General features: G+C 31.7%; 4 protein-coding genes and 1 pseudogene across 8 annotated transcripts; 3 read left to right on the forward strand and 2 right to left on the reverse strand.

Annotated features, from left to right (window-relative positions):
• The first annotated feature begins 13,284 nt into the window (after positions 1-13,284).
• LOC100818977 (translation initiation factor eIF-2B subunit delta) lies at positions 13,285-17,930 on the forward strand. Its single transcript, XM_003543858.5, has 7 exons — positions 13,285-13,878; positions 14,238-14,390; positions 14,655-15,004; positions 15,754-16,498; positions 16,607-16,703; positions 16,787-16,841; positions 17,474-17,930. Exons 1-7 carry the CDS (start codon positions 13,362-13,364, stop codon positions 17,534-17,536), a joined length of 1,980 nt encoding a protein of 659 aa, XP_003543906.1. The 5' UTR covers positions 13,285-13,361; the 3' UTR covers positions 17,537-17,930.
• Positions 17,931-19,944: 2,014 nt separating this feature from the next.
• LOC100818451 (probable transmembrane ascorbate ferrireductase 2) lies at positions 19,945-22,455 on the reverse strand (annotated as a pseudogene).
• Positions 22,456-24,698: 2,243 nt separating this feature from the next.
• LOC100527170 (PSP domain-containing protein) lies at positions 24,699-34,497 on the forward strand. 2 transcript variants are annotated; one of them, NM_001248982.2, is made up of 9 exons: positions 24,699-24,864; positions 24,998-25,240; positions 26,604-26,685; positions 26,862-26,937; positions 27,583-27,663; positions 28,500-28,636; positions 31,310-31,562; positions 33,226-33,289; positions 33,582-34,497. In NM_001248982.2, the coding sequence occupies exons 2-9, from the start codon at positions 25,021-25,023 to the stop codon at positions 34,220-34,222; spliced, it is 1,554 nt and encodes a 517-aa protein (NP_001235911.2). In that variant the 5' UTR covers positions 24,699-24,864; positions 24,998-25,020; the 3' UTR covers positions 34,223-34,497. The 2 variants fall into 2 exon arrangements, with proteins under 2 accessions (NP_001235911.2, XP_006593392.1); XM_006593329.4 differs by having other exon boundaries at positions 24,702-24,864; positions 25,001-25,240; positions 33,582-34,458.
• A 6,311-nt stretch (positions 34,498-40,808) lies between these two features.
• On the forward strand, positions 40,809-50,021 carry LOC100817912 (protein GAMETE EXPRESSED 3). The gene is made up of 9 exons (XM_041007917.1): positions 40,809-40,944; positions 45,113-45,315; positions 45,631-45,943; positions 46,022-46,104; positions 46,383-46,629; positions 47,155-47,439; positions 48,553-48,612; positions 48,695-48,837; positions 49,677-50,021. Exons 1-9 carry the CDS (start codon positions 40,809-40,811, stop codon positions 50,019-50,021), a joined length of 1,815 nt encoding a protein of 604 aa, XP_040863851.1.
• A 4,974-nt stretch (positions 50,022-54,995) lies between these two features.
• Positions 54,996-60,626, reverse strand: LOC100794639 (uncharacterized). 4 transcript variants are annotated; one of them, XM_003541220.5, is made up of 10 exons: positions 60,328-60,617; positions 59,636-59,756; positions 59,388-59,494; positions 58,846-58,971; positions 58,628-58,748; positions 58,414-58,498; positions 57,635-57,748; positions 57,382-57,421; positions 56,166-56,314; positions 54,996-55,263 (listed from the first exon to the last, which is right to left on the reverse strand). In XM_003541220.5, the coding sequence occupies exons 1-10, from the start codon at positions 60,559-60,561 to the stop codon at positions 55,122-55,124; spliced, it is 1,239 nt and encodes a 412-aa protein (XP_003541268.3). In that variant the 5' UTR covers positions 60,562-60,617; the 3' UTR covers positions 54,996-55,121. The 4 variants fall into 4 exon arrangements, with proteins under 4 accessions (XP_003541268.3, XP_014620751.1, XP_025980799.1 ...); XM_014765265.3 differs by having other exon boundaries at positions 54,996-55,215; positions 60,328-60,616; XM_026125014.2 differs by lacking the exon at positions 54,996-55,263 and having other exon boundaries at positions 55,986-56,314; positions 60,328-60,626.
• Between the last annotated feature and the right edge of the window lie 2,931 nt (positions 60,627-63,557).

The following is a 63,557-nucleotide window of genomic DNA, read 5'->3' on the forward strand; positions in this document are numbered from 1 at the left end:
GTAGGACAAAATACGTGATGTGAGAAAGAGAAATAAAAAAGATAAACTATTGTTGAGAAAATAACATAATTATTTACCAAATGCAGATGAATAGTGTCGTATGTCAATTTCAATCGATTAATACATATTTTTTTACATGAAACAAATTAATAATGCGCACGTCAATTCTCATTGAAAAGTAACTTGAAATTAACCCTCACACATGTATAGAAAATGAAAAATGTTCATCTAAGCTTTTAATTTTGATTTTAAATATTTAGTTTCAAGTAAATAGTCCCCACACTAACTTTTTAAAGCTATTATCTAATTATAACTTGTTATATATGATAAAAAATTTTATTTTTATAATAATTTCATTAAAAATTATATTTATTGTAATTTTTTATTAATCAACAGTAAATGAAATTTTACACACTAACAATGTATAGAAACTAAACTTTTTTCCCTCTATTTTTCAAATAAAAACCTATCACTTTTAAAGAAATTGATAGAGAACAATAAGAAAAAGCATATCTGGATATCAAATTAACAGTGACTACACATGAAACAAAATAAAGAAGAGGCTCAAGTTGTTATAATGCAGAGAGAAAAACACCCCCCGAGACAAATAGACCAGACCAATTACAAGCAGAGAGAGAGAGAGAAGGCACAAATAGTTACCTGAAAGATGAACTTGTTGAAGAACAACACATCATCAACAGCTTATATAGTATTCTTTATAGTACCTAGACAGAGAGTGAGTGCGGGTGTGAGTTATAAACAATGCTCAACAAGAACAGCAGAGAAGAAAAGTGGCAAATTATACAACCTTGAGAGTTAAGACAGTGAGAGTGAGATAAATGAAGGGTAGCTATAGCTAGGAGAGTAACAGAATGCATATGTTAAGATGTTATATAGAGAGAAATATGTTATAATATATGTATCTGCATGTTTGGTTGGTTCGTTTGCAGAAAGTGAGTAAAATGAAATTGCTTCTTAGGTTCTACTATTGCATAAAAATATTAATATGACTACTACTACTCTGCAAGCCTTTGATGTGATATGGTGGAAGGCTATTTGCAACTTATCCAGAAAGAGAGAGAGAGAGAGAGAGAGAGTTAATGTGTAAGTGTGCATGGGATGCAGATTTTGCTGTATCATACGTCACTTTCTCCCTCGGGCTTTCTCTCTGGGCTGTATGCAGCAGCAAAAAGAACTATAATTCTATTTTTATTTTGGTGTTGAAAAGAAATGTAAATTAAGAAAGGAAAATACTTTTCTTACACCTTTTAAGAAAAAAGAAAAAGTGGTAACAAAAGTGTTGACTAAAAAAAGTAGGAATTTATATTAGAAATAAGTGTATCCTTCCAAAGTAAAATATTAGAAATAAGTATTGATTAAGTAATATCATTAATAATGGCTAATATCCCATTATTATCACATTGATAGTCTAGATTAACTAACATGTGTTGTTTCAGTTTAACTAGTAGTTTTATTTAAATATGAGAATACAGTGAAAATAAATATTAAGAGATAGAGTTTTTACATTCATAATAATTAACTTCACTAACTCAAACATATTAATTTTCATAAAAGATATATACTTGTAATCTGCACCAAAATCTTAAGAAAAATCTATGATGTACTTGTGTAACATTCTTCTTTATCTACTGAATTATTTTTTTATAACCCAATTTTATTGTTAAATAAAAAATTTCAAAATTTATATATTTTTTGCTAAAAAATACAGGAAGGCAATAGTGTTTCAACCCAACATAGCAAAAATCTATATTTAGACAATATTTACGGAGAAACTAATATTTTTTTCATCTCAATAAAACGAATGGAGACTCAAACCTATAAATCTATAGAATACAAGACTATCTGTTACTTGACTTGAGCAACTACTTGAAGTTTAATTTCATTTTTAATGATTATTGTAGTCCTCTCTCTCTCTCTCTCTCTCTCTATATATATATATATATATATATGGAGTTCTAATTCTCTACGGCCCCACAATTCTTTATAATTAAATATAAAAATATTCTTATTTTTAACAACCATCCGATGTAAATCCAATGGACAAGATCCCTGTTGTAGAGGCAGCGACGCTGCAGAGCATCCAAAGGCATATATGAAGATGTGTTACTAAGATATTGTGTTCCATGACAATGACTCATAGAACCATCGTTGTCATGCATTTTTCTTGGTTTCTTCTACTCAAATGCCCTGGGATATTTCTGGGCAAGCAATGTTTTCTATACTATAGTGCTGCTGCAAAGATGAGCTAGCAGAAAATCTAATATTATATTGCGAACAAATCTTACTAAATGATCTCTTTCTGAGACCAAAGCCCTTCAGAAATACGGTGCATAGATTATAGCAGCATTGGAATATGAAATCTATTATTTCATGACATATCTCTTTCTCCAGCTATTTTCCTGTCTCTCTTATACACTACCAGTTCCTTGCATATGATGCAGAATCTCAAGGCTGGCTTTGCTACCACTTAGCAATATTACATTATTATTAATATTAGATTTGAAATTGTGGACCTTAATTATCGCATAACGCTATGATGGAGACCGCATCAGCAGCAATCATCCTCTAAAAACTTAACACATAGTTAGCCATTGGTGTTATACTTTTTCATTGACTAAAATCCTAATTATACTAGTATAACACATGCATAGTCAACCATATATATGACGCAATTTGAAATCATAATTATACTTTTCATTAATTAGCCATTGTTATAGTGCATAAGTGTAGCTCCGTAATTACTAGTTTGAAATTAGCACTCTAATTAATTAGTTGTTTCACATTTTTATACATTCCAAAACACGTGCTTCTTCGAGATTGCTAACTTCATGTTATTGGCGTTGCAAAATCAATTTTAAACACCTAAAATATTCATCTTGATTGTCTTCTAAGTTGTTTTTCTATGCATAAAGATAACCGGTATTTTTCCAATTTAGATTGCTAGCTTCATATTCTTGGCGTTGCAAAATCAATTTTAAACACCTAAAGAATTCTTCTTGTTTTCTAAGTTGTTTAATTTCAATGCATTTTGAAGAGAAAAAAATAGAATATATTTTTCAATTGTAACAATTATGCTTAAGGCAAGTAACTACTTATTGACAACAAAATCCTTTCTTTAAACATTCAACATAATTTTATATCCAAAATTTAAACTTCAAACCGTTACTTAAAACCATTGATCAAAATGAAACAACTCTACTCCAATTGGTGGTTGACACAGTTAAAACGGCTTTGAATTGCTTGTTGAGAGTATCAAATTACCGATAGTGATTTGCTAGTCTTTGGATTGTGTGTTGTTTCATGTTTCAAATACATTATTTTAGACTCCCCATTTTGTACCAACATAACGAACTAATGACAAGCACATAGCTAGCAAATCATCCCCCATTTGACATGCTTAAATCCTAGTGTTGATACTTTAAGGTAGTACATTTTTATAGTTAACCTTTAAAAGATAAGGTTTGCTTTTAACTTCTGAATTGTAAAAAGAAAAACAAAACAAAAAACAAAAAAAAAAACTTAAAGGATAAAGTACCATTTTATTCAGCGTTTTCCAGTGTGCGCGGATACTTTTAGAATTACAATAAAAATGTTAAATAAAAAATATTTTCATATTTAAGTTATTAATATATTAAATCGTTTGGAATATTAATAAATTAAAGATAATGAATGATTTTTAATTCAAAATCCTGTTCTTACTTTCTGAATTTCGACTTTGTAGATGTTTTTTTCTCTTTTAATTTGGTGGATTTTCGACTATATATATGAAGATTATAACTTATAACTTCATTGAGGTCAACAAAAGAAAAACGTTGGATTCGGCTAACTTACATGCAAATGATCGCTGCTATGATATAGCCTGTGTTCTTTGACTGTCAAGAAATTATTTTGACCAACTTAGCATTCTTTCATACAAATTAATCAATATTTTAATGCTTTCACGAATAAAATTGTACGAGTGTACGTTTGAGTGTATCATAATGAAACCTAGCTAGGCGTAGGACATCATGAAAATCTCCTTTAACACTTTGACCAACCTCGCTGTGTTCTTTGATTCATTTTTTTATCAACGAAATTTTATTAGGATTCAAGGTTATTCCGTTTTTTTATTCCACCTCATGTAAAACATTAATCGTGCATTTAGTTTACTCCATATTCGGTTGAATCAAGCATTGTACACCCTATCCAGAAAAAGGAAAGAAAAAACTTTGTACACCCTTAGTTAATTAGGAGATAACCAACCCCACAAATGAATCTTGATGAAGGGTCAATTAATTTCTCCCACTGATAAAACACACCATTTTGGTTATTCGAAATGAACCACAAGATAATAAACCACATTATGTCAAACCCTTCTTTAAAAACAAGAAAGAACGAGACAGAACATGATATATGAAATATAGGTTCATGCTCATATAAAAGTTAGCTAATGCTTATTATAAAAAAAAAAAGTAAGCTAATCCATGTTTATTTACAATCATATATATATATATATATATATATATATATATATATATATATATATATATATATATATATATATATATATATATATATATATATATATATATATATATATATATATATATATATATATATATATATATATATATATATATATATATATATATATCAATTTTTTAAAACAAAGATAATTTTATGAGAAGTTATTCAAAATAGTTTCTGATTTTAATTATATTTTATTTTTTCAATGTCTAATTATCCTGAAAATTTAAAACAAATGCATGATAAATAAGTATTTCGAATTATATTTGTAAACTGATTTTTTTATAAAAAAAAGTATTCCTTTAAGAAAAAAGTTGGAACAAATGGACTCATATTATATACTAGTATTTTAGTTCTTTTTACATGAAAAATATTTATTTGTATACAATTATAATTTCATAATAAATAAGTATTTTAAAATTATAAATTATATTATAATTAAAATTTATAATAAATAAATACTTTTAAATTTATATAAGTTATATTTTAAATTTATAATAAATCATTTAGATTGTGATATAAGATTATTATAAAACTGAAATGAATGAGGGTTTAAGAACAACAAGATCAAGATAAAAGGATGATAGTTTAAAATAATTAAAAAAATATTAATAGTGGAATTGTATATGAAATATTTCTCTGAAAAAAGAAGAAGAAAAGAGTGTTGAGATTACATCATGGAGCTTGAAGCCCTGACTCACATCAACGAGAGGGAACACGCATCTTCTATGCGAATTGAAATGAATGAGGGTTTAAGAAAAACAAGATAAAGATAAAAGGATGATAGTTTAAAATAATTAAAAAAAATATTAATAGTGGAATTGTATGTGAAATATTTCTCTGAAAATAGAAGAAGAAAAAAGTGTTGAGATTACACCATGGAGCTTGAAGCCTTGACTCACATCAACGAGAGGAAACACGCATCTTTACTGCGATGAGCACACTATCAACATAGCATCGTGGCATCAAAGGCAATACACTGACATTCAAGGCTCCATGGACAACAAGCCCAGCAATACCATAGAATCACACACACTTCATGGGTCTGTAATAAAATTTTGATAGTGTTATTTTAAATTCATACATTGTATTTTTTAGTGATATTGAGCTGTTCTTGTATGGGCTTTTAATTAATACATTTGGTTGGGTTTTTGATCAATAGTAAGGCAATTGCTATATACTCTTTCCTTTTTTACTAATCCACTTTCCATTCTCATTTTTTTCCAACCTACCCTGCCAGAAGAACACAGTAACACATTCTCCTCTTCCCTTCTTTCCCCAATTTAACTCATTACCAAAAATATAAACGCAACCTTCACATCAAGATATGTTTATCGGCCAATGCATCAATTAATAAAGGCTCTATCTAGTGTGTTAAACACACCCTTCATATCAAGGTATGTTTATATAGGTTGCATAGGGATCAACGACATAGCCTTTATCTAGTGCCATATGCTACTGATTGTCCAGTGAAATCCACCATCAAAGGGTAGTCAGTTTAGTGAAGTGGCAAAGCTCAACGACATTCTACCTTTGATTTCGATGATTCCCTCCACCTCACGGTGTCTCGTGCTTCCCCGCACTCGCCATTTCAACTTCATTTATTTTAAGCCGCATTTTTTTCTACATAAGTTATTTAACAATGGATTTAGATCCAATGATGTAAATTCATCTTTTTGTAGTAGTGATAGGAATGCATAAGTTGAACAACATATATAAGTGAGAAGGACACACAAAAACCTTAAGGTTTTGGATTAAATATGTAACATTCCCAATTTTCATACCTTAGAAATAAATGTATATGAAAACCTTTTTTGTGGCATGGTCTTTATAATTAATGGTTAGAGGGTATCCTTAGGCATTATTAATAATTGTTACCATACATTCGAGATGGACACAAATGAGATAATAGGACCCCAAATGGGGAGCCAAGGCCTCCAGCCTTCATAGACAACATCTTATATGTTAAAGGTTTGAAATATAATCTTTTGGGCATAAGTCAATTTTGCGACAGCGATTATATTATATCATTCAACAAAGATCAGTGTACAGTTAAGACAGAAGATGAACGTCCTTTATTGTCAAACGACATAACAATCAATGTGAGATTGATCTGATAGGCCTTAGTAAATAGAAAGTAATGTGTTTGTTGTCCAAAGAAGATGAGAGATGATTTTGGCATTAAAAAACTTAGGCATGTCAATTTGAAATACATTTCAAAACCATCTAAAAAGTATTTACTAAAAGTATTACCTAAGATTTGTTAGAAAACTCATTTTCTCTGTGAAGCATGTCAACAAGGAAACAAATCAAAACCTCTTTTAATTTTAAAAATGATGTTTCCACTTCTAGACTATTACAACTATTGCACATGGATGACTATTCGAGATATATATGGTATACTTCCTTGCACATAAACATGAGTTTATTAAGGTCATCTTGAAAGCAATGTCTTTTAAAGACAACGAGGAACAACTGAAGCCTATGGTACTCATTTTGGTTTCCCTCTCCACATTGAAAAGTGAATCAACTTATATGTTCCAGTGTATATTTTCCATCTTCATTAGAGAAGGTTGTAAACCCATTGGAAAAAGCTTCACCTTATCAACCCACTTAGGATACAATTTTTTATGTGTTAGCTTAGCTAGTGGTGTCAGTTGCGTAACGCCCTGAAATTTAGATAAATGAAAATATGTGTTTGATGTATTTCTTGTATTATTTAATTACTTGATTAATTTGGATTAAGTTGAAGTGTTGTGTGAATTATTCTTGTGCAACTGCTTGGTGTGGATGTTAGTGATAGAGGGCTATCCAAAAAGCGTAAGGACCTAGAAGCATTTCATGAGTTGAAGGGTCCAATGACAAGGTCCAAAGCCAAGCTTCTACAAGAAGAGATGGCCAAGAGAATCAAGGATGGACTACTCATCAAAGGCAAGGAAGGAGGAAGCCACATGTAACTGAATTGGAGCACCTTGAAGATTTCCTAAACGACTCGCTTAGCAACACCAGCTCGCTAAGCGCAATTTCATCCAGATGAAATAATTTGCTTAGTGACACTAGCTTGCTAAGTGCAATTCGAAATAGAGGAGAAATTGTGCTTAGTGTGAATGTCTCACTTAGCAACAACCTTCTGCGAGTTTAAGTTAAATTTTGCTTAGTGACACTAGCTCGCTAAGTGAGTCTTGTAGGTTATAAATACGCCCAACACTGAGAAAAATGTGATTTTCTACCCCTCTTATCCCTAAACCCTCACCCAAACCCTAAACCCACCTTCTCTTCCACCCATGGCCACCAACCGTCACTGCTTGCCACCAAACCACCGCACAGAGTGGAACCCTTTGGTTGAAGTGAAACCTTCAAAACCCAACTCAGAGATTCGGTAGAGAACAGAGCCCTCGACCCTCCCTTCGCAGTTTCTTCGAGGTAACCACAATTACTATGCTTTCTCCTAGTTAGGTTGAGTCTATCCTTGTATCTCTTGTGATTTGGTTACCATTATTGGATTTTTTATGTTTCCTTTGAAAACCCCTTAAAAATGAGACATAAAATTTGCATTTTTATAAAATTGATTTCATTTTTGTGACATTTGTTGAACCTCGATCACATTGGTGTGATCGGAATTTCAAAATAATGTTTATTTGATGTGGACCCCCCCCTCCCCCACCCCAAAAAAAAACACCATTTTAGCCCTTTTAAAATTGAATGGTTTTTTGAACTTGAATATTAAAATTGACCCTGTCTTTAAAATCTATACTAAATTTTCTTTGATTTGGTAAATAGAGCTCTGTGTTTGGACCAACGGACGTGAACCTAAGAGATCTCAAAATAACTCCACGAGGAGTTAACAGGAAGATATAGATAGATGATGGGAGTTTATGGCCAATTTATAGCTTTTGATGCCATAATTGGGGTTTGGTGACCCAATTATGGGGTTGTATGTTGATTTTCAAGGAAAAACTATGTTTTAAACTGATGGGATGTGATATATTTGTTATTGATGAATATAATTGTGAATGATGTTGTTGTTGTATTGATTGAAATTTTTATGAAAATTCTTAATTACAGAGGAGACTCTGTCCAAAATTTTATATATGTCCTCTTTATTACTTATTTTATTAAATTTTAAATTGGCTTAAAAGTTTGCTTGTATACTATAGTTCTTCTCTTTAATTTAGAATTTTTCCTAAAATATCAATCTCATTATATTATAAATTATTATTATATGTGATTTATGTTGTTTGAAGACCTGGGGAATGTGAATCCCAAGCATGAGTTTATATGTATATATGTGGAATGTGATTACTTGTGATGCTGATGACATTGAGATGGGATGATGTTGATGTTGATGATGCCATTGAGATGAATGTATGTTGTGTATGTACATTGGAGTGTAGTGACCTTGTCTAAATATCCCTAGAGAGGGAAGAAGATTGTTTATAATTTTTAACTATCCAAGGTTAGTGTATTTGTTGGAGCCAATGTTTCATACTACATAATTGTGTGGAAATAGTATAAACTTATCAATAAGTACCTATGGTTCTTCATGAGGAAAAATCCTGGTACTTGGGAGTATTTCACTCGGTTTGGAACTTCCTTGAGACTCATGATGATCAACATGGGGGAGGGGGAGTGGCTTGTGCACGAATGGGTGACCTTGACAATTGTTCTTAAGTTCTCCTAAGTGAAAGTGTCATGAGGACATGCTTAGGCTATTTTCTTTCGAATGGTATCACATTGCATTTTAGAGTTGAGTCAGGTGCATACATCATTCTGAACATAATTGATTTGAATTGTTGAAAAGTTGATGACTAATTTGTTAAGTGTATGTTGAACTAATAGATTATTGAGAATGATTGTGATTATCTGTTATTGTTTTCTTTCTAATCTTTGTCATATGATATTCGCTAATCTTTTACAATAAACTTACCTTTGCATTTTGTACCATGTTATTAGTGTCTATGATGTTCTCGAGGCATTGGAGTGTTGGAAGATGGAGTGGATGTCGACGATGCAGCATGACCCCACCATAATTCAAAAACTCTCACAACAGCATGGGAACATTCAACACATTAGGCCTTTCGAGGTCGAAGACCAAACATAGCTCGTGAGAGCTAGTGTTGTATGATTTCACAAGCATCGTGAATTGCAAACCCAATTGTTTGAATTTTTCCAAATCGAAGACTTTGGATTTGTTCATCACCATTTTCCTAGGAACCCCAACAATGACTTTTTCAAGGTAAATTTGCAAGTGGGTCACTCTCTCTGGCATGGAAACCTGATTGTGGAGGCGATCCATCAATTTGCAGGGGAGGGGGGGTCAATGATTATGATGTTTAGGCATTTGATTGAGAATTCTTAAAGGTGTTTTTTAATAACAAAATACATTGTTGGATCTGAGGTTGATTCCCAGATTGCAGCCACCATGCAAAATCGTCGTGACCTCTCACCAAATTTGTCCATCGTTGCACGCCCAAACTTTTAGGAGCCATTGACATCACTACTTCCACACCGTGTTCAAGGCTCCAAATCTCTGTTTTGTTTTTCTTTTTTTTTTCAACATTTTGTTTTAGATTTTTTTGGTTTGAACCTAGTATTGAATGTGTTGTTGAAATTATTAGGTTTCTAATTATATTTTGCTTTTGATTGTATTTTGTAATTGTATTGTTGCTTATGATTTTTTGTTGATTTGGTTGGGGAAGAAAGGTTGAGGAAAATTAGGATTCATAATTTTTTATTAAAGTTTTTTTAATGAATAATAATTTTTAATTAATTTATAATTAACTTAATATTTCTACTAATTACAATTATCAATTAATAATCTAATAAATGAACCAAAATCACCAATTTTTAAAATTAAGGAGATCAAATGTTATGATTAAAAACAAGAAGAACCAAAATCATGAATTTGAGAAACTAGTGTTAGAGATAAGGGGGAGCAACATGAAGACTAAGCTTTGAAGTTTAAAGAGTTTTGTCTTTTTACATGTCCAACTCCTTGAGTGACATTTGTATTAATTGTTGCATCTTAGTCTTAATCTATTTATATGTACATCATGCATCATCATGTAGAGATAGAAAGATTGTTTCTAAAGTTAGAAACTTCTTCAGCGAAAAAACTATGTTTTAATCGATTATCAGACTATCTCTAATCGATTATGCAAGTCTTTTGAGAAGCTTGAAGAGAGATCCTTGTTCTAGTTTAATTGATTACCAATTATCCGTAATCGATTACATAGTTTAGTTGAGACCATGTGTTTTCATGAGTCTCTATTTTAATCCATTATCAGGTGATCGTAATCGATTACTATGTTCTTGAAAGTATTCCAAGGAGTGATCAAGAACACTTTAATCAATTAAATCAAGAATCTAATTGATTATATTATTCTTGAAAGCTTTCTAGATTTTGGGAAGAACACTTTAATCGATTAAAATGGGAATCTAATTGATTACTTCTTCGAGATAATCGATTACCTTGGCAATCTAATCGATTACAAGCAGTTATAATTGTTTTTTATAAATAGTCACCTTGTGTTTTCACTTTGACATGATTTGAATAAGTGTTTTAGAATGAGCTTTTGCAACTCACTCACTCTAGTCTTCGTTTCTAAAGCATTCATGGTTAAAGTGAGTTGCTAACATCTTTGTGAGGTCAAGGAAAGATCCATTCAATCAAGCATGTTCTTGCACAAGTTTCTGAAAGCATGCTAGAATAAGGTTTTCTAGTTTGGGTTAAGGATAAGTGTCTCTTAGGCTTGATTTCAAAACCAATTCACCTCTCTTTTGGTTTGAGTTTCATCATCTTTTTCAACTAGAAGTACCAAACTTATAATTTAGTCTATAATCTCTCTCTCTCTCTCTCTCTCTCTCTCTCTCTCTATATATATATATATATATATATATATATATATTAAAAAATAGTTAAATTTTAATTATATTAAGTAAATACATATTATTTTTGTTATTATATGAAAAGTGCGAAATATGATATAGTCTTCTTTACTAATTTTTTTTTCAATCTACAATATTACTAAGGAGATCTAGTTGGTTGAGTAGGGCATGCTAATTGTTGTAAACTCCTTTATGTTAGGTTTAGACGATCCACTAACCACTTTACAACTTATCATATCTTGGATTTTTTATGTTTACAAAAGTATAAATTGTTGATAAACAAATGAGTTATTGTTAAATGCATAGGACCTACTTCCTAAAAGCGCTTACTTATTATTATATAAACATCTACAACTCTAGTAAGTATATGTCTACTCTTAAGTGGAAAACAATTTTGTTAAGATATATTAAGTGTCCAACGTGTTGTTATATCAACCGCATCCATTTATTGGAAAACACATTAAGTTGTTCTTACTTACGTCCACTGGACTTAAAATCACTTATACACTTATCTTATATCCTCACAAGTGTCCAACAAGGTAAAAAAGGACTATGTTAGCCACAAAGACAATCTCAATTTTCAAATTTTAGTTTTACCTCTCTTTATTTGTTGAATATTCCTCAAAGGTCGATTTTGTCACAAAAGATGAACACATGCAACTATTTGTACCTTTGCTCTTACCCTTGTCATTCAGAGCATGTCATGTGTTTTCGCCTTCAGCTGTGAGACAATGGTCATATCAAGGTTCAACATTGATCTTGTGGTGGATACTTTACTAAAGTCTATAAAAGGCATCTCTTGCTCTAGAAACAAGAGTTGAAAAATATAATCAAGTGAAAAAACAAGTATAAGTTCTCTAAAACAAAATTCTCCAAATTTAGTGGACGATATACTCAACACTTAAACTTCTTTATCCTTTGCCAAACAAATTTATTTGTATTTGAGTTTAACTGTTTATTCACCTTGAGTGTTGTGGGATCATTGTATTCATTCAAATTTTTGTTTCTGAAAATAAGAGTGACTTAGTAAACAATACTCGGGTAGTCTTAGATTTAGGGAGAATCTAAGGATGTGTCAGGAGTGACAAAGAAAATATTTGTATAGTTAGGAGTGACAAAATAAAATATTTATTTGTAATCATTAGTAGAATGTGTAAAGGAAAAGAACGACCAGATGTAACTCTATTTGAATGAACTAATATAAATCAAATATTTCTACATCTCTCTTAATAATTTTATTAAGTATTCTTTTTATATCTTGACACAATTATTAGATGATCAAACCTTATTTTTCATAAAAACTTATTTTTCTAATAAGTGGACAATAATATTGTATCTGTTTTCTTGAACCGACGATAAAAGTTTTTATTTGTGAAAAATTATGTTTGATTAACACAATCTTTAACTCCATTTTAATATTTCACTTTATACTTATTTTTTATTCTCACGGATAATTTTTTTTACAACACTAACATTTATTATGCCTAAAATAATTTATAGAATAAAATACTAATTATTCTTATGCAAAAAAAATACTAAGTATTATAAAACTTAATAATCTTACATGTTAATAATAATTATAACAAAAAACATCATAAATAAATTGATTGTAACACAAGATAATTTTTTTGGGTTAGATCACTGGAACAACATTTTCATTTTCCATCAAAATCTACATCATAAATTTTAAAGTATAATTTTATTAAAACTAGTTTATGAAAGAACAACTTAAATTATCCTTTCAATAAATCTATCTATCCTTTAATAACATTCTTAATTATTTCAAATGCAAACCTTCCCTTTCAATTCTACCATCTAATTTTCTTAAAAAAAAAAAAAAATCTCCTAATTTTTTCCTTCCATCCAAACAACAAACACACTCACTGTCACACACACATAAACCCTATTCTTCTTATTCTTCTTGTTTGTTCCCTTCTTCGGTCATCATGGATCCCTCTCGCCGTGCCCCACGCGCCGTGATCGACCCCGTCCCGAAGATCCGGCAAGTGGGGTTCTTCGCCCCGCCCGAGAGCTCCCAGTCGGGTCCTCTCGACCCGACCCACTCCTCTCCCCCAATCTCCAACTCCCTCTCCCCCGTCATGATCCCGCCCCCGCGCCACCTCTCCGACAACCTCCTCCTCCACGACCCCCGCCCTGCCGCCTCTCCCCTCTCCTCCGCCTCCGCCGTCGCCGCTGCCGGAAGCGGAAACTCCTTCGACTCCGCGGACTTCTTCCCCGCCCCACTCTCTCCCGCGATGCCGTCTTCTTCGTACTCCAGCAGGATTGCCACCGGCGGCGCCAGCGACGGTGGGTACTTCAAGGGGAACGGCGCCGGCGGAAAGTTGGCGGCGTCGTCGTTTCCCCGCGGAGGATTCGACTTGACCGCGATGAAGGCGGCGAGCCTTGTGCCGGCGAGCGAGTTGACTACGGTTTCCGTGGTGAATGATTCGCTCGGGATTCCTGGTAAGGTTCTTATCAATGGCTAGCTAGGTTTGAATTTGAAGTGGTTTTTTTTGGACGGGAAATGGTGGAGAATATGCGTTGAATTTGATTTTTATCGAGTTTATTAAGTGTGAAAGTGGGAACTGTGGTCTAAAAGATTTAGGGAGTGCTTGGGTGAACATTTGCAAAATTTTGATTTTGAATGCAATAGATTTCGTAAAATTGGTTTTTGCAAATTTGAATGTATGATTAAAAGTTTTGAATTGGCTTGATGTGCTTCCTATCAACTTGTATTGTCTTTTATGGTCTGGTTTTTATTTTCCTTTTGGTTTGATTTTGTTACCCTTTTCTTTTTAATCTTCTTCCTTAATCCCCATTAGAAAAAGAAAAAGGAAACAAAACAGGAGGGTCAGCAGTGGAAGTGAAGGACCAACCTAATAGTTCAAAGCAGCAGAAGCCAAAACCGAAAACCTCAAAAGCTGAAAGACGTGCACTCCAAGAAGCTCAACGGGCTGCAAAGGCTGCTGAAAAAGGTGTGTAGTTGTTTGTCCTGTGACTCTGCATTTAAGCTGTCTGATTAAAAGTTCTTATATGCCCATTTTGTTCCTTTATGCCCATTTATACCTAATTCTTTGTCAGAATGACTGTTAAATGTTCATGGACTCTAATACTTTGTTTTATAATGATCTTAACATGCCTAAAAGTGGGAATTTATGGTGTTCTATCATGGGTCACTTTTCTGCTCTACTCAAAATGCTAATGCTAATCAGTTACATTTAATAAAAACGTGTCACTAGGTGAAGGAAGTAAGGCATCTGGAACTGCGGCTTCAACGAATCCAAAACCAGCTAAAGCTGTAAAGCCTGCACAGAAAGTTGATAATGCAGCAATTGCAGCCTCTGAAAAGAAGGGAGGTGAGATTCCACCAGAAAAGGATAGAAAGAAAGATGCTCCTCAACCACGCTTGCAGTATGACGACAAGAGCCGAGTGGAGAAAGCTAAACGTCGTGCAGTGGTGAAACAAACTGAAGCTAGGAACAGAGTTGAGTTGTTCAGGCATTTACCACAATATGAACGTGGGAGTCAGCTTCCAGATCTTGAGGCAAAGTTTTTCCATCTTTCTCCAGTGCACCCTCTTGTTTATAAGGTAATTATATTTTTCTGTTATTTCATCTTGTTACAATTCTATATATATGTTGCTTGATTTGTATACTACAGTTATTTTTGGGTTTTAGTAATATATTTAATGTAGTATGTGTTGCACTGAGCATTGCAATGCCAAACAGCACTGTGAGCCCTTCTCAAAATAGCATGCATCAAGGTATTTCACTTGCAGTGATAACTCTAAAGACTCTTTTCAATAGGTGACATCATATTGTTCATTGATATGATCAGATTTAAATCTTTTACTCAATGAAAGAGGCTCAATCTTGGCCTCATGGATTATATTTCAGATGTTATGCACAATGTAGTGCTATTTTCATTCCTTAGGTGTCAATACCAACAGAAAGACTAAGTACTACTTGATTTGTGCAACAGTATAGTTTGTATAGCTCAGATTTTCTAAATTTTTTGAGTGAAAAGAATCTGTGCAAATTGCTTGATGCAATTATCAATTTCGTTGACTGTTATATTGCACTGCATCTTCTTGCCTGTGATACTATCTGCAACATAGGAAGTCATGCTGAATGGCATCCAAATGAAAGTAAAGTGTGCATTTAGCCATCTACATTTGAAGAAAGGATACCCCGTTGTGAGTCAATTCAGAATTAAAATTTATGGTGTTTTAATGAATATCAGTGATTAGGACCTGGGTCAGGTCAATATGTTTTGTGACCTAGACCTTTTGAAATATTTTTTCCCAAATCTTAATGATCTTGTTTTATGGTGTTTCAGGTGGGCTTGCAGTATCTAACTGGAGATATATCTGGTGGCAATGCTCGTTGCATTGCAATGCTTCAAGCATTTCAAGAGGCCATCAAAGACTACAAGGTTCCACCTGAGAAGACTCTTGTGAGAGACTTGACAGCAAAAATTGGTAGTTATGTATCATTTCTTATTGAGTGTCGACCTCTGTCAATCAGCATGGGAAATGCAATTAGATTTCTCAAAAGTCGGATAGCCAAGCTACCTTTGACCTTGTCTGAATCAGAAGCAAAAGCTTCTCTCGAGTCAGATATTGAGTGTTTTATAAGTGAAAAGATTATACTTGCCAACAAGGTGATAGTGAAGCATGCTGTCACCAAAATAAGAGATGGTGATGTTCTTCTAACTTTTGGGTCTTCATCTGCTGTTGAAATGATACTATTGCATGCACATGAGTTGGGAAGACAGTTTCGTGTTGTGGTAGTTGACTCTCGTCCGAAGCTTAGAGGGCAACTTTTACTTCGCCGGCTTGTGGAGAACGGTCTTAGCTGTACATACACTCATATAAATGCTGTTTCCTACATAATGCACGAAGTTACTCGAGTTTTTCTGGGTGCATCAGCAGTTTTGTCTAATGGAACAGTATATTCAAGAGTGGGGACTGCATGTGTTGCAATGGTTGCTCATGCATTCCGTGTACCTGTCATAGTATGTTGTGAGGCCTATAAATTTCATGAACGGGTACAGTTGGATTCAATATGCTCAAATGAACTTGGTATGTATATTTAACAGTCGTATAAGATGAGGATTCTATTTACACTTCACGGTTAGATTTTTGCTTTGTGTTTCTAAGAAGGCTGATGTTTCTATGATGTTCTTACAGGCAATCCAGATGTCATTTCAAATGTACTGGGTAGAGAGGATGTCAAACACTTGGATGGCTGGGCCAATATTGAAAATCTGCAACTTTTAAATCTGGTGTAAGCATTCGTATTGATAGGACACCACACCGAATTATCATTTCCTCACTCTAACATTGGACTTCTCTTTAATTTGATGGCAGTTATGATGCAACACCTTCAGATTATGTTTCAATGATTGTCACAGATTATGGCATGGTAAGTACTGAAATTTTATAGAGGATTTTTTATCTTTGCTGCTAAAACGCCTAAAATGCCCCATCAGAATTTTATTTAGTTTGTGTTGTGCCGAACTAGTCTTTGGGTAGATGTACTGAATTTACATTTTGTCTCACTATTTTTAGGAGAATTATTGTGAGTGAGGATAAAATACCAGTTACACTTAGAGTTTCCTAAGAATAATATAATATAAAAACCATTCATGTGTTTACCTAAAAGCTCTAAGTTTTTGGGATTTTTGGCTCACGACATTATGTCAAAGCCTCAATGACTAAGTGATCTAGAGTCCGTCCTACTATAATAATAAAAAGTTGAATATTGAACGGGTAAATGGGTTTGTGCATTATCCATGCATTAAGCCCAGAAGGCTCGTCCGAGGGAGTGTGTAAGAGATATAATATAATATAAAACCATTTCTGTTTGTTAACTTAACTGGGTAAGCTTTTGGGATTATTGGTTCATGACTAATGCAAAGTACTTTTTTTTTATGATTTTCCTCTTTCATTAAATTATAAGCAAAAACAAACTATTGAAAAGAAGGAAGATGGACATTAGAAGAATAGAAGTAAACAACCATCCTCTAAACTAGTTTGACATTTTTACTTTGTCAGGTTCCCCCCACAAGTGTGCCTGTAATTGTAAGAGAATATGGGAGAGAACAGGTCTGGATATAATAAATTAGGCAAATGTGTACCATCTCAATTTTGTGGGCATGCAAAATCCCTATTTAGCAGCCAAATGGCCTGCTTGTTTCTGTATTATTTTCCCACCTTGGAAGAATAATGTAATGAGCCTTCCTGTTCTGAAATTTTTGGACATTTCTGTATTCACCTGTCCTAGTGAAGAGTGCCATTTTTCGCCTCTCCAGGAAGATTTAGCCATGCATTTTCATCGTCTGTAACGGTTCATTTTAGACTATTATTCAATTTTTGGATAATCATTCGGTCACAATTTTGGTTTAGCAAGTTTTTAGTTGTGGTTAGTTAGCAGTTAGCCCCATCTCTGCTTACTGTACTGTAATTACGAAAACCATCGTCACATAGATTGAAGTTGTATTGTCACTGAAAATTTGTGTTGCGTGTGATTGCTCTACTTGTTAACAAGGAAAATGGTTGCTTGAAAACATTGGACACGGTATACTTTGATGCTTTGTTGCCATTTCATCCTTTCTTTTGCTTGCGAAGGATGCAATCTTGCAATTAAGGTATACTTTCAACCAATAATTTGTTTCTTAATTCTGGATGAAGCTAACAGATCAGTGGACATAAATTGAACCACCACACCAGATGTAAGTTTGTGGCTCTGAAAATAAATATTTTTTTTGTACGTTTTGTGATGAAACTTTAGATTTGCCTCCAAAGGTGTTAATATTAGTCATTAAATAAAAATGACATCAGATTAAAATAATTTCATAAAAATAATATATTTTGCTTAATTATGTTATTAACTCATTCAATTGCATGACCTTTATTTCACCACTACCTTATTCTCTAACCCTCCCCGTTGTCAAGGAAAAAAATGACAATGAAAATGTAATGTGAACAAAAATATGGCTTAATTCAGAAAAATAATGACTTAATTATTTACATGAACATTTCATCATGAATCACGATTGCATGCAATCTAAAATGAGTGCAGACGATTTCATCTTTGGAAGTGTTTGTTTTTCCCTAATAAAAATCTATAGAAGACTTTGGACCTATCTTTTTTTTCCTCATTTTGGTGAGTATCCACTTATTAAGTGGGGAAAAATAATTTTTGAATTATTAAATATAATTAAAAATATATGCTCAAATTAATTTTCACTGTTTCATTATAATGTATCTTTTATTGAAAAAAATGTGAAAATTGATATAATATTAAAACAAAGTCAGAGTTTAAAGAGTGTCAACCATTAGATGTCACCACGTACAATTCTATTTTAAATTGCAAATCATGCAGATTCTGTCCTACTTTCATACCGTGTCCCCAAACAACTCTTATTTCATGACCTCAAAAATATAGTCGCTGTAATGATATGACATGTTCTCATAAGTTTTAAACTTGTAATATTATTAAAAGAATAGGTAATTTATACATAACTAGCGGGATCCGTGCATAAGTACGGTTTAAAAAAAAATCAGAGTCATTGACTTGAGCGAGAAAAAGTAAAAATAAGATGTAAAAGAAAAAATAAATCAGTTAGCAGCTTGCAATTTCTTTGATCCTAAATATTCACTGGACAAGCAGTTTGGGAAGTGATTTTCCGCCACACTCTAGACGTTTGTTTTAATGGAAAAAAATGTAAGGAGAAATTAAATTAAAAATAAAAATAGAAATTTGATTTTTTAAAGTCAATTGTACCTTTTTTCTTAATCATACAAAAAAATTGCCATTATTTATTTATTTGTTTTTTTATCCATATTAACCAAACGCTTCCATGATCACATTTATCTAGACTTTGATTATCATTTTGATTCTTAAATTATTTTATTTAGTTTAATTTGATCTTTAAGTTTTTAAAAGATTTAATTTAATTTTCAAATTTCTGAAATGTTCAATTTGATCTAATTTTTAAAAATAAATCAATTTAATTGTCAAATTATTTTAAATGTTCAATTTAGTCCTTAAATTCTTAAAAACTTTGGAAATTAAATTGATTCATTTTGAAAAACTTTAAAATTAAATTGAACTATTTAAAATAATTAAGAGACCAATTAATAATTAAGCCATTTATCTATCCAGGAACCCATCTTATAACATTATAGACTCATCTCATCGTTCAATGTTGGCTCAATTTGGACAATTAATATGTATGACACAATTTTTTTTTTTATCTTTAACAATTTAAGACAAATACTAAAGTTTATAACAACTCACGTATGTATGCTGCCCAACCAACAAATTTTAACCCATTTGGTATGCACGGCACATGAATATTCATTAATAGAAGGAAAATACACAGTAAATAAATAAAACAGAAAATTAAACCTGTATACACGATTAATGAGTTTGTTCATATATCCATGTAACCTTGTATTAAAGATGATACAAATGTTAATGCTCCTCAATTTCGAATCATATAGATAAGTACATATTATGGTTACTCGTTTCCCCTTGTGACATCAGCTTTACCATAAACATGAGTAACAATTCCAAGAATCACAAAACCACCTAAAATGACTATCAGCAAACCTTCTAGGTGGAATTGCCACAACATGCACATTTTTCTTAGCAAGAATTATTGCAGTAGGATAATAGTTAGGAGGATTTGAGAATCATTATAACATTAAGATTTCCAAGGTTTAGTCAAGGCTTAGCTCAAAACCCACTAGTCATATTTGGTTTGGTATTGCTACGACACATAACTTTGAAAGTCATGATGATATTACTGTGAGAAACATATTTATCAGAATATTTTTGCTTCTCATTTTGGTCAATTAGCAATAATTTTTCTGTGGACTTCCGGGAATCTATCTCATGTAGCTTGGCAAGGGAATTTTGAGGCATGGGTATAGGATCCCTTACATGTAAGACCTATAGCTCATGCAATTTGGGATCCTCATTTTGGTCAACCGATTGTAGAAGCTTTTACTCGAGTAGGTGCTCTAGGCACAGTTAATATAGCCTATTCTGGTGTTTATTAGTGGTGGTTGCCTCATTGTAATAGCGTGATATGATGTTGACCTGAAATAATGTAGCTTTTTTCTAGAATACTAGTAGCAACTGTGGCTATAGCCAAGGCATAGATATAGATACCAAAGAACACATGCCACGACAATAAGGCAGCTCTACTATTTCTTGACCCTCTGGGGTACCAAAATGTTGCAAAGCCAGCACCTCGCTAATTAACATTGTAGCTAACAATTAGATGCATGAAATGATGGAATCCAAGTTCTGGAGACCCTGTTTGGATAAGCTTCTTTATAATTACTAATACAAGAAGAAAATAAGAAACAATAATAAATTAAGATTCTTCAATAAACTAAAATTAGCTTTTCGGATAAGCTAAAAATTATTTAGCTTCTCCAAAATGCAGATTTTAATTTGCGTATAACCTAATTTTAGCTTATGGGGGAAGCTTATTTTATTTTTCTTTCTTTTCTTATATTACTCTATTAGTACATATAGAAAAGTTTATCCAAATAGGGTTTGGATCAAGTTATAATAAAATCAAGTGTGGCTACAGTACAATGATAAAAATACCTGGATGATGAATAGGAAAAGGCATGCAAGGCCTAGCCATGAATGCAGGCAGTAGAAATTGTCAATGCCCTTGTCAATGTGAAACATCCGAGCAGCCCAAACACCAATCAAGCTCAAAATGAGAGCAACAAACTGTAACGCAAGATGAATTGCTTTTTTGAAGTTTTTAGTTCCAGATAGTGTCTATTATGCAAGCATCCCTGCACATTGCCATAATGAAATGATGTAAGAAGTTAGTTCTAGCATGGAAGCACTAACAAATAATCAAACAACAAAAGCCTTATCCCACTAGGTGAAAGTGGCTGCATAGATCTCACAACACCCTTTGACTTGGTTAAAGACCAAATTCTCAGAGATACTCACCATAGGATCCTTATTAACAACTTCATCCAAGGGATAGAAAAAAAATTGTATTGAATCAAAACAATAAGTTGGTTTGACTTGGGAAATTATATTTTCATATAAAGTTGTTATGAGCATTTTGTAGGTACTAGTTAGCTCATCTTCGTTGTCTCTTACAATCAAGGTTTTCGATTGCGGTCATGGTTGTAGTTTTGTATCAATCCTATATTGCAGAAAATTGCGAACAAATGCAACTAATGCTAATGTGGCTGCAATTACAGTCACAAAGACCCCCAAAACCTTGACATTTCTTCTTGGCTTAGAGGAGGCTATACTAGTCCTAGGGCTTCAGGTGCCAAAAGTAATCAAAACAAACGATAAGATAAATGTTTTAGTCCATTTTGCTTAGGTGTTATAATGAAGAGGAATGTTTTATAGACAAAAACATATGATGTGAAAGGGGATAACTTATCAGACATGCTTTGTCATCTAAGTTGAAAAAACCATACTATGAATATCAATTAATATTGATGATTTGGATTAGGACAGGATTCATAAATGGAGAAAGACAAATATCAAATCTTATTTGAACTTAATGAGCCTAGAACAATTTCATACAAACTGGAAACTTGACAATTAAACGATATGAAGCCCAATTACTCCAAAAATAACAAAGTATTGGTGTCATGCCCATATCTGATACCAATATGTGTACAATACTCCTAGATGAAAGGATATTTTTTAAAACGGTTGTTAGCAAACAACCGTCTTAAAAAATGGATATTCTAAGACGGTTTCCTTTTAACAACCGTTTTAGAAAGTATCTTTTCTAAGACGGTCTTAGCTAAGAACCATCTTGGAAAGGACACTTTCTAAGACATTTCTTACTTAAACCATCTTAGAAATTCAAATGACTACCAAATTTTTACACTAGTCTTCTGAAAATTTACCAAATTACAACCAAACACATGCAAACATTCAACATGCAACATGTCCTTGAAACATTAATTATTGTCCATATCATTGACATAGGTCCAATTTGTGCAAAAAAACTTACATTCTCCATAATAAACTTTATATGTACAATATCTTCGTAGATTCACAACATGAAGAACAAACATACCGAGAATTAAATTTCCATAGGATCAAAAATAAGATATCCCTATGTTCTCATTAGAGAAACCTACAAATTCCAAATCTCAGGATCAAACACATAATTCAGTAAAACTTATTAGTTCCAATGTTAATTAAACCAACATCAATCAGACTTCTAAACATGGTATATGCACCCTATTAAGTGCTTAAGAATTCATACATACATAAAACATAAAGCATGTTGTTCTGTGATTGTGTTCACAGAAAGAAGGGCCACTTGGTGATTGTTGTTCACAGAAAGTGAAAAATATGATACCTTAAAAGGCTTGCAAATGTGATTTGTGTGCAAGAAGTCTCTGGGGTGAATATCTTACTCGGAGGAAAAAGAAAATTAACAAAACATTCATTATAACTTCTGAAGAATGTAGTATCTGATATGATTTTAATAAATTGTTAGAAAAATTCATTCCTTGGCGACTTAATTAAGAGGCCATGTACAACAATCAATCATGGATTCCACCAGGTTGAGAATCCACTTAAGCTACTACCAGACCGGCTTGGAATAGCTAGGATCATATAGGTTGGATTTCAGTGTGTCTACACACATAATTGCATGGACTTTTAATCTAAGGAAGAAATATAAGGTAACAACAAAGGGACAGGAACCCATTAATCTTGCCATGTGCTAAATGTAGACAATTAATTTTGACTTTGAAAAGCAAAAAAAGGGCGCCAATATACAAACCTTGCAAGAATCTCAATTATAAGGTTAAAATGAAGAGGGAAACCTAATCAGATTATTTTCCCGTAAAACAAAACAAGACTGTCAAACTTAACTTGTTTTGCAAATAATCATCATGCAAGGTCAAAATGATATTCATAAGCTAGCTGTGAAAAAATTGACAAATATTAATATAGAACATATTTTGTACAATGTAATTTGTATCAAGTGTATACGGTTTTGGTACATGCCTTAGAAAATAACAACAATTTCTCAAACAATTTAGTATTAAAATAATAATAACACAATCTGTTCTAATTACATGCGACACATACTTGGAAAAAATCTGGCAGCATAACCCCTATTTCTCTTGGATATAAAGTCAAACACATATATGCTAATTGTTTCTTATAGACTAGATTTGAGACACCAAAAGAATGGTGGAATAAATCTATATATAAATGCAAACAATTTTTGTTCACAATCTCATACCCTCGACACCAATAGAAAAGTTACCTTAGCTATTGTGACTATATGAGGAACAACATTATAGAAAAGTTACCTTAGCTATTGTCAAGAAATGACTGAACTAATTATTCAGCTAAACATTCCATTTCAATTCAAACACTAGCTAAAAGAAAGAATGCTATTCATAATCATGATGACACTTCAACACCATGACACAAAAATGCTAAATGTGTAGGATCTTCAACCTAATAGCACAATGTTAAAAGATAAAAGAAAGTGTATCGAGGACATTACTTCAACAACAACAAACAATTATACGTGATCATCTTAGAACAAGAGGAGAAAGAAGTCGTAGAACAAAAAGACAACATTCACCAATAAATTTAGTGCAACAAGATGAAAGACCTCGATGTATGTCCAGAAGAACTCATTATGGGACATCATCCCACTATTAATATATTTGTTAAACGAACATGTAGTACATTTTAATATTTTTATTTAAATTTAAATCTTTTACATTTTTTTTTAATTTGCAAAACAAATAATAATCCTTAACATTAATAAAAAATTATAAAAATACTAAATAAAATCATTTAAAAAGTATTGAAGATATTAAATATAGAAAAAATATTAAATAAAATAATATAAAAAATATTAAATAAAATAAAAAAGTAAAACATGCATTTATTTGTTAAATAATTAAATTAAAAATTATTTATAAAACATCTGTTAAATAATTTTTTTATATTATGTTTTACAAATTTAAAATCGTAAAAAAGCTCTTATAATTTTAAAATTATATTTTAAAAAAATTAAAGTAGTAAAATGTTTTATAATTTTAATGAAAAAATAAAAATAAAAATAAAAATCTTTACAGATGTTACGATTATTCCCTGTCAAGGTATTAATTGAAAATTTACCTCAAATGCTAAATTTTTTTAAAAAAATTGCACTATGGTACTTTTCCTTACATTGCTAGTGTAGTACTATTGTAGTATTGTTTTGAGAAATGCGAGAATTATTAATCAAAACACGTCGTTTGAGCATAGGGCAGTGTTCTATTTCGGTTTGGGATCCCAATTCACGGAACCTACTCTCTACTCTCTAGGGTTCCACTTCCCTCCTCTGCAATTTCTTCTCCGCCACGCCCTACGACGTCGTTCGCCGTAAGCTCTCTTCGTTTCTCTTAAGGTATGTTTTTCTCCCCAAATTCTCAATTTCAATTTGCACTTTCTTCATTCGCACTACACTCACTGCACACACCCATAGGGATATCTGTATTTTCAGTGTGAAATTCTGATGAAGTTTTAATCTTTTGCTATAGAAGAGAAAAGGGTTTGTTTGCATATGGACGGTGACGAGCTCATGAATCCCTCTGAGAGCAGCAACTTGGGAAGTGATTCTTTGGAAAAGGAGAAAATTTTGGAAGATGAAACGGAGGATTTGCAAGATGGGTTGAAGTTGAGTGTGGTCACTGAGGAAATGAGTGGAGGAGTGCTTGCTGAGAATGGTTGTATCTCTCTTGAGGATGGGAGCCTCAAAAGAAGCATTGAGACTGTTGAAACATGTATCCTTTTATGAAATTTAGTATTCAATGTTTGTGGAATTTAGTATTCAATGTTTGTTCTTCTCTTATTATATAATGCCACTTTTGAGGTTCTTCTAGTTTGCTGCTGGACTACTGTACTCCGTAGAAACCCCTATGTGAAATTTTGCTTAGATGAATAAATTGGATGCTTTCCTTGCTTGTTGTATTGATATGGTCTGTGAGTTCTTTGCAATAGGAGTCATCCAAATTATGCATGTGTGATTGGTGGAGGAGTTAGTTAAAATGGTGAATTTCTCTTCCACCTGCCTGATGTAGTAATGTGGTGGTCTTTGGTAATATCTGTGCCATTATTGCTTTAAATTGGTTTAGATTTAGTGTAGTTAATAGTGCGTTAAAGCGGTGGTATTGCTACAGGGATGACTCCTGCACTGTCGCAGGACGTGACTTTCGTCTTTTGTAATTTCTGTGCCATTAATTTCTTTAAATTGGTTTAGAACAGTGTAGTTGATAGCATGGAAAGCCATTGCAGTGTGTGCGACCTCTGGCTGCTACTGGGATAGCTGTGATGGAGTGTTTCAGTTTTGCGGCTGATATCATGGCCAGAAAGGTGCAAATCACAGTGTGATAGCGCCAAAACCATGTCTGTGAATCGTGACCTCCACTGTTCCCTATCCCTGTGACTGCATCTGATTCCCTTCCTCTCTGCAAGCTGCCAATGCATGTCTACAACACTCTCTGCCCTGCACTATTGTTTGATGTGACTTTTGTCTTACCGCTATTGACCTCCCACTCTGTCATATGTGAAGCTGCCTTTTCATTTAGCTAGCTGCTGAAGTGGTCTTAGGGAGTTAGGGTTTCAGGGGAATTGGGCAATGCGGTGCAAACATTTTTATGTTTTGGTTTGTTGGGCTTCAATTTGAGTCCAATTTAGCTTCCATTTTTTGTTGTTTAAGCATAACATATAATGTAATAAACAAAATAATAGTAATAAAAAGTTTCAGAGCAGTGGCCATAACGCTATGCTACTGTAGCATTTTTGGTTATGGCTGCTATCTGGGATTGGAAACGCTGGTTTAGAACAATGGTCTTTGTAAAATATCTTCCATCTGTGATGTGGTTTTTGCTAATTGCAGTAGTTGCTCAGTTTGAAAGTACTAAATTGACCTAGTAAGCAAAAATGTGTTGGTGCAATTTTTGCATCTTAATTTTCAAAATCTGCTATACCCCTATTGGTTCATAATCGGATTTTTCTTGCATCATAAGTTCTTTGCAGTCTATCTTCTTCCTATATGTTTATATCATTGGCACTGATGAATACTTTGAAATATCCAGTCAGTATGCAATCCCTAATATACCCTGTTTCCTTAATAAGACATGCTAGCTGTATCAGGTGCTAAAAGAGCTCGGATTACAGTTGATGAAGATCAACCTTCAGTTCATTTTACGTATAATTCCCTAACAAGGTTCGTACAAGTTGGTCAGAAAAATTGTTCAAAATCACAATGGGACATTTTATGTGCCCTAAGTGAAAAAATAGAACTGTATTTGTTATTTTTTTGGTATTCAAATTTAAAGTGTCCCAATCATGCAGTTTGGTTCCATTGATTAAAATTTTGACTTTTGTTTGAACATTTTCCAGAGCTAGTAGACAGAAGCTTCAGGAACTGCTGCAGCAATGGTCAGAATGGCATGCTAAACATGTTTTGTCATCCAATGTAAGGCCATTTTTTTTCTTCATAGTGAAAGAAGATTTTCCTTTATAGTAAATCAATGATAGAGAATAAACTATTATGAAAAGAAGCCATAAAGATGAACAGAAGTGTGAAGGAAAGGATTTGAGATGAAGTTGTAGTCCATTTGATCATTGTTTAGCTATAATTCAAATAATGACTAATGAGTGTCTAAGATGCCCAAATGCAAATACTTGCTTTTCTCTTAAAAACCATAGAATCATGAAGCTTAAAGTGCTTTCAATTTCAAACCAAGATTTTGAAGTTTGTTTTTGAAGAATAGACAATAATTTTGGCATTGGTGATGGGTTGTATGTGATTATTGGTCTTCGGATATAAAAACCCTTGTTAAAATGTGGCTACTTGACAAATCTTTGTTTTGGAGATGATTACATCACGTGAGACAGAACAATGTTGTTTATAATTGGCTCTACCCTTGGCTTTAACAATATGTTGTACCAAATGACCTATAGACAACATGGGTGATCTAGTGAACATCCAATGGAAGGATTCTTAGACATTTGGTATATTGGCAAGGAGATTGGTGGCAATTGTGCTATTAACAAATGCAGTTTTTACTTTTGTAGTTTTGTAAAGAATGGTAAATGCTGACAATGTCTTTCTGTTTAGGATGCTAGCGAAGTGTTGGAATCCGGTGAGGAGACATTTTTTCCTGCTCTGCATGTTGGACTTGAAAAGACATCTGCTGTGGTGAGTTTGCCAAGTCTGTTATGAGAACCTGCAAAGCTTCAGGTTTTGAAACTTTCAATACCACTGCCAGGAAACTTTTCTATTGCTCTAGTTTCAAGGGTTAGCATTGCCAGAATTGTTCTTGGTTTCTTCAATTTCTGTCATTGTCTATTTTTCATAATCTGGTTAGTCCCGGAATAAAGGTTTTAGTTGTGGTTCTTAAATGCAATTATGTGCAGTTGGTTGTATTAATAGAGCTAGGGTTGTAACAGTCATTGCAGTGTGAAGTCTTCATTCATTGCATTTTGTAATAATTGCCTTATCTGTTATCAATTTTCTTTGTTTTAACTCTTCTTCAAGTGTGATTTTTGCTACAACATTTTTTATCTATATTTTTATTTGACATTCATGCTGCTTTATTCCAAGTGCCTTTATTTATGACTGCTGCATTGTGAGAAGACTAGGGTGGTTGGGGTTGTGAGAAGCCTATCTGAGTCATAGTTATATGATATTACGATTTGCCACTATAAGAATAATGGGCATGATAGCAAATATGTGCAAGAGAAATGCTAGCAGAACGCTGATAGGTTCATTGCAGAATTTATTGGAAATCACAAAATTCTGTGGGTCCCCCTCTTATTTAATGAGTCCCTATCCTACTCATTATTTTGTAGTTTTCAATAAGTTTTAATTGATAGCAAAGATTGTGTTAAAAAGAGTGTTTTAGAGTGTGTCGCTAGTACCTTTAGGTGCATCTATTGTTTCATTTTGAGGTTTTTTTATCTTGCAACATGAAAAGGAAAAGATTATTTTTGCAATACGGGATATATAAGTTTTTCCATTTCCTTAAATTGCAGTCATTCTGGATGGAGAACCAAACAAGAAAAGATAAGAACAAAGATTTCATTCCTTTAGCTGATAATTCTGTGCCTCTATATGATCGTGGATATACTTTGGGATTGACTTCAGCTGATGGTTCAAGTAATGTGGATGGGTATACACTGTTACTTTGTATTATTTAAGGATGAAACTGTTGGTGCACTTAGCTCACCATTTCTATATGGTTCATGTGATCATACCATGTTTGAAATATATATCATGAAGAAGTAGGATCAGTGGAAGCATGTATTTTCTGTTATAACAATTAGCTTGCTAAGGGCATGTTTGATTAACCATTTAAAATGTACTTTTGGGTGCTGAATATACTTTTGGAGGGTAAACTCAGTTTGCACATCAAAATTGTCTGGAAGCTCAGTTTTGTGGATGCAAGACTTCGGTTGCTTTTGCAAACTCAGTTTGCCAACTTACGTTTAACCTAAACTTAAGTTTACAAACTTTAATCCAAACATGCACTAAGTCTATATTTGCTTTTCCGTTTGGTTTACTCCAAACTCAGTTTGGAGAGTTCACTCAGTTTCATGACATGTTTGGTTATCCTCAAAAGTAAGTTTGCACATTAAAATTTTGCCTGGAAACTCAGTTTTGTAGAAGCAAAACTTGGGTTGCTTTTAAGTTTAACTCAAACTTAAGTTTGCAAACTTTAATCCAAACATCCACTAACTTGTTTCTTGGCTGTCCAATATTGTGATGTTGCACTGCACATAGAAGACCTTTGCTCAGAATCTCAATAAAATCTCTGATCCGTGTGGCTACAGAATTTAATATTTCTGAAAAGGAAGCATAACTTAAATTTCCATGCTGCTAAAATTGATTCTTATTTCCATTTTCTACTTCAAGTAGGGTAAGCATTGAAATACATCTTCATATATCGTATTAGTACCTTCTGATAGTGTTAGGTTGTCTACTTCTCTAAATTTATAAAATGGTTGGGTGAATTTCAGAAGGAAAGATTATTTTAACTCTTTGTAAAAGTATCCATTTTGTTTTTGCAAAATTTGAGTTTTTGGTGCTGCAAACAGTTGATAAAATTAGTACCTTTTCTTCCTTTTTTTGTTACTCTACTTTCTGTGAGGTGATATTGAGAAGTGTGCTTATGTTTTCTTAATGAGAACTGTATTCTTATTATCTTGCATTTAAGGATTGAGATATGGTAGAAGTTCTGTATATTTAGTGGACGATATGGCACTTGACTGTAATAATTGTACACCATTATAAAATTTGAGTGTGAAGAAATGAATATCAAGTTAAAAGTTAGGACCATTCCAGCGTAGAGATTTTTATTTGCACATACTTAACAATAACAATTGGCTTGTTGTTTGTTATTATGTTTATTGAGTCTCCTATGAATCTTTATTACTTGATATTGAAATCATGATATGATACTCCCCTTAATTTGCAATGGACTAATGAGTCATAAAATTTCCTGAATGTAAGGCGGTATGGCATGGCTAGTCTTGCTAGGAGTGAGGACGTTTGCGTTGTCTATATGATAATATTTCACTTTCACAGTAGTATGAGAAATTCTAACTTTCTTAGGTGTTTGTAACTTATTCTTGGGTTTTCTTCTTGGAATTTCTTCTTGGGTTTTCTTCTTGTAATTTCTTCTTGAGGTTGGAAGATATGTAAAACAGCAGGTATACCTTTTGGTGGTGAAAATCTTACATATTCGCTATATTTTATTAGAAGCTTAGGGAAGATGCTGTGTCATTTTTTTACAGTGGAAAATTGGCAAATCAAATCTCAATTCATAAGTTTAGAGTATGTGCATTTTTGTATGAGCAGGAAGTTTAGTTCAGATGACATTTTGATATGTAATTATGTAAGAAAGCCTTACTTGGCCAATTGACTTTGCCATCTACAGCAGATTGTGTAGTGGTGGTAATGTTGTGTATGTATGGTTTGGGAGTGGGATTTATCAGTCAAGCAGCCTATGGCTCTAGATTGTGTTGTGTTTTTTTTTCCCAGTTGACCTCAGCTTCTTGGCATATTGTGTAAGAGCAAGGAAATCAGTTAGAATTTTCTTACATAAGCACAACGGTGAAACAATTTATTCTGTGCTTATTCATTGTCCTATTTCTACATTTGTTTTGATATCTTCCACTTTGTATTTTTGTAATGCAGTGGCTTGTTCCTAAAGATAAGATATTTTAAGCAGCTTTTTTTTTCTTTCTTTTTTCATGTGTCAAGGAGTTCTGGGTTTCTATTTAAGCAAAGGATAACAAAAAAGGAGATCAGTTACAAGCTCCAATCTTGGGATTAAGGGAAACTTCTCTGGATTTGTCATTGTGGAATTGAATTTCATAGATCTTTTCTCATTGCTCTCACTTCTGATATGTTTTGTTTTGCATTTATTTTTTTCACCATCTTGAGGTAACATTTGGTTTGCAATTTGCATGCATGTTGTGTTCTGGTGGTATGTTATTAATTCTCAATGAAATGTTTATTTAGTTATTTCAGTGAGCTGTTCATTAGTGCAGGTGTTATTTTTTTATTTCAAAATAAAATATACTGCCTGTTTCTGTCACTGTTTAATTAGTTATTTCAGTGAGCTGTGCATTTATTTATTTCACCATCTCGAGGTAACATTTGGTTTGCAATTTGCATGCATGCTGTGTTCTGGTGGTCTGTTATTAATTCTCAATGAAATGTTTAATTAGTTATTTCAGTGAGCTGTTCATTAGTGCAGGTGTTATTTTTTTATTTCAAAATAAAATATACTACCTGTTTCTGTAACTGATGTGCCTTTGATTTGTTTTTAATATTGTAGTGGTCTGGAGATTATTGATGCTGCTGCTAGGTGTTTCAATTGTGGTTCTTACAACCACTCATTGAGAGAGTGTCCAAGGCCCCGTGACAACACTGCAGTCAATAATGCTCGCAATAAACACAAGTCCCGACGGAACCAGAATTCTTCTTCCCGGAATCCGACTCGTTATTATCAGAATTCTCCTGCTGGAAAGTATGATGGTTTGAGGCCAGGTGCTCTGGATGATGCAACACGTCAACTTTTGGGCTTGGGGGTAAGTTGTTAATATGCTGTTTTATTAAAATACATTTCCAACCAACCATTAGGTATTTACATATTTTTTTGGATTTAGAAACAAGTTTTATTGAAAAGAGGTAAAGAAAATTCAACTAAGATAGGATATCTTCCAATGTCAAAGTAGGAAAAACAAAAATGGTTTTTCAACCTCAATCCAACATGAAAAAACTTAAAAAAAAAAAGAAATCTCATTTTGATAAATAAAATTCATGGTATCCTTATTTCTAATAATAATACTTATAAAAATAATAATAATTATAGTGATTATCCAGAATTAGAGGAAAACAGAAATATATTGGATAGAAAATCATTAGTAACTACATTGATAATTATCAGCAACCAAAAAAATAACAATGCAGCAGGCGTGTCCAATCTCGCTGCATATTGGACATAGCCAATTAGCCATTCCCTTGAAACACCTCTGAGCGGAACAACTAGAGAGAGTCCATGAACACAACCTGCTGATGTCATGAAAAGGTTTTAGGAGTAAATGTGGACCCTTAAAGAAGCTGGTGTTTTGCTCTAACTAAATGCTCCCAAATCTGAAATCAAACACTAAAACTGAAAATAAAATAAAAAAGAAAAAACCATTTTTTTTTATCAGATTGAATTGTGTTTTGAATCTAAATTTGAAAACAAATCCAATTTAGTCCAAACTGGACTCTTTGTGTGTAGCTTCATGAATTTCCATACCACTTAGATATGTGACGTAGACTAGTTGATGAGGGATTAAAAACACAGTTTACAATTTTTTTTTATATTAATTACACGTGATTATCCCGCCAAACTCCTTGATGATGTGACAAGTCATTGGATTATCAATGTCGCTATTATGCCATCAATTAATGTTATTTGACAAGGTCTAAAAGTGGTAATGGAGTTCAGGGATTTTACTGGTCAAAATTTAGATTAGGCACTAAAAGCAGAAGTGTGAAAAAAGTTTAGGGACCAAAAAGATAGAATTATTAGATTTTTGTTTTTTTTTTTATCTTAGTTCTGTTTATTTTTTATATATAACTTTTTTGTTTTAAAAGCTTGTAATAATTGGCTTATGAGATGAGTTACTTGACACTTTGAACAAGTGTTTATTATATTTATTGTGTGTTTCTGTGTTTATTATATTTATCATACTGAACCTAAACCCTCTAGAGTAGAGAGCTTGACAACTGAATGACACTCGTACACTTTGTTTTAGATTCACAAGAAGCACTTCTCTTAAACCTCAAGTCTTCCCTTAAAACTTTATGTTAGTCCTTATTAACTGTATACTTGGATGGTTGTGTGTGTATAACACACAATATCTTTAACAAAATGTTATATCAATCGAACAAGATCAAGTTACTCAACCTCTGAATTGTTAAGTGGCTATCTGTTAAAGATATTGGAATAAACTATGATTTGAACATGTTAGGTGTAGTAAATGACAAATTGCATGTTCAACTGATGGTTTCTAAGATAATAAATTCATAACCAAAGTGGCAGGATGACATAATAGATTTTATTGTGGTAAGTAATTTGAAGATTGCACTAAGTTTTTTATACTTATGCTTGGAGTATAACTAAGCCATACAATGAAGACTTTGAGATGTAGCAGAAATTTTCTGCCTTCATGAAACAATAAGATTTTTTGTGTTATGCAGGAGCTTGATCCACCTCCGTGGCTCAACAGAATGCGAGAATTAGGATACCCACCTGGATATCTTGGTAAAATGCATTTCTTTCACAATACCTTGCCTATGATCTACCCAAACGGTCATCTTGAATTTATGGTTTATGTTTAATGCTATAAGCAAGTTGCTAGACATGTTTGAGACTGCTGAGGTTGTTGCAGAAGTGTCTTTCTTTTCTAAACTAACGAACTTGTACTGTTATTTCAGTGTTTTAAGTATCAATTTTTGGTTGCTATTTATTTGATTGATTATCCTTCTACCCTTTTCATTTTTTCTTAGTTGATGTATTAAATTAGCTAATTTTATAACCTATGTTTGGAGTTTAGATGTGGATGATGAGGATCAGCCTTCCGGCATTACAATATACACTGATAGGGAGATTGCTGACCAAGAGGATGGGGAAATTATGGAAGCGGATGCTTCCAAACCAAAGCGTAAAAAGACTGTCAAATTTCCTGGAATAAATGCTCCTATTCCAGATAATGCTGATGAGAGATTGTGGGGCACTAGGGCTGGACCCTCGAGTTCAGATATTTCAAGAAACTTGTCATTGCCACAGCACAGGTCGAATTATAGTACTGATTATGGCAGCCGTGGATATCATCGCGAACATAGATTAGGGGATCTTAGGGATGATGGTCCACCAGGGGACCCTGGACATAGTTCATCTAAGTTCAGTTTTCATCCTAGGTTTGGTGGCCATGATTCTGCACTAAGAAGTCCTTCAATGGCAAGGTCTCAATCTGACAGGAGTAGAAGTCCGATGCATGATGAAGAATCCCCAATGCCTTTTTCTTTCCATTCTCTTCATTATTCGTCTTCAGAGAGGCATTTTTCACCCTTGGACCCAGATTCTGGTAGACCAGGGAGTCGGACCTCTGAAAGTATGTATTATGACAGGGACCGCGATCTTTCATCTCGAGTTAAGGACAGGCCAGATGATCGTCACCACCGCAGTTGGAGGTGAGGATGACCAATCATATTGGTAGGTTCTGAAGATTCATTCCTGTCATTCATACATTTAAATTATTTACCCTCACCTATATTAAGGACTGGGGTTATGCAAAGTTCTAGCGAAGTTAGCAGATTTAACCATTTTTCTGGTATAGCTTTATTTGCACTCTGCTTTATGTTATTGGGGTTTATAGCCTACTCCTAACTCTGACTTGCTTGTAGAAATGAATTTTTAGCCCATGTTTAAAATGTTTAAATCTTTACAATAGAATATGATTATTTGTGAAAGATGAATGATCTGTTATAACTTTTTTCTTGTTTTTTTCTGTATCTAATAGTACGTGGAGTTCCTTCATTCTTGAATATAAGTAAAAAAACAATTCATTTACATTGATTAAGAAAGTTAATTAACATTATTTAACTTTACTAATTTCATTGAAAAATAGGCTTTTTTCTTAAACTGTCGTTAATTGAAACTTGATATCAAGAATAAACTCATGGAACTGTTATATTGTTTTTTGAAGGTGTCAAAATCAAACTTTTATGTTAATTAAAGGTTTAAATATGTTTTTGGTTCTCTTAAGTTAGTGTTTTTTTTTATGTAAGTTCATTTTTTTAAGTTGACGTTTTTTCAATTTTGATCCTTTATGAGTTTTTGTTTTTGTTCATTTTCAATTTTTGTAAGTTTGTGCTTTGTTAATTTTAGTCCATTTAAGATTTCATTTTTTGTATTTAAAGTTCTCAAAAGTTCATGTTTATAGGGATTAAAATTGATGAAACACAAACTTATAGGAACTAAAAATGAATAAAATATATTTTAGGGATTAAAATTGGAAAAACAAAAACATGAATTAAAAATAAACAATAATATTGACAGGTACCAAAATTAAAAAATTATGAACTTAAAAAGAATTAAAAATATATTTAAGTCTCAATTAAAATTAAGTTTCTACATAGAATCGAAAATATTTTATCATATTAAATGTTGCAAACATTAATCTAGCTATTAGACTACCTAGAAATTCACATTTAAATTACACTTAAATATGTTTTTAATTTTTATATTTCATTATTTTTTTTGTTTTGGTCCTTATAAAATTATTATTTTTTAAATTATCATTGTAAAATTCTTTCTTTTATCCTACGTTGTTTTAATCCTTGTAATATTTATTTTATTTTTGTTCTTATAATATGTAATCATTTACTTTTAGTCCTATCAAATATTTTCTTAAAAAAATAATTCAAAATGAAAATAATACTATAAAGGCTAAAACAAAAAAAAAAATATTACTAGGATTAAGATAAAATAACAAGGACCAAAATAAAAGAAAATTATAAGGACTATTTTAAAAAAAATAATATTATAATAGAAAAAACAAGTCTTTAAATTAATAGTCATCTACTCAAAGGTTACCTCTTAACTTCTATTGATGTTGATATATTTCTCACAAAGAAGTTGTCATATATGATCATAAAAGTAACAATAAAAAGACAAATGGATAAAGTCCTCCTTCATTTCATTACAAAACACACTACTTATTGAATGATTTCATAGTTGCATAAGTCATCTCGAGTAAACAATCTTCCTTGAATGGTTAACCAATTGAATAAACAAATGTAAGGTGATAAACTTGTGTCATGCTAAATTATGCAAATTCACAAGAGGATTGAAAGACTAAATATATCCTAAGGAAGCTTGATAGGGAACTTACCTCTAGGATCATTCAACCACATGACTTTGTCTCTATTCACAGTCCTAGAATTTCAATTACTAGGTATGAAATTAGTGATTTCCTCTCGTTCAAAGGTGGCTTGATTTGCTATCACATCTGAGAATTCTTTTTCATAAGCATCAACTCCATACCTTTGTCGATGTATTATGTTTTTTTAGTTAACTTATTTTGTTAACAAAATTCTAAACTAGTAACACTCTCTTCCCTTCTTAGTAAAAAAATATATAAATCTCAAGTCTTTTTCTAACCTCAAACCAATCTTTCTTCTTCTATCTTGTAGATATTCCAGATCCTAAATATAAGTTTCAACTGTCTTATCACAACTTTGTTTAGAAAAATAAGGAAGGTAGATAGTAATACTTTAATGAAAACAATAGTTTCAAAAGTCAAGATCAATTGATGCAAAGTTATTTTAGGTTAGTAAACTCTATTTTTTGTTTTGTTTAGACCACCAATATTTTTCATTAGAAATAATTTTATTCGAGTCGGATAGGATTAATAAGCTCCAATTGGTGATTTTTTTTTCTTTCTATTTAGGTATATTGGTCTTCTCTTTTTATTTTGCCAAAAAGTATTGTTAAGCAAGTGGAACGAATCTGATGATCTTTTTTAATCTAATCATTAATGTTGCAAATATAATATAATTAAAAGTCTTCTCTCTTTGTTTTACTTAAGGATTAATGTATATAAATAAGATAAAATATATTTTTATTCCTAATTCCCTCTAAATATGTCAAGTTCAATTTTGGTTTCTCTAAATACTAGTATTAGAGCCCGTGTAATGCATGAGCATATTGATTTATTATAAACTATCACGAATTGTAATTATTATATGATACAATTTAAGGAAAAACTGATTTTACATTTTATTGTTGCGTTGTAGTTGAGACTATTAATCTTGCTTCAAAAACATGTTTCTCCGATATAGTTGCATTGTAGCTATATAGAATAACATTTCTCCTTTTAAACTTTCTCTGTTTACAAACTCCGCTGTTAAAAGGGCTGATGAGGTTGGATTTATTGATCTTGCGCATTTTCTTGATCTTCCCATGCCAGATATCTTGCATGGACTATAGTACCATGATCTTGTAGTTATTTCATTTAATATTTGATATATTATCTTGAATTTAAGCTTCCTTATACATATTACATACAAATTCAGCTGTTGTATTAACTTGTTTTAATTTTTCTGTGCTTATACCCCAAAAATGCAAAATAACAATTCAATTTGTATAAAACTATTCTGAATAATTGAAGTACTAATGCATGAGTAATATAATTTATCAATTGAAGACCAAAACTAACCTGATTATTGAGGCTGTATCTCATATTCTGTGCTATGAATATTCAAACTTGTTTTTCCTATAGATTGTAGTACATTAGCAAATTATTGAATATATTTGCACTGATTAATTCTATGCACAAAATTGTTCAAGTTTGATGATTGAGGAGAATAATTTGCATTTACGAAATACATTGACACAATTAAATATATGACTAATATTTTTGATAAGGCAGAAGAGTAGAATGTCTTAATAGTACTTTAGTTCACTAACTGGACTTTTATCAAGAACCTATTATGGATCATTTGACAGAAATACTCTTTTACATTGACACTGAAAAATGAAATAAAGAGTTACCATTAGACAATGTGGATAATGATGTTTTACTCCAACTTCTATTGTGTACATAGTGGTGCATGTTTAACTCCTATCATTTTATAATAAAGAGAAACATGACATGGATTTGTTTTTATGAAATTAAAATGAAAAAAAAAGTTATATATCGTTACCAAATGATAAAGTTGAAATTGCACCAACATGCTAATCAAGTAGACTATCCTAGTTCTTGGATCCATGCAATGCACGAGTTATTTTTTTAAATATTATATAAGAATTATTATGAATATAAATATTTCATAGAAAGAAATAATGTCATGATATTTTGTAGAATATACCAAGTTGGACAATAAACCAAATTTTTTAAATTAAAAAAAAACAAACCAAATTTGTCCAAAAACTATCTAATAGATGGACAACAAACCAAAAAATGATATCTGAATTTTGTGTTTATTTGTTATGTTCATGAAGACATTTGTCTACAATACACAACACATGCTTGTTGTCTTCATGAGGTAAACTAACTTTCAAAATCTGTTTTTACCGTGATGCACATATTCTTACCCATGCATTTTCCTATATAAAAAATACAATAAATTGTATTCAAGAGATTAGAAATACAAATTTGATACAACCTCTTCCTTAAACTGGAAAAGAAATGTCTAATTATATGTATTATAATTATTAATATGATTCTAAATAAATTATTAATCAATGTGAATTAAGTAAAATATTTCATACTTACTTTTATAAAGAATGATAAATCATCATGTGTTATATATTATATTATTACAACAATAATTACAAATATATAGACTATAATATGGTGTATTTTATTTCTAGAAAATTAAATTTTAAGATGACAAAAAAGTTACATAACAGTGAAGTTAATATTGTTTGTTTAAAGTGATTTAAATAAAAAAATAATTATTTTCCTTTTTTACTCTAATTTTTCATGGAGAAGTTAATAATCATAATTTTATTGATTCAAATTTTTCTTAGTTTTATAATTGAATATATTAATTAGGAAAAAATTTACTCCTCATAAATTAAATATAGATTTTTTTTTTTACTTTCTTTAAAAAAATATATTCTCGTCTTGTGTGTTTTATATATAATTTCTATCTTTGGGAAAAAAGTTTCTTATCGTATAATAATTATTGATATTCTTACTTGTTTTTAAAAAATCATCTTTATATTTTTAATTTATTTTTTTATCTTTAGTAAAAAGTTATCCCTTTTAAATTAAGTATAAATTTTGTTATTTGCTTTTAAAAAAATCATCTTTAGGATAGTATCCGAGTTCGACAAAAATAATTTCCGATCAAACTTTATTTATCTCTTGATCAAACTTCAAATTAGTCGGGGCCTATTTTCACTGATGAGTTGAAAGATGAAGAAAAAAAAACAGCATCTTCATATTTTATATTTGAATATATAATTTCTATCTCAGTTAAAATATTTCTCCTCATAAATTAAGTATAGATTTTCTTACTTGTTATAAAAATAAATTTCATATTTTATATTTTAATGATATTTTTATCTTTAAGAAAAATGTTCCTCTACATTAATTAAATATAAAGTTTTTTACTTGTCTTAAAAAATTCATTTTTCATATTTTCTACTTAATTCACTCGGAGAAGAAGAGGAAAGACAAATCACAACACATAATTTTACATATAAGTTTTAGACATTAATTTTTCATTTTGTATGTTAAATAAAATAAAATATTCAATGAATTAATTAAGTGAAAAGATGATAAGAACGAAATAAACCATAAAAACATTTACGTGATTCTCATTTGTTATGTTTTATCCATATTCTCCTAACAAAAATTGTTTATCCCTATTCTTCGTATTAAGTAAAAAAAAGCATTCAAAAAATTAGTTAAGTAAAAAAAGAAAGAAAAAAACACATTATAAATATTATAAAAATGAATTAAAATATATTCTTTTATCATAACCATTTATACACATGAATTAAGTGTAAGTTTTTTTACTTGTTTTCATTACACAAATTGTTCATCCTTGTGTTTTATATTTTACAAATATTTTATATTTAATAAATTTACATATACACAATATAAAAAAGTTAAAATTTGTCCAAGTATTTTTTTTAAGAATTTACCTATATGATTAAGAAGATAATCAATAAGAAATACAAAATTTCCCTATAAATTGATTTTAGATATTAATTTTACTTATACTTTCTATATTAAATAAAATAAGATATTCAATGAATTAATTAAGTGACAAGATAATAAGTAAGAAAGAATTTTTTTTTTACACAATTCTCATTCATGATATTTTATTCGTATTCTCTATATTAAATAACACAAAGTATTCAACAAATTAGTTAAACTAAAAAAAGAAAGAAAAAACATTTATATTATAATAATTTTAAAAAATGAACAAAGATCTCAACACTTTAATATCAAATAAAAACTATAATATAGTATATTTTCTTTTTAGAAAATTAAATATTAAGACAATGTAACAAAATTAGATAACAGAGAAGCTAATAATTTTATTTAATGTGATTTAAATAAATAATAAATAATTATTTTCCTTATTTTTTAACTCTAATTTTTCATAGAAAAGTTAATAATCATAATTCTATTGATTCAAATTTCTCATAGTTTTGTAATTAAATATATATTAGTTAGGAAAAAAATTTCCTCCTCACAAATGAAATATGAATTTTTTTTACTTTATTTTAAAAAATCATTTTCGTCTTTTGTATTTTATATATAATTTCAGTCTTTGGAAAAAGGTTTCTTCTCGTATATTAAGTATTGATATTCTTATATGCTTTTAAAAAATCATCTTTATATTTTATATTTATTTTTTATCTTTAGTAAAAAAGTTACTCCTCTTAAATTAAGTATAAATTGTGTTACTTGCTTTAAAAAAATTATCTTTAGGATAGTATCCAAGTTCCATTAAAATAATCTCCGATCAGACTTTATTTATCCTCGACCGAACTTCAATTACTCAGGGTCCCTTTCCCTGATGAATTAGAGGATTAAAACCAGAAAGAAAAATAATCTTTATATTTTATATTTGAATATATAATTTTTATCTTTAGTTAAAATAATTCCTCCTCGTAAATGAATTATAGATTTTCTTACTTGCTTTAAAAATAAATTTCATATTTTATATTTTATATGTTATTTGTATCTTTAAGAAAAATGTTCTGCTCCATAAATCAGGGAGAGACTGGTTCACGGTAGCTACAGTTTTTCAATATGACTGAGTGGGTCACGGCGCGAGCTCACTATGAGGGAGACAGTGCTAACGGCGCGAGCTCCAGTGCTTCAAGGAGAGAGAGGTTTCAGGGAGAGAGGAGTTTCAGCTACAATGCTTCACGGCGCGAGCTAGAGTGTTAATGGCGTAACCTAGGGCACAAGACCGTACGTTGGAGTTGCAGCTACCTAGAGTGTTTGATTTTGGTTCGAAAGTAGTTCGTGTAGCTACGGGCCAGGGTCGGGGACGCAATATTACTAGTGTATACGAAGACGGGATTACGCGATAACCATTGTTGTCTTATTTTTGCTAACTACAACATTGCCATCAGCTTACATTCTAAGACGGTTCTTTGCAACCGCCTTAGAATGTGTGACGTAAAAAACATTATTTCTCCCCCGAATTACAAAATTGCCACCGCCTCCTATTCTAAGACAACCCTTCAGAATCGTCTTAGAAACAACGTCGTAAAAACGCGCTTTTGTAGTAGTGTCTCTCCCGAGTACATTAAACAATTTACCTAGACAAGTACTTGTCAGAATAGTAAAATTAATATCTTGTAGTAATCAGAATCACCATGTATTTAAGTGTACCTGCAAATTTTCCATCAATTTCTTGAGTGATCCCCATCAGTTGATTTGTAGTATTCTAGCTATACTTGCAAAATGAGTGTCACTCAGTAATGGTAGCCTTTTGATCCATGATGTTCACTTCAACTAGTTGGTGCCTTTGCAAATTGCATATTTTCAACTGAAATCCTCTCCTCTATGAAATCTTTCTTTTTTCTTATCACCTTTCTGAAATGAGAATTGCAATCCTAGTATCTTCTCTTAATCTATACCCAGTCACATTTTCCCATAATAATTTCACGATGTGATTCAGAAGTTTTATCTCTTTGTAGTTTACACTTTACACAATTCTAAATATTTCTCGTGTTCTTATATATAGGAACCAAAGTGCTCCTTCACCTTTTGTTTAGGCATTGACCACCTAAATGGCTTTGGCTTGACTCTAATTCTCTACTTATTTGTTCATTAATCATTGATTCTAACCAAGTTTTCCTGGATGTCAGCTGGAAAAAGCTTAATAAGGTAGAGGCTACAATTTTTATTTGGATTTTAGACGATACTACTTTTACTTGTTTCTATTGGCATTAGCTCCACAATTTTATCCTTCATTTCCCATAGTTTATCTAATATGTGCAGGTTGCGGAGCAATTAGTGTTAGTGGATGACTGAGAGCAAAGCAAGACTAATAATTTACATTTTCTACAATTTCTACATTAACAAATATGTTGACTAAGAGCAAAGCAAGACTAATAATTTAGATGTGGTAATTGTGTACCTTGAAAGTGCACAAAAGTATGCTCTTCATCAGTGTAGGAAATGGAATTTGGTTTGGAGGGGAAGGAATTAGGTTGCTCCATTAGAGCTTGATGAAGTAGAAACATTGTTGGGCTTTCCAAGGAACCACACACGAGGTGGAATAAGTAGGACTAACAGATACAAGTCACTTGGTAATTCAATATTTTAATTACATAACCTTATATGTATTAAGTTAGTACTAGCGTTTAAGTTTGATCCAATATTTTAATCACTCAACCTAAGGTTATGAACAATAATCACTTTTAATGACCTAATTAAGAAAGTGAAAGTAAGTCAGTCAAGTTCAAAACCCACAGTGAAAGTGAAACAGAAGCAACAACAACAAGCTTAACCTTCAATTCATTGACTCACCTTGGAGCATGTAAGCACTCTGTGTAAGACATTTTCCATAATAAGATCATTAAATTAATTTTTTATTTCATTACATTTGCATCTGCATACCGATCGATCGAGGTCCTAAAACCCATTTCCAAGCCTCAATCCCTAGTTATTCATCTCACCATCTAACTCTCTCCTTCAACAATGTTCTAAACAAATTCATTATCTCTCCTAACAAGAAACCTAATCATTTTTCCAAACCAGGAAAACCCTAATAATCCAATTGAATTCTTTAATTTGTGGACTTCTCCACTCAAAAAAACTAGCAAAAATTAAAAAGAAACAAAAAAACTAACCCTAAAAATTTCACTAAGAATCTTCATTCTTCAAAAGTCCTTCTCATTGTCCACACACAAAAACAAAGTCACAGAGACAAAATACAAAGTCACCCACCCATCGACAAACACAATAACACATATTTATATATGAATCACAAAGAACATAATCAAATCCATCATAATTTCATATCTAAGCATTCATTCAGCGTTTGAGGAAGAAAGCTTTTGATGACCTACCTGTACAATGACATAACACTTTCGATGGGAAAAAGGGTTTTAGGGAGAGAGTGGTTCACGACTCACTTTGAGGGGGACAGTGGTTGAGGGCTAATGTCGTAAGCTAGGGCACAAGACGGAGGAGCTAGAGTGTTTGAATATGGAGGGCGCCATTCGAAAGTAGTTCATCATAGGGGGGATGCAATTAATGAAACGGGTCTACGAAGACGGTCTTACATCATAATCATCCTTGTCTTAATTCATGTTAATTACAAGATTGTCACCAAGTTACATTCTAAGACGGTTCTTTGTAACCGTCTTAGAATGTACGACGTAAAAAAAATTTTTTATTTCTCAAATTATAAAATTGTCACCACTTCTTATTCTAAGACATTCTGAAGAACCGTCTTTGAATGCGCATAGTAAATAAGCGCTTTTGTAGTAATGTCATTAACAAAAATATTAAAATTTCCCATTATCTTTTTTCTTTTTTATTGATCCCTTTTTCAATTCATAATATTTTAAACAAACCAAATACAAATAAAAATATATAATTTAAACAAATTGGTGCGACACATGGTTATAAAATATCATTTTAATAGTAAATATAACTGCTCATACAAAAGTTACTGTCGTGCGTCTAAAAATGAGTACGAAGAGAACCAAACATGGAAGCTTCACTTGTCGACAAAAAGGTCGAGTAATAAAAAAATGATTTGTTTTTTATAAATTTCAAATAATATAAAATAGTTCAGTGATCTTAAAATTAACTTTAGTTAACCCAAATGGATTAGTGCAGTCTAAGATTTCATTATATTCACATGTGTAAGATTAATTTAACGGAAAAAATTATGTTCGATTTTCGTTATATATAAAATTTTCTTAAATTAATAATAATTACATGAGTGAGATTAATTTTTAATCCAATAAATTAAAAATACCTATATTATTTGAGTTAGACTTAGGATTAAAAAAATTAATTTTAGTTACGAACTAATTTCGACTGGTAAAACATAGTTTTAATTAAAAATCAATTTTAAATCTAGTGTTGTCGCTATATTTATAAAAACTGTACAGCCTCCTCTTCTGTTTACAGCAGTTAACATATTACAGCTTCTACAATATTTCTTTTTCATTTTTTTTATACTAAAACTAGGTATGGGACCCGTGCTCTTACACGATTTAAAAAAAATCAAAAGTGAAAAAATGAAAAAGTAAAAAAAAAAACAATAATCTCGCACTGTCCAGCATCCAACACGTGGCAAACTGCTGGACAGTTCTTAGAAATATAAACTGCACAACAGTTTTTAGAAATATATTGATGTTTATCAATAATTATTAATAAAAATAATAATTTTCTTTATGATACATATTTTATTGGATAATTTTATTTTTAAATTATTTCTTAAATTTTAATTTTTTTTCTAACTTAAGTTAACTTTTCACTACTTTGATATTATTAGTTTTTTTATTCTATTATTTTTATTAATTATATTTAACTTCTATTTTTTATTATTTAAAAAAATTAGAAAAACACGTCTTCCCCTAATAATAATAAAAAAAAAGACGGGCACTGTTAAGTTGTTTTGTACTTTTCTAACGCTGATCTAGTTTTATTTATAATTAAAGTTGATTTTATCCATAAATTAAACTCAATCAAAATGGATTTAACTAACTCCACACAAAAAAGTGAATAATTGAGTTTAAATAATTAGTTACGATTTGAGATTTGTTTTAGTAAACTCACAGATGGTTTACACTTCTCAATTTGGCGGGGATGGAGAAGGAAATTAGGGTCCTTTTGAAATTGGGAATATTCACAAACGAAAAAATAAAAATAAAAAAGAAGCCTGAACCAGAATTTCAGAGCAGGTTTGGACCGAACCATTTTGTTAAAAAGATAAACTAAACCGGTTCAATTTCAAAATCAGTTTTTATCATTTTGGGTTTTAAAAAATGGTAACTGTCGTGTGAAACCTTAACAGGCAAAAACATGCGTGTTTCTGCAATGTGCAATGACCCATTTACTTGTTTCTCTCGTATTTGTAGTGTTTGTTGGCACTTTCTCTTCTTCCTTTATCTCTGCATATCATTTGCTTTCAAAACCTCTTCTTAGAGATGATGGAAGAATCTACGTTTGTTCTCAGGACAACTTTTTTGCATTTGAAAGCAACGGTACCATTGCATGGACCATGCATTTAGACTACAAATGCAATCTTGGTACTGCCCCAGTTCATGGAGGTCATGGCAAGGTGATTTATATTTAGTTTTGTTAGTCACACTACAAACTTTCATGTTACTTGCTTTGAATTCAAATTTATCACTCTTTTCATGTATAAATGTCTATTGGGAAATTGAGAATTATCTTGTTTTCTGCACTAGTGGGTTATTCCTTGATCTGAATATCTTTTACAAAAACACGTTCTTGTTGTCTTAGTTGACCCATCACCCATGCACTCACGAGTCACATTAATCCATGTAACCCTTCACAGTTTGATGGGAAAAGGGAAAGGTTTTTGTTTGTAGTGGGGTGGTGGAGGTTACTAATTTTTGTAATGCAATTGCAGATATACTTGGTTGTTGATAACAGAATATTGGTGATTAGTTATGGAAACATTGCAACTTCTGAGCCTGAATCAAAAGTTTTCTTCGGTCCGGGACCAGGTCGTGTGGCAGAGGCTGAAATTATTGGGCTCTCAGTGAGCACATTAGGCTCGACTATTTATATCAATGTCAAGAACAGAGGACTCTTTGCATATCATTCACATGGACGCTTGATTTGGAGTGTGGGACCTGTGCTTTACCAGTTTGGCTACCGTCAAGGATGCAGGAAAAATCTTACAGATTGTTACTTTGCTTCAGTTCCTGTGCTTGATCAATGTGAGGGTAGTATATATGTAAGGTTCACTCATCCTTGGTTTATTGTAATATGAATGTCTATTGTGCACTTTGGATCAGCAGTGAAGTGCATATTGAATAATGGTTTTTGCAACAATTATGATGTTGATGGCCCTAAAAAAGATTTATGTGATGAATTGGATGTAGGCTCAGGCAATGTGGAAAAGGGGTGTAAGTTATAATTCACTAATAGTAATTAAAAAATGCACTTGACACCAACTATGCATGAAATGGTAACTAGTTATTGGTAGTATTTTAGGATGTGTTTTTGCAGTGATTAAAACAATTTTCAAGAACTAATTTTTAGATAGGAGTGACAGAATAAGATAGGATAATGCAAGGAAGAATCTGAGTAACAAAAACTGATAGTATAAAATCAAAACAACTTAAAGATATTTTGTTTTTTTTTTTGCATTAGCAGATCTCAAACACAGAAGGTGAACTCTATTGTTTGTCAGTTCGTAGCCGTTACTTTAGATGGATTCAGGATTTTAGTTCATTAGACAAAAATTTCACCATCACTCCTGGAAACAATGGTCATCTGTTTGTAACATTTCCAGCCAAGGCTCTTGTACTGGCTCTAGATGTCTTTTCAGGTAATGTCTTGTGGCAGAGAAGTATTGGACCATTAAGCAAAGTTGACTCTGCACCTGTAGTGGATTCCAATGGTAAGTCTTTTGCTGTTAGATGAGTTTTAACTTTTAAGCCTTACTCTAGAAAATATAAATCCATTTATTAATTATGATAAGCTATATATGGGGTCTTTCAATCAATTAGTACATGCAGGATCAATGTTATAATAAATACGTAGAAATTTTGTAAGAGAAAATAGTCTATGCACTAATAGTATGAATAATTTTTTTCATTGTCATCCAATTACCAACCATCATATGTGATAAGTTTATTGACTTAATTACCTTTAAAGTCACACCTTTATCTCCTTTACATGAACAAAATTGAGATCTAAATTAGAATTTTATATCATTCCATGATAATACATCAGTCTTCTCTAAGTTTTCTTCCAAGTAATTCCTGGTCCATCTGGGCAATTTATGCTTAATAGTGCACACCATTCATATTCCTTCATACTTACTTGCCCCCAGTATTTTAATGTGCGTGTCATATGTAAACTTCTGCATTAATCTGAAAGTGGTATATGAACTTACTTTACTAGAGCACACTTGATGTAACAGGATGGATATCTATTGGTTCATTGGATGGATTCCTATACTCGTTTTCTCCAACCGGGGTTCTTAAGAAATTCTCAAGAATGAATGCAGAAAACTCTATGATTCAAGTTGGTCCTTTTCTTGATTGCTCAGGATTTGCAATCTACAGTTCACAGATAGAGATGGAAGGAAAAGTTAGCCGCACAATTGGTGAATACACTGTTGTTTCAGCAATTAGACCAAAAGCCGCGTTATTTACTGTGTTGGTTCCTGCAACTGGATCAATCTACTGGTCTGAAAGCTATCCTGGTACATATTTCTCAGTCATTTTTCCTCATAACACTTGGCATTGGAAATGAAGTTTCCATAGCAGCAAACTAACTATTTTTCTGCGCGGTTGATTCAATCAGGTCATGTTTCTACTTTATTTTCTGAGAGTGATCTAAGTCAATTTGTCATGAATGAGGAGATTCTTCTTGCTTTCCTTGCTGCCTCAAGTAAGAGTGCACTCTCTTAACTATTTTTTTTTTTATAATATTGAATAAGGGGTATTCTGTTCCCCTCAGGAAAGGTTCCTCCTATTAAATCAAAAGATGAGAAATTGGACATTTAGCAGTGACCTTTTGCAGAATGTTGATTATGCATTTAAGGAAGTGCAAATTGGATAGCTATGCTGGAATATTTACTTTTTGGAATTATATGTTTGATATGAAGTAGTTTATTTGAATGAACTAATGAGTTGGTCCTGGTATTCAAAGCAGGGATTGGCACTCCATTGCAATGCCGTACTATAGGTAAAGATCTTTACTTCACCTGCCTTTAGATAAATAACCAGTTTTTTTAAACAAGAAAATGATGAAGTTAGTTTCTGAAATTGTGATTCGCTGATCATACCAGCACCTTGGCACTCTGGGCAGAATACAGTTCTTATATTGTTGTTGCTTTCCTCTCGACATTGCTGCTGTCTATTCTTATAATTATATCCAAAAGTGGAGAATGAAAAACTGAGGATTGACTGCCCCATCGAGAATTTCAGAGAGATGAGATATGGATAATCAAATGTTGATGGACTCTAAAACACGATCTTTTCTAATATAGCTGGAAGCCAACTCAAACTGAAAAGAATATAAAATCTGATTAAATCAGAAGTTATTTTGAATAATTTCTTATAAAATCAATTGTTTTTTTAATTAGTTTCTCAATTAACATAAATTAGTTTATGCTTTATATTTTTAAGAAAATCTCTAAAAAATAATCACTAAATTATTTTACATTAGAATCACTTTTTCTTAGTTGAGTGTTTTTAAACATTCAAAACTACAGTTTCCGGGTTTAGGTGAGCGTATATCAAAGTACAACTTTAACTCTCTGTCAAACTTTACACAACAATTTCTGTACATGTAATCTGTCATCATTTTATAGGTCAGAAGCTTGCATCAAGCTGCTCTCAAGAAAGAACCAAGCTTGTCAGCATCTACACAGGTAATGTACAACTTTGTAAATTATGAGAATGTGGTAACATTTTAAGTTTTAACAATTGAGTATAGTTTTAAGCTTTTTGCAGGTAACGAAAGGGCAATAGTCTTGTTTCTGCTCTTTGAGTCTGCTCTCTTGTTGGTACTAATAGGGCTTGTAAGATTCTGCTGTACATTCTGGGCAAAAGAGAAGCTTAAAGATCAAGGCCTTGGAAGCTTCCTTGACAAGAGAGTTAGTACAAAATTGTGTTGTTTGTTCTTGTTCTTCTTTCCCTTATTCTCTCTTCTTATTTATTACTCATTGTTTTTAAAATCGGACCAGTCTGGTAACTCCAAAAATTGACTTTTCTCTATACTGATAGAAGCAGGTCAAATCGACAAAAACTGGTGCAGCAAACCAATTTGAACCGATATTTTTCAAACAAAGAAAATTATAATTTTAAAGATAATAACACATTTAAGGATTATAAATTTATAATAAAGCATAAATTATTTTGGCAATTATTAATTTATGATTTAAATATATTTTACATCCCTACAATTTAGTATTTTGTTTGTTTTCGTCCTTGCAGATATTTTTCTTTTTGTTTTAATTCTTATAAAATGTATTTGTTTTATTTTTTTATTTGTGCTTTAGCAAACGCTTTGAACATTAAAAAAATATTTTGAATAGTAAAAAAGCATCATCTAAAACACTTTAATATGTAAAATAAAAAAACACATTTTACAAGGTCTAAACAAAATGACGAGAACAAAACCGAATGAAACACTAAATTACAAGTATAAAAAATTATTTAAACCTTAATTTTTTTTATCTTATTAAACATATAGATTTTTTATATCTTGACTTCTTATAATTTTATATTATTTTATCACTTAAAATATTATATATTATTAAAATATATAAATTTATTTATTACGAGTTCCGCTATGAGTCAACTGTGGTTAACCTAAAGCCATAAATCCTTTTACAAGTTCAATTATCAGTCTGGTTTTTAAACAATGGTATTACTTCACCAAATAAGGATGTACCTCATAATTCACTTTTTGTTTACCATTTGGATCTTTCAGTGCTCTCTTCGGCTCAAAAAGAAAGCTTTGGATAGGACAATCACAGAGCTTGAGCAAAAAGTAGCAGAGGAAACAGTGGACAATGAAGTTTTTGAGAAGTTGGGTGATATAGTAAGAGAAAGGGAATGCATAGAGAGGAAGCTCTCAACCACCTATAGTTTGGGAAGGGACAGGACTCACTCAAGACCCAAATCTGTGCTTCCTGTGCAAATGGGAAAAGCAAAAAGCTACTCATTTCAGGATGCAAAGCAAAAGAATGTGACAATGTTCAACACATTGAGTGATACATCTTCCGGTGAAATCAGCTCTGAAGGGGAGACTAACAAGGAAACCTATAGTGGATGACACTTCAAGTACTGAATAGTTTCATTGGACAGGCTACAGTGAGAAGAAGTCATTCAGAGAAGGAGCACTAGCACTTGTCTTTGTTGGTTGTTAAAGTAATATTTATGGTTGTTAAACTATGAACAAATGATTTGATGTCACTAACCAATTATTAAAAGCAACTATTATTGTTTTTCTTTATTTCTAGGAATTAAACACATATATTATAGGTTTGTAACACCCTACTCAATCAATTGAGTTAAAATTCCTTAATAAACAATCACATAATCAAAGAAAACAATCATTTTAAAAAGAAACAATTTTACACCATTGATTTGAAACACTAAAAAATAAAATGAAAACATGATTTAAGACTGAAAATGGCTTGAGAAGTTAATTATCTTCCTATTTTGTTGAACATTTTTTTATATAGAAAGATGACATGTTTCTATTATATATTTTCTATTTTTCAGGATTGTTGCTAGTTTATATAAGAATAAATTTAAGGGTAAAATATGAAAATTACTGATTTTATCTTTATAAAAAAATTTGTATTAATTTGGTCTTCATAAAAAATAAAACATATCTGTTCTTAGCGGTAACTCTGTTAAATGATAATTTGTCATAGGTGGCAAACGTAATTTGAATATAAATGTATTAAATAATTTGTGGCGGTCAAATCCTCCAATGAATTAAATAATTTTTAACAACTAAACACTCTCCAAAATTGTAATTTTTTGTTACTTCTAGGAAAATTTTCTTGCACTTTTTGATGAAAGGGGGAGGGGGGTAAAGCAATAGAGAGATCTAGTGCTTTTTGAGTGTGCTTGAGAAAATAATTAAGTCCGTTAGTTAAATCAGGGGACCGTCTAACGAAGGTATAACCGAAGACCAACTAAATATGTTTTATTTTTATATGGACTAAATTAATACCAAGAATTTTATGAGGACGAAATTAATACCTTTCAAATTTTACAGGGACCCGGACATATTTTACCCTAAATTTAAACTTCTATATCATTATATTGTTTTTTTCTTTCAAACTCATTCTTTAAAAGTTAAAACGCATTAAAATCTTCAGAACACTATATGGTGGTGTTTATGCTATTAAAAACTTCGTACCCCATTGTCCAGAGGCTCTTCGCTATGCGAAGGTATGGGGGAGAGATATTATAAACAGTAGGCTGATGCACACAGAAGGCTTAATATTGATTTTATATGTTTTATAATCTATTAAGAATATGATAAAAAAGAAACTGAAAAATAAATAGAAAATATTAGGCCTGGAAAGAAAGAAAAAAATTAATAATAAAAAAAATACACTATTGTATTTTAGTGGTACTCTAAAAGGCAAGAGTTCCACGTTGGCTAGATATACTTTGCTTCCCTTGTTGTGTCTAACGCTTTGTGCGCATGAGATTGGGTCTTGTGGATCTGTTGTTGTAGTACAAATCTACTGATTTGTCTCCTCCCTTGGCGCGTACGATAATGGGCCACATAGAATTTTCACATTGTGATTTAATAAAATCATTTTTGAGATTATTTTGAATTTAAAATTTGAATAGAAATCTTGATTTTTTTAGGTAAATGATCAATTTGGTCCCTGAAAGATGGATCAACAGATCATTTGGTTCTGATAATTTGATTCCTAAAAAATAAAAATGATTAATTTAATCCACAAACGTGTAAATATTATGACAAATTAGTCTAGTTGTCAAGTCTTTTCTATTTTTGTTAATCCTCGTGCACATGTGGTATAAACATCACTGACGTGACACCTCCACAATCTTAAGTGACGAGACACATTTAATGCACATCATTTTGGACCAAACTGTTATCTAATGTTTGGATCCTCAAAGCTCATTGTTTTGAACCAAAATTATCACTAATGTTTGGCTCCTCAAAGTAGATTGTTTTGCTGTAGTTAGGGCTCGATTGGCAGTGAGCTCGTTGCCAGCCTCGAGAATCTTCGACAGGCAATTCAAAGGTAGTGTCGAGAAGGAACTAATGCTAGCCTGGTGCTTGAGGGAATGGACCTCGACGGAGGGTCAAGTTTTGACTTTGAGGATCTTGTTCTCAATGTCCATGGTGGAGTGGACCATCTTGGTGATGCTCTCGTCGTGCATGGTTGCAAGCATGGTGACGAGGCAGGTGTTGCTAGTGCCGTAGAGGACGATGTTGAGGGCCATATAGATCTTGACATATTTGCAACTGAGCTTCTCCCGCGTGACATTGATGTTGTGATAGGTTGTGGCGACGTCACTAATGACTTGGTTGAGGATCTAGATGGACTCAAAGATGATGACAAAGTTTTCGTGGTCTGCGACGGTGATGTCAAGGACATAGGTGTCCTCACAAGGTGTTCTAATTTGTCACTAAATGTTTGGCTCATAGAGGTGTCCTTTGAGAAATCAAACATTAACTGTCAATTTGGTCAAAATGATTCACATCAAACGTGTCTTGTCACTTGATCTCATGGAGGAGTCAAACATTAGGTAATAATTTGGTCTTGTTTATGGAAACGTGCTTTGAGGAGTCAAACATTAGGTGATAATTTAGTCAAACGTGCTTTGAGGAGTCAAACATTAGGTGATAATTGGTCCAAAATGATGTGCATCAAACGTGTCTTGTCACTTGATCTTGTGGAGGTGCCATGTTAGTGACATTTGTGCCACATGTGCCTGAGAATTAATGGAAACGAGAAAAACTTGACGGTGGAACCAATTTGTCACAACATTTGCACATTTGTAGACCAAATTGATTATTTCCATCTTTCAGGAATCAAATTGATAGCAAATAATTCAAGGATGAAATTGATTATTTATCCTTTTTTTAACGATCAAGGAAGTCAAACTTCAATGCACCTCTATTGTCAACAAAATGTTTAGGATTTTTGGGTGTTGCCGACAGATCTTGCTTGTTAAGCTCACTTGGTAGTTGGTAGTACAGTACTAAATACAAGTGTTTCATTTTCATGGGAACAAGCCCCAGGGAAGCCAAAATCCATGGAAAGATGAACACCCTCGGCTAAGACCACCTCCTTGCCTTTGACATCCAATAGAAAAAGCAATTAAACCTTGATTTTAATGTGACTATTTTTAAGCTTTGATGGTTCTGAAAAATTCACGAGAATTTTGTTTCCAGCATTCAAAACTCTTAGAGTGTGTTTGGATAGAGAAATTTAAAATTCTGAGAAATTTTAAATTCTAAGAATTTCAAATACTTCAATTAAAATTCTTTTATTTTCAAAATTTTATGTTTGGATAAAAAAGTTAAAATTATGAGGGTGAAAAAAAAATGAATGAAAATAAAGAAAAGATATGATTAGTGTGCTAGTTGTACGTATTCCTCTACATTCTCAGGCTCGATGTTCCACAATCTCAGACGATGTTTCTTAAAGAAGACGATAAGAAGAAAATTTCAATTTCTCACCTTTTAGAAGGAAATTAAAATTCCAGAATTTTAGTTGTTTAAAATTCTGTTTTAAAATTCTAAAATTTTAAATTCTTCACAAAAGAACATCCAAACAATGAATTCTAGATTACAGAAATTCAAATTCTCTTATAAATTACTTTCCTCAGTTAAAATTCTCTATCCAAACATACTCTTAACGTTATTTTATTGGCGTTCTATTTTATTACTATTAACGATTTAATTATCTTTTTAATTCTTAACATTTTAGAGAATGGCTTTATATACTGTCATTTTGTGACTGAGTTCAAACAACACACTCGAGCCTGCTCTTCTCTCTCTCTCTCTCTCTTTCTCTCTGCTCCTGCGTTCGTAGTTCTTCTTGCCAGTTTCGTTGCCTTGTTTATGCATGAGAAGTTCCTATTGTATCTTGAAGGTGGGACACAGCATATAAGTCCTTTAGGACAATTTTACCCCTCAAGAAGATTATCGTTTGGCTCTCAACATTTTTACTACTTACACCATATTCAAATGAAAAGAATAGCATAATGTATAACTCCTCGCATCCTAATAGAATTAAATTTATAAGGAAGTTCAGCATGTTTCTTAATGAATAAAGAGTTTGAGGTGTATATATACACACACCGAAACTAGAGAGAGGTTAGTCAATTCTAACACTTTTAAGCAAGATTATCAAATTGACAAATTGTAAATCTCCAAGTTAACTTTGAATTTTTGTATGGACAACGAAAAATATATCATATAGATAATGAAAAACCATGTTAGTAAAATTAAGTGACAATGAAAAATTACTTCAAATACATCATATAGACGAACTATAATGTTCAATGTAATTATTTTAAACAAGAAATAAATAAAACAAAATTATTAGTTATATCTCAATTTGTGAAGCTTTTATTTTAGAAAAAAAGAAAATGAAGCAATGAAATAGCCAAATAAAGTGCATCCACTGAATAAGTGAATGACAAATAAAGTTGTGAAATAACCAAATATGATATCTAGTTCCTTTTCATTTATCAATTTAACTTAAATGACTTTTTAATTCTTTTCATGAGAATTGGCCAAAAGAAAAATAAAAGAAAAGCAAACTATTGAATCATGTGATTTGTAATGATTTTAAACAAGAAATAAATAAAACAAAATTATTAGTTATATCTCAATTTGTGAAGCTTTTATTTTAGAAAAAAAGAAAATGAAGCAATGAAATAGCCAAATAAAGTGCATTCACTGAATAAGTGAATGACAAATAAAGTTGTGAAATAACCAAATATGATAAGTTCAAAAAATTCTTCTAGTTCCTTTTCATTTATCAATTTAACTTAAATGACTTTTTAATTCTTATCAAATTGATATTAGAGCTCTTTGGAGGGCTCTATGGGCATTTGTAGTTTAACTTAACTTTTATATCTTTTCATCTATCATTCTTAATATTCCATTTCAATTCTTTAAAAATTATCAATAATTAAAAATAATAATATATTACAACATAAATTAAAATACATTTATATGTTTAAAAATATTTATTATTATTTTTAATTATAATATAATTTATATATATACATATATATAAATATTTATTTATTATAAATTAGTTATATAAAATATACATTTATTTCATACAATACATAGGTTAAAATACTAATACATCACTTTCTTTTACTCTTAAGAGTAAATGGTTAACTCAACTCTTTAAAACCAACTTATAAGATGATTACTTATCTTTACAAGTTGATGTTGGTATCGGATACAACTCACCCCTTCACGCCCAAGAATGCTTAAACACCTGAAGCATGAACAAAAGTTGGTGATGCAATAACATCCCCTTATATACCTAGAAATAAACCTAACACGCAGTCAAATACGAGTAACCCAATAATAAATCTAAAATATACTCTAATATCATCTTAAAAATTTAAACTTAAGATTTAACTCAAACTTTCAAAGCCAGTGAAAATTGCCCCAGTTTTATAAAGAATAAATTGACCATATCTCGAATTAACATCCAAGAAAATCATATACATGTATCTGTTTATGAATTTGTTAAATGATTTATTATTATTTATACCCATAGAAGCAACTCTTTCGTCCTTAACTATGACATCTTAGAAAGACACCATCTGTAACCCAAAAAACCAATATCAATACTAGCAAACCCCGCAAAACAGCACCTTTTAATAGCAGGCAAAATATCTATGTTGTAATTTCCTTTTCTATTAAGCCAAGCCAAGCCAGTCAGAATATAACTCTTCTAAGGAGATCTAAAATCATCCTCGCCAATAACGAAAAAGATTGAAAGACATTTGTGTGTAACCAATTATCCTCCAAAAAATGAGCCATTACTTCCACGGAAGACACAATTGAACACATGCAATCACTTATTGAATATTCAGATTAACTTATTTTAGAAAAATAACAATTTTTTCAGTTTCTTGGTAAAAATTTTGGGTATAAATTATAAAATAACAAATTCTCATAAATAATCAAATTATCAACTACATTCTTAAGCATGGATCAATACGAATAATGAATGCTGAAGTGTAAATAAACACACTATTCAATCAAACTAACTAAGATTCATGGTGTTATAAGATTATTCATCCCAAAATCTACTTCGGTTCTTTGTAACATGACCAACTGGCCACATGATGTCAAACCAATCTCGTAATTTAAGAAAAAGGAACAGAAAATGTATACTTGGTGTTCCATATGAAAACATTTTAGCCAACCTTCTACCTTAGCCACCATCTTTGAATTGTAGATATAGGAGTCTTCAAGAATGGCGCATGGCGTTGGATGAGCGGATTAACCGACCTCCCAATTTGGGCCCAAACACTCTGATGGTAAGGGGCGGTAACAGGAATATGATACATGAGCTTCAGAAGCTGCAGGAGGAAAGGCAAAACAGGTGAGTACATGACACCAGTAATATTTTATTGCATTCATTTAGGTTTGTCGCAGATTGGGTTCAATGCATTCTTTTGAAATTGAAGCTTCACAAACTTAGACATAACTAATAATTTTGTTTTATGAGGCTTTAGGTTAAGTTGTTTTATCTTTAAAACTATTACAAACACTGTATATTATGTATATGATGTATTTGAACTTGTTTTAATTGTCTCTTAATCCTATGATTCGATATATTTGAACTTGTTTTAATTGTCTCTGAATCCTATGATTCGATACAAATTATCATTCCTGATTCAAAAAGTAGCTTGGCAATTCACAAATTGAATCTCAATTTGATAACCTTGTTTTTCCTATTAAAAATTGAAAAAGACGACGATTTCAAAAGTACCACAAACCCATTTGTTCATTTTTTATCCTAATCCTTTTCTGTTGAGGATTTCAATTTGATAACCTTGTTTCCTATTAAAAATTGAAGACTGTTTAGTGATATACAGTTATCCCCTTGTTTGTGAGTGCATATGGATGCATGAGCACAAAGCAAATTAATAGCTCCAAGTGACATTTTTCCAAGAAAAAAAGATAACATGTATATATTCAGATAGCAATGCGTTAGTAAAGCCCCCTTAAAGAAGTTTACAGCAGGAAGAGGAAGAGTGGTAACAGAATTTTATAGCCACATGGAATTATAAATAAAAAGTGATTATCTGGTGGATAATTAATTAAGACAGTGGGTGGCAGGAATCAATAGGGCAGGGGCAAAGATGGTGACTGTTCCAAAGACAGTGGGTATTAATAGGGGGGTGGGGGAATAGGAAGGTGGGGGAGTTAGTGAGGTAGTTCAGATTTTGATTGGAAATTGCAGTAGGAAGAGAGTCCAGGTCTCTCAAATGCCTAATACGGATACTTTTCTTTTCCGGTATTCATCATCTTTAACTCAGTTCGTATATCAATCTGATATTGTGCTAGAGTCCGAGCCTTGTCTTAAATATATTTTCCAGTTTTTCCTATTTATTCTAACCAGTTCTATGACAAGGAAACAAACCTGCCAGTACATGAATGCTTGTATTATGTTCCGCTGCCACCTGCATGTGTGGGTAAAATATAAAGGTAGAATGAGTCAACAATACCATAGAAACCAGTGTTACCAATGGCAGATGACGGAAGGCCAAAATTCTGCCATATAAATGGTGCTGGCATAATGGGCCTCCCTTCACAAATTGCCTATGGTGGTAGGCAGAAAATCCGCCACGCCATTTAACAATACTGATACAAACATTGGGGGGGGGGGAACTTACGAGAACAATGAGATTATCAGCAGGAATCCAAGTCCAATCTCGGCATGTGATGTCACTATATTGAGGGTAGAACTGTTTGACTCCACCCAAACACAAGGCTCTTCCAAGTACTTCCTATTCAAGTAAAATAGCAATAAAATGATATAACTTGGATGTCAATGCACATTAAAAAATAGAGTCCTTAAATGAAAGTTCTGTGATTCATTATACAGAGTTGAGCTAGGAGGAAATTGGTCACAATTATCAACAATAAACAATTATGCTTACAGATGTTAAAATAATTATTCACACTCTATTTGGTATAAAGAAAATTAGTTGCATATGCCTTCCAGAGATCAAATCTAATTCTAGAAAAATGATCCAGACAGCTCAACACAAAAAAATACATAATACATTGAAATTATATTAAAAATTCCATATTTGACTTTGCAGTAATTAAGAGTAACATTATGGTTAATCATGCAATAGACTAAGCTGTTCTTTTGAACTATATAATATTCAGGAGACTACATATTCAAGAATGACAAAGATAAAGCAATTAAAAGAGAAAGAAAAGGAAAAAATAAAAATAAAAAATTTGAAGTCCCAATGCACACTAGGGAAGGTAAAAAAATATTTAAGTTTTAGTGTCTGACAGTAATCTAGTGAAATATATGACATACTGAGATATAGGACAGGACCAGTCCATGTTTAATGAGAGCAATGTTTTTTCTTTCATCAACACTATTTTCTTTGTATGTCAGTGATAATCTAACGTAAACTTTTCAAAGATCATTCACCTGTACAAGGTAGAGCGACTGAAATTACGTCTAAGGAACTTGGCAACATGTTCAAAGGACCAACATAAGATAGGGATCAAAGCAACTGCAACATAATAAAAACAGATTATAAAATGAAGGACATGGAAGTGACATAAAGGAATGGTAATATTAATTCCCTTCAGGAAGAAGCAAACAAGAGCATAATAGGATTAACTGAAAAAGGAATACACACATTTAAGGCAAAGATGAGATGTAACAAATGTAAGGCAGTAGATGAAGTATAAAAAATCCTTCGAAGCAATTATTGACTGAAAGTAAACTTGCAAGGCCTGCCAATTCCATGCTCTTGGTTTCTGCAATAGCACAAGACAAAGTAACAGTGTATTAGAGATGGAAGAATCAGAACATTCAGAAGATAAAGTTTACTGTAAAATCACAACAAAATCTTACCCCATATTGTGAGTACAATGAGTACAAAGAAGAGCAAAGAGTGCCCAGAAAACAAAGGCGATAAGCCCTATGAGAAAGATGCTTTGGTACCAGTGGAATGGCTGCAAGAAAAGCCACAACAAAAACCTACAGAATATATTTAAATTAAAGGATCAGCAACAAAAGTGATTCAGATCCGCAAGTAAAAAAGTCCAGGGCATAAAAAGATGTATTTATAGTATAACTTGGCAAGATCACAATTTCAATGCATCAATTCCTAATTCTAATATCTTTTTGTCTTTTCTCTGTAAATGCTCAAGAACAAAATTTGAAATAGTGATAAAAGCAATTCTGATCAGCAGTAGTATACTAGCATATAATTCACAATTGTGTAATTCTAAAGAAGAAAGCTCCATTATAATATAACTAATGCATAAAGAATTCAGAGACATAAGTAAATCAATCAATCAAATGTGGTATACAACAGTCAACAGTTATACACAAATTGGGAATATCTTAACCCAGAGTATGGATTTATGCCTTCAATAGTGAAGAAAGCGTACCCAAGCATTGACAGAAAATAGAACTGTCTGCCGATCCCAACGCAAAGGTGTTGGACTAGGACCTGGACCTGCAGTTGTGGATGTCCCTGAAGTTCTATTAGTTGATCCTGCAGAAAAATCCATCACATATAAGTAAGACTCAGGCGGACACACAATATAGAACAAACATACAATTACCAAGATATGCTTCACGCTGAATTTCTTGTTCTTTAAAAAATCTACAACATTAGCAGAAATGACATATTCACCAGAACTTCTTGCACGAGGTTGATTATTTGTCAGGGGCGACGATGAGGAGGTAGTTGATGAACGCACTGGCTGGGATGAACTGCCACCAACAGACATTGGCTCCACCACAAAATCAGGATCCTGTTCAGAATCCGACAGTTACAACCAATTTACCAAGTCAATGAAAATAACACAAATTCTCCTGATACAACTTACACACTATGCAGCATCAAAATATGAAATCTTGTATATTGGTAGCTCCCACTAATATACACTATTTTGGGAATAGCACTAACCAATATGGCATCTCGAACACTCCTCTTAGACATTTGCAGCAACAATTACTAGGATAAACTATAGATGTTACCCCCAAAAAGAATTCACAAATAAACACAAAACAATGAATTCACATGAATATTCCTTAATTTACTGAAGTTCACGAACAATCCGATAGTTACACACAATCAATTAACAAATTCAGTGAACTTAAAACAAATTCCCATGACAAACACACTCCACAGCACTATTATTAATGATAAAAAATAAAGTAATTTTTTTTTTTTTGGCAGGAGCCCCAAAACCCCATTGCAAGAAAGGAGGATGACCCAATTGGCCAAACGGCGAAAAAATCGAAACTTAATTACACAATTGAAACGCGAGAGGGGAAATTAAGAGACGGGGTTTGGAGAGAAAAGAAAAGAAAGAAACGCACAACGTAGCGCTGGTAGAACTTGCGCTTGAAGTGGGAAACGACGTCGTCACGAGAGGCCATGTGGGGAGGGATGAGAACGTTGTTCCAGTAATCGGGCCATCGAGAGTCGTTGTCGTAGTCGTATGAATCTGCCGCTAATCGCTTTAGCTTCTGTGGATCTTCTCTCTCTTCTCCCATTTTTGATTTTCCACCCTCTTCTTCTTCTACTACTTGCTTCAACACACGCTCTTCCATCAGTGGGAACTTCGTTGGATATATTATGTCGTTTGGGAGATTTACTTAGGTTAAACGCGAAAACCATCATGTGTCGTTTACATTGGGGTTCATTAAATTTTTAAGGCAAAGAAAGGTGTACGCAACTTCATCTTTACAAATTTTGGTTTCACTATATTTTTGTCTTTAAATTTAAATTTACTTTGAATTTTCTTTTTACTTTTCTTAATCCTCAATTTCAAAAAATATTCCTTTTAGTTTCTCTTGTGGTAAAAAATTATCACAAATTATACATTTAAATTACAAAAATTAGTTAAGAAAGACTAAAAAAAACATTTTAAATTGAAGGGCTATAAAGGAAATTTAAATTTGGGAGACCAATAATAATGATGATCCAAAATTGTCTATTTGAGGAACTAAAATCATAATTAATCCAAAAGCTTTAGTCATTTGGTTATTCTTTAAAAGAATGAATTTAAATCATTAACCTTAAGTATGAAATTGATTCTTGTAAGTGGACGATTTTTCACTTTTGTTCTAAGTTTTTTTTTCCCCAATTTTTGTCCTTATAAGTTTGTACTTTTTCATTTTTAATTTCTGTCATCCATCATCGTCATGACAAAAATGTTAATGTTGATGGCATATTGACGTTATAGGGACCAAAAAAAACTTACAAGGATAAAAAAACTTACATCGATGAAAAACAAAAAAACTTATAAGGATGTAAAATAAAAACATACAAGAATGAAAAATAAAAAAGTACATGGACTAATTAAAAGAAAAAATGACATTTTATGCACACATATAAATATATAAGCCTTAAGTATTATGTATAAATTTATTTTAAATTAATATAAATTAAAAAAAATAAGAAATTAATTAATAGATGCATGTCAAAGATCTTATTCTCAGCCTTAATATCCCACATGGCTAATATCTCTTGTCTCTTCATCAGAGGCTTTCCAACCCTTATCCTAACTTGGTGAGCATGAGAATGAGGAAACAACACTATTTTGGAAATCCAATTTTGGTATGAGTCATGTCAAGCATATGATCCACCTACCCACGATAAGTGTGAGACAATTTAGGTTGTAATAGAGCTAGGCTCATAATGCAAGGCATGTACTAAAAGAAATAGTCAACAAAAGGCTCCAAACAATTCACAAAGTAGTGACTTAAAATATAAGGGAATCATTACCTTTCTTTTCACATTCACATTCACCATGATATTTTTTCAATTCTCATTTCTTCTTCTTTCTATTTTTTTCCAAAGGTCTTTGTGTAACACCTCAATATTTTTTTATATATATATTTATTAAATAATTATATTATGCATTGTGAAAATGATTTTTTAATTAAATAAATAAATATTATTTTGGGTTAGCATTGTTAGAAAATAAAATGAATTTATGTATATATATATATATATATATATATATATATATATATATATATATATATATATATATATATATATATAATAAAAAGGATTTTACATGAACATGTTTAGTAAGTGAATTTGCACTTAGTGTGTATTAGTGAGTTTTCCTCTTAAAACCCATTAAAACGAATTGAACCCCTACATAAAGAGGAGAACAATTCCGTTCTTTCCCTAGACCAAAACCTAATTAACTCCTTTTTCTTCTTCTTTATTCTTGGAATTCTTTCCATCGTAGCATATTTGGAGGGAGCTCTGTCGGAATTGTGAGTTAGAGTCATAATAGTGTCTCTTTTTTATGTTTTTTTTTCATTTGAGGTAAGAAGGAGTGAGACATCTTTTCTTGCATTGTAATAAGTTAAGGCTTTGAGAGTTTATGACATATCATGATGCAATGAACTTTGAGTTTTTGAAATCCTGAATATGTGCAAAGTGAATTTGGTCAAATACATATTTTTCCTTCGAAATCGTGAATTGTATTTCGTCATGCTGATCTAATATATATTTTTGTGAATGTATATCATGCAAGTTTTGATGATGCCAAAAAGGTTACTTGATGAGCATGGATTGAATCAAGTCAAAAGAACAAGATCAAGTAAATCTAAGATAAGAACTTAGTAAATTTGTTTAAAGAATCTCAATTTGATTGCTTTAGTTTAGCCTCAACATCTTTAGTATCAAACACTCTTTTATCAAAGGCTAAATTATTTTGAACTAGTAATCGATTACCAGACTGTGTAATTGATTACCAAAGAGTTTTTGAAGATATTTTTTACTAACAACACAAAATTGTTTGAATTTTGATCTGTGAATCGATTACTAGAATTCTGTAATCGATTACCAGTGAAGAGATTTCAAAAAACCTTTGAAAAGTCATCACTCTTCAGAAATATAATTGTGTAATAAATTACGAGTGAGAAAATTTCAGAAAAGCTTTTTGAAAAGACACATCTCTTCAAACCATTTTGAAAAGTCACAAGGGGCCTATATATATGTGTGTCTGGCTTCGAAAAGTAAGAAAAAAATTTTAAAAGAGAACTTAATTGTAAAATTCTCTCTAAACAACTATTGGCTAAACACTTGCAAATCAATTGAGTATTCTTCTAAGATCTTCAATTTGTATTATCATCTCTAAAAAAGAGAAATTCTTCTGTACATTCTAAAAACATTGTTGTGATCAAGAGATTGTTCGTTTCTTGACTTGTGAGAATTCTGAACACAAAGGAGAGGAATTCCAAGGTGTGTTCAAAATCTGTAAAGGATTTACAGAGATAGTGGAAAATCTCAAGTGGGTTGCTTGAGGACTGGACGTAGGCACAAGAAGTGGCCGAACTAGTATAAATCGAGTTTGCATTTCTCTCTTCCCTTATCTCGGTTATTTTATTGCAGTTTACTTTGTCTTACACAATTAAAAGAACATTGTTAAATTGATTGGTTCTTCTTCTTCTGCATTCTGAGCCTATCATATATCATTTAAAAGGGGGTTAAAATTTTTTGTAGGAAATTTTTGAAACTTAATTCACCCCCCTCTTAAGTTATTGAAGCCACTTGTCCAACAATTTTAACCATCAGACCCATG

Source organism: Glycine max, chromosome 13 (assembly GCF_000004515.6).
Source record: "Glycine max cultivar Williams 82 chromosome 13, Glycine_max_v4.0, whole genome shotgun sequence".
Taxonomy (NCBI): domain Eukaryota; kingdom Viridiplantae; phylum Streptophyta; class Magnoliopsida; order Fabales; family Fabaceae; genus Glycine; species Glycine max.

Coding starts and splice junctions, on each gene's coding strand:
- LOC100818977 (XM_003543858.5), top strand. CDS start 13,362: ATGGATCCCTCTCGCCGTGCCCCACGCGCCGTGATCGACCCCGTCCCG. Junction 13,879..14,237: donor TGATTCGCTCGGGATTCCTG/GTAAGGTTCTTA, acceptor AATCCCCATTAG/AAAAAGAAAAAGGAAACAAA. Junction 16,704..16,786: donor CTGCAACTTTTAAATCTGGT/GTAAGCATTCGT, acceptor ATTTGATGGCAG/TTATGATGCAACACCTTCAG.
- LOC100527170 (NM_001248982.2), top strand. CDS start 25,021: ATGGACGGTGACGAGCTCATGAATCCCTCTGAGAGCAGCAACTTGGGA. Junction 25,241..26,603: donor CATTGAGACTGTTGAAACAT/GTATCCTTTTAT, acceptor AAGACATGCTAG/CTGTATCAGGTGCTAAAAGA. Junction 26,686..26,861: donor ACGTATAATTCCCTAACAAG/GTTCGTACAAGT, acceptor AACATTTTCCAG/AGCTAGTAGACAGAAGCTTC.
- LOC100817912 (XM_041007917.1), top strand. CDS start 40,809: ATGACTGAGTGGGTCACGGCGCGAGCTCACTATGAGGGAGACAGTGCT. Junction 40,945..45,112: donor TTCACGGCGCGAGCTAGAGT/GTTAATGGCGTA, acceptor TCGTATTTGTAG/TGTTTGTTGGCACTTTCTCT. Junction 47,440..48,552: donor CTGGTCTGAAAGCTATCCTG/GTACATATTTCT, acceptor ATCATTTTATAG/GTCAGAAGCTTGCATCAAGC.
- LOC100794639 (XM_041008676.1), bottom strand. CDS start 60,561: ATGGAAGAGCGTGTGTTGAAGCAAGTAGTAGAAGAAGAAGAGGGTGGA. Junction 58,499..58,627: donor ATCTCATCTTTGCCTTAAAT/GTGTGTATTCCT, acceptor ATTATGTTGCAG/TTGCTTTGATCCCTATCTTA. Junction 57,749..58,413: donor AGTCGCTCTACCTTGTACAG/GTGAATGATCTT, acceptor TTACTTGAATAG/GAAGTACTTGGAAGAGCCTT.